The 69,928-nt window shown below is 45.2% G+C and overlaps 4 protein-coding genes across 6 annotated transcripts; all 4 read right to left on the minus strand.

Moving 5' to 3' along the window:
• Nucleotides 1-8,559: 8,559 nt before the first annotated feature.
• On the minus strand, nucleotides 8,560-15,990 carry LOC113450340 (cathepsin L2-like). 2 transcript variants are annotated; one of them, XM_087922608.1, is made up of 8 exons: nucleotides 15,832-15,990; nucleotides 13,975-14,112; nucleotides 12,211-12,336; nucleotides 11,459-11,617; nucleotides 10,535-10,753; nucleotides 9,879-10,047; nucleotides 9,520-9,616; nucleotides 8,560-8,812 (listed from the first exon to the last, which is right to left on the minus strand). In XM_087922608.1, the coding sequence occupies exons 2-8, from the start codon at nucleotides 14,101-14,103 to the stop codon at nucleotides 8,716-8,718; spliced, it is 996 nt and encodes a 331-aa protein (XP_087778734.1). In that variant the 5' UTR covers nucleotides 14,104-14,112; nucleotides 15,832-15,990; the 3' UTR covers nucleotides 8,560-8,715. The 2 variants fall into 2 exon arrangements, with proteins under 2 accessions (XP_087778734.1, XP_087778735.1); XM_087922609.1 differs by having other exon boundaries at nucleotides 12,211-12,333; nucleotides 15,832-15,958.
• Nucleotides 15,991-19,437: 3,447 nt separating this feature from the next.
• Nucleotides 19,438-23,795, minus strand: LOC148128372 (procathepsin L-like). Its single transcript, XM_087936456.1, has 7 exons — nucleotides 23,689-23,795; nucleotides 23,328-23,465; nucleotides 22,786-22,911; nucleotides 21,174-21,332; nucleotides 20,486-20,704; nucleotides 20,121-20,289; nucleotides 19,438-19,832 (listed from the first exon to the last, which is right to left on the minus strand). Exons 2-7 carry the CDS (start codon nucleotides 23,454-23,456, stop codon nucleotides 19,438-19,440), a joined length of 1,197 nt encoding a protein of 398 aa, XP_087792582.1. The 5' UTR covers nucleotides 23,457-23,465; nucleotides 23,689-23,795.
• A 5,768-nt stretch (nucleotides 23,796-29,563) lies between these two features.
• Nucleotides 29,564-35,958, minus strand: LOC113450338 (cathepsin K-like). Its single transcript, XM_026721520.2, has 8 exons — nucleotides 35,843-35,958; nucleotides 35,477-35,614; nucleotides 34,934-35,059; nucleotides 33,831-33,989; nucleotides 33,147-33,365; nucleotides 32,781-32,949; nucleotides 30,974-31,082; nucleotides 29,564-29,822 (listed from the first exon to the last, which is right to left on the minus strand). Exons 2-8 carry the CDS (start codon nucleotides 35,603-35,605, stop codon nucleotides 29,708-29,710), a joined length of 1,026 nt encoding a protein of 341 aa, XP_026577305.1. The 5' UTR covers nucleotides 35,606-35,614; nucleotides 35,843-35,958; the 3' UTR covers nucleotides 29,564-29,707.
• A 12,071-nt stretch (nucleotides 35,959-48,029) lies between these two features.
• LOC113450339 (cathepsin L2-like) lies at nucleotides 48,030-57,838 on the minus strand. 2 transcript variants are annotated; one of them, XM_026721522.2, is made up of 8 exons: nucleotides 57,703-57,838; nucleotides 55,863-56,000; nucleotides 53,415-53,537; nucleotides 52,727-52,885; nucleotides 51,785-52,009; nucleotides 50,507-50,675; nucleotides 48,953-49,049; nucleotides 48,030-48,279 (listed from the first exon to the last, which is right to left on the minus strand). In XM_026721522.2, the coding sequence occupies exons 2-8, from the start codon at nucleotides 55,989-55,991 to the stop codon at nucleotides 48,183-48,185; spliced, it is 999 nt and encodes a 332-aa protein (XP_026577307.1). In that variant the 5' UTR covers nucleotides 55,992-56,000; nucleotides 57,703-57,838; the 3' UTR covers nucleotides 48,030-48,182. The 2 variants fall into 2 exon arrangements, with proteins under 2 accessions (XP_026577307.1, XP_026577306.1); XM_026721521.2 differs by having other exon boundaries at nucleotides 53,415-53,540.
• Nucleotides 57,839-69,928: the final 12,090 nt, after the last annotated feature.

Consider the following 69,928-nt stretch of genomic DNA (forward strand, 5'->3'; position numbering starts at 1 on the left):
TCTCCATTCCTCTCAAGATGTGTTCTAAACAGCTTCCGTGTAAGATAGATATGAGCTCCTACACTGTCTCGAACATAAACCTTCTTGAGATTGTCCCAGCACTTGGCAGCACTTTCCTCTCCACGAATATGAATCAGTTGCTGGTCTGAGAGAGTCAGTCCTATGATGCACAAAGCTTGTTCATTCTTTTGCTTATAGTCCTGTATCTTTTTGGCATCCTCATCAACAGTAGGATCCAAGTTGGATACATCTGGTGGGTTTGTAACTATGTCCCACAAACCTTCTCTTCGTAGCAGTAAACTACACTTCATTGACCATGAAACATAGTTTGTTCCATCTAACCTGGATATCATGGACAGACTTGGCAAATTTACTTGTGCCATTGCTCTGCAGAAAAATAACTATCCAACAAACAGTTTGTCTTTACAGTAATGTGTAACTCTTGACCAAAAACTCTCACTGGTATATCCTGGCTAGCTAGACTGTGCACACTGCTGGGCCCATAACCAATGTTAGTGTGTGGGGACAAACCCCCGAGCAGAGTGCACAGCAGCAGTCAAGCCAGGCAGCCAAATGAGAGTGAGGCTGGGCCCAAGAGTATACACACACTTGAGACAAAAACACTGTTTGTGGTTTTAAAATAGGTATTTAATTCACACAGAGATTAAGAAGAGTCATTCAGTCCATATGTCAGTATTCAGTATATCCATCCAGTTACCTAGTCTTTTAAACAGTAAATACAATGTCTTTATCTGCTTGTAAATCTTCTTCTTAAGATACTTTTCTCTCAAAGACAATGCTGAATCCACAGCTCACCAAGCAAACAGTCCTTGTGTTCAGTAGAGAGAAGTGTCTTGCACAGTAGACATCTCATACAGGAGTAAAACAGTAGTAGGCAGGCAGACAGCAAACTGACCAGAGACCAGTAACACCAGGAACTCGAAACCAGGAATCAGACCACGAGGACCAGGGACTCGAAACCAGGAAGTGTTACGTCTCTCTCACTGCCTATTATTGCAGCCTGCAACTGCACCCATAATTATGCAATGACATTGCAGTTTGGAGCTTAAAGTTGCAAACGCTTAAACCTAGGTTTTATATATTCATTCACCCAAACCAGTTGGTGTATTCATATACCCAACAATTTCCACTCCGACAACGACGAAGAAAAAGAAGAGATCCACTGGCTCCAGGCGGGACGTGATCGGCAGGACCGGAGGGGACGTAAATCGGGGTTCCATTGTGCTGGTTGCAGTGGCGATCACCTCTGCTCCGAATGCTGTTTTCTCGATGCCATCTGCTGGCATTGTGAGAAGTGGGGGCACATCGCCAAAGTATGCAGGAACAAGCGGAACTACAGCCCCCAACGACGAGGCAGCAGCCCCCGGCAATGAGATGGCAACCCCCCCAGAACCGAGACCATCAAGCCAAGAGCCGATGGAGCCGCAACGGCCAGAACAAACGACTCAGCAAGGCGCAACGAAGAGAGGAAACCCACCAGACGGTCATCATCAGCCATTCCTCAACCATCGACGCCCGGAAGGTACACGTGGAAGTAGGCATTGAGGGCCAAACATGCGAAATGGAGGTGGACTCCGGATCCTACCTCTCCATGGTTTCCTGGAGCACAATCAAATGCCTGGTGCCTACCATCCACCACCGTGAACTGGACGGCCAGAAGCTGGCCCTGAAGGACTATCAGGGAAACCGCATCCCTGTAGTCAGCATCGGACATTTTAAAATCACCTTCAAAGGCCACACCGCAGTACTGCCACTCACGATCGTGGACAAAGACTGTCCCAGCCTGCTCGAACTGCAATGGTTCTCCCCACTGGGAATCGAGGTGACGGGCATTCACCACACTAATGAGGCGGACTGGGAAGCGGTGCTCGTGAGGGACTTCCAGGAGGTCTTCGACGACACCCTAGGCAAGTACCGGGGGTCCCCAATCTCCTTCAACCTCAACCTAAACGTTGCCCCAATCTGCCTTAAACTGCAACGAGTGCCTTTTGCGCTCAAGCCCAAAATCGATGAGCAGCTAGACAAGCTCATCGCGCAAGGGATCTTAGAGCCAGTTGACCATGCCCACTGGGAAACACCCAAAGTCACCCCCATTAAACTGGATGGCTCCATAAGAATCTGTAGTGACTATAAGGCTACCCTCAACCATGCCCTGCAGCAAAGTGCCTATCCCGTCCCAGTGGTACAGCACCTCCTGCACTCACTGGGAGGAGGCTGGGTCTTTTTGAAGCTTGACCTGGCTCAAGCCTACCAGCAACTGCCGGTTGATGCCGAAACCGCCGAGGCACAAACGATTGTAACACACCAGGGGGCCTTCCGATGCAACCAACTCCAATTCGGAGTCAGCGTCACGCCAGGAGTCTTCCAGAGCCTCATGGAAAGACTCCTCCAGGGAATAAAAGGAGTGGTGCCCTACTTTGATACGTGCTGGTGGCAGCCGCCAACAAAGAACAATTGGAAAACCACCTAAGGGCGGTACTGCAGAAATTCAAAGACTCGGGCCTTAAAGTTTAAAAAGGGAAATGCCAACTCTGCACTGAGAGGGTCAAATTCTTGGGGTATCTCCTAGACCGACACGGAATCCACCCCACCGAAAAAAAACTCAGAGTCATCAAGGAAGCCCCCACACCAAAGAATAAGGCGGAACTGCAGGCGTTTTGGGGACTTATTAACTTTTATAATGTTTTCCTACCCCAAAAGGTGACTTTGGCAGAACCTTTGCATAGGCCGTTGGATAAAACAGCCGGCTGGACCTGGGGGAAGGGGAGGAAAACACAGACCAAAAACCTACTAACGTCAGACGCAGTCCTCATCCAGTATAGCGAGACTCTGCTGCTGATGGTAACATGCGACACGTCACCCTTTGGCGTTTGGGCGATCCTCAGCCGCACGTTACCGGATGGGAAAGAAGCACCCATCGCCTTCTTCTCGAGAACGCTGTCCAAGCCGGAGAGGAATTACAGCCAGCTGGACAAGGAAGCCCTAGCAGTCATCTCCAGGGTGAAAAGGTTCCACGAGTATTTCTACGGTAAGACCTTTTCAATCATTACAGATCACAAACCTCTACTAGGGATACTGGCAGGGGACAAGGCCACCCCGAACATCCTGTCACCCAGGATGATGAGGTGATCCAAGTTCCTTGCTGCCTACAGCTACCGGCTGACACAGTGGCCCGGCAAGGACATTTCGCACGCAGATGCACTGAGCTGATCCCCCCTACCAAACCTGGAGGACAACCCAGCACCCACAACAACCCAGCAAATAGAGACTCTAACCAACCCACTCCTGACCGTGCCAGACATTGCCCAAGAAACAAATAAAGACAAGCGGCTGGCACAAGTCTTGAGCTGGGTGGAGAGAGGGTGTCCAGAAAGCGACGGCAACAAACACTTCAAAGCCTTCAGAAACCGGCAAACCGAACTTTTCTCACAGAAGAGGTGTATACTTTGGGGAGACCGGGTGGTGATACTAGAGACTTTACAAAAAAGGGTACTAGGCATGTTGCATGAGGGGCACCCGGGCATCATCAAGATCAAAGCCCTGGCCAGAAGTTATGCTTGGTGGCCAGGGATGAACAAACAGATCGAGACATGGGTAGCCACATGCCAAAGGTGCCAGGAAACGCGATCCATCCCCCCGCCACACCAATCTTGGAATGGGAAGCCCCTAGAGGCCCCTGGTCGCGAATCCACATAGATTTCGCCAGGCCCACCAAGGGGCACACATTCCTGGTCACTGTAGACGCTTACTCCAACTGGCTGGAAGTAAGCACAATGAAAACCACAACAACAGAAGCCGTCATAGGAAAACTGAATAAATTTTTCACCACACACGGGTTACCAGATGTGCTAGTGTCGGACAACGGACCTCAGTTCACAGCACTAGCATTTGAAAAATACTTAGCCGAATGAGGTATAAGGCATTCCTTAACCTCGCCCGCTCATCCGGCGGCGAATGGGTGGGCGGAGAGAATGATTCAGTTCACAAAAAAACCCATCCCAAAAATAGAAATCGGTGACATACAAAAAAAAATAAATAGAATGCTGTTCATACAACACACCACACCCAACACAACTACAAATAAAAGCCCAGCAGAACTACTCATGGGCAGAAAACTAAGGTCCTCATTAGACCGGTTGCACCCCATGTACAACCCGGAGAAACCCCCAGGCTCGTCCAGTAGACACCGGACATTTAACATCGGTACACCGTCTACACGAAAAACTTCACGGGGGACCCACTCTGGCTACCGGCACTGATAACCCGGTAACAGGCCCCTGGTCGTACTGACTACAAACCACCATCGGACGAAGCCGTTAATAGATAAAAGTTAATAGATTGACATAAATACAATATAAAATATATAACCATTGGATGAATGTATAAAATTAAATCATAATGAAAATTAGAATATCTCATATAAAATGATGGAAAAATAATTTAGTCAAATAAATGTTTAATAATTGATATTACATAAGCACAAGCTAGATTGATAAGTTGAGAATTTATATAACTTGTGAGTAATGGTAAAAAAAAGGATAGCACAAAAGATTGTAACCAACTGACACACTGTATGTATATAATTGAAAGAGGGTTTTATGTTTTGTTTGTATGCTTGTTGTAAAAAATAAAAACTTTGTTTTTTTTTAAAAAAAAAGAATGGAAGGCTGAGACAACCTTGAGCCTGGTGAGAATCAAACTGCTGGCAGTCGGTAGAGTTAGCCTGCATTCCATGCGCCGTGCCACCATGTTAACCTATCAAAGCAAAGTCTTCAAAACAAATCCGCAAATCTAAAAGAAAAGGCTCCATAGGCTGACCTGAAATAAACTAAAAGCTCTCCTTGTTCTCCTCATCTTGAAAACAACAACAACAACAACATAACCCCTTAATACTTAGGTGGAGTCTGGCCTCATCAGTGTTGCGTATCAGTTGGCAGAGGAGATAGCAAGAACCACAAGTGTGGTTCAATTCAACTGTGAGAGCCCTCAGGAATCTTACCTGACTTACAGAAGCGGAACTTGCTACTCCGAACATCAATTCCAACAGAAACTGGACCAATCTTGGCTGCAACCTCCTGGTCCTTTTTCATTCCCCTCCATGATCTGTCCGTTTGAGTTACATCTGGTAATAGATTCCTCAGGATTATAGTGACAACCTTTCCCTTTCTGCAGAAGGAAACAGTGATCCTAAGAAAATGTTGCAGTTGATGGGCTTTAATAGTAATTGTCTCTACCCAGGACTCAAGCCTTTCCCATCCTATTGCTGGAGGTGTTATCAGCTAGAGACATAGAGCAGAACAGTTCAGCTTGAAGCATGAAGAAGGAATGAACCAGGAGATACACAAATCCGATCATTTATTACCTGTCTGTCATAAGGGTAGCTTTTCTCTGAATTGATCCCACCTTCCTTCCGCACAGTGTCAAAAGCTAGGTGCATAAATCCACTTTCGCATCCATCATTCTCCTCAGAACAGTCGATAAGATTTCGTTCACGCAGAGAGACCAGCATCCCCGTCTTCTTGAAATGCATGCCCTTCCAGAGCACCAGTGGCACTGAAGGCCCAGCAAGAGCCACAAGAACCAGATATGTCTTGTCTAACAAAAAGAAGAACCAGGGGCCTTATTCTTGACGGAAGTCTTCCACTGTCTCACCTCATGGCAGTGACACTGACAGCCCCATCTAGCAAGAAACCGTGTGGGCATTGACAGCCTACTTTTACTGCGGCCACTTGCCGCTCGCGCATGGTGCCTCCCAGCGTCCATTTTGACATCGGAGGCAAAGGCCTCTAATGGTGAAACAGAGGCCAGGAGGCGCCACACGTATATCTGGAGTTAGTTTCTCAGCTGCAGAAGCCTTTCCTGAAGGCTTCGGATGGTAAAATGGAGGTCGGGGGCAAAGTGTGCAAGTGGCCACAGAAGAAGTGGACCGGCAAGGCGAGGCAGGTGTTGGGGCAGGGGACGCTTTGCTGCAACTGTCCTAAGTGGGTGTGGGGCATGTGGGGCAGCTCCACCCCACAACATCCCCACCCTAACTTAATTTTTATTCATGCGCCTCACCCCACCTCATGCAATGAGGGCAGGGTCTTCATTAGGGCTTATTTTTTGAGGGGGGGCTAAGGCTTATATTGTGCGCATGTGTAAAAATAAAGTTAGGACTTATTTTCTGGATAGGTCTTATTTTTGGGGAAACACGGTACTTAGGCCTAACTAAAATATGGCATGGGGTAAGGAGAGGAGGAGCTAGCAATATACAATGGATACCAATTAAATAGTAACAATTGGCAGAACAGCTGGTATCTGACTCCTTCTCAATGTCCCTCTTTGGGCTGTTAATAGAAGAAAATAGTTGTAACTCTAGCTGAAAATTGGATTGTGGGATCCTTGGTGCTCTCTGAGCTTGGTTGCATTGTTGCAGACATTTCACAACCCAACTAGGTAACATTATCATTATTGGAAAGAAGATTGCAGATTGCTGTTTATATACAAGTGCTTGCCCTGTTAATGTTGGTGGGAGTGTTGTTTTCTTCATGGTAGTTCATTAATTAGGCTGTTGTTTACTGTCAGCTTCTTCATCTCAGTTGATAGTTCCTTTGTTGGAGTCTCATTTACTTCTTGAGTAAAGATTTTGTTACCTAACTAGGGAACATCATCCCTATTTGTTCTATCGCCAGGACAAAGCAGACTCGAAAACCAGACTTGAAATCAGCTCTTTATTAGCAACCAGTAACTGCAACTAAAGTCGAGCCACGGCAGCCCTTTTTATAGCAGCTGCTTGCGGCTCGCAACCAATGGCATGTGTTTAAACTTCCCACCGCTTATGTGGCCAATTGGAACCCATTGTTCTTAACCAATCGTTACACTGTGTTAACTAACCAATAGGAATGTAGTATTAGAAGTCTATATGTGAATACTCTACACTCTTGGTGAACGTGGGGTTAAAATATAGTAGTATGTCCTGCTAGTATTGGTAGGATTGTAGTTTTCTCTTTGGAAGTGCCTTGATTAGGACATTGTTCTTTTTGCTGGACTGTTTGTCTGGTATGAATCCTTGCTTATCTGGGTGTTAACACTAGCACAGCTGGCCTATATGCATCCTTTAATTTGGGTTTTACGCTGCAGATTGACTCCACCATTGTGGCTTTTTAAAAAGAGGGAGTATTAGCAGTATGATTCCCCAAAGGAAATGTTAATCACTTCCCACCCAGCGGTCTGTGTTCCCTTTCAGTCCCATGACGACGTATAATTCTTTATAATTTCTTACAAAGAATTGAAGCTAGCAGATACAAAATAGAACTTGACTGGAAATAAAACATATTTTAGATGTGATTTGAAAAAATTAGCTTTAAACTCTTGGGAATAGCAGCTGTAAGAGTTGAAATGAAATCAAATATTCTTACACGCATGCACACAAACACCCCCCCCCACACACACACAGAGGGGAGGGAGGGAGGAAGGGGGGGAGAGAGAGAGAGAGAGATCCTTGGAAGTTGGAAGAAGTTGGATGCTTTTGGCTTAGCATCTTGGCTGAATTCAATTTCTGTAGTTTATAATAGCTTATAGCTAATGTGTTCCATAAACCAATAGGCTTATTTGAGTTGAGAAATTAGAAATCATATCCAAATCAGACTAGCACTGATGATGTTACTTACTGCAGTTGGGTAACGAAATGTCCACAAGAAAATAACCAACCATCAAGGGCTCTACAAATCCTATCCTGTCTGATATGTGCCACAGGGACACATATGCCATCACACAGGATGAAAACGATATCTGGACGTAGAGGTTGATACTTGTATGTTACAGGTAGCTTTTGCAGATGACAAATGAGAATCAGAAGGCTCTTAACAGCTGGCTTGTTAGAAGTTATCTGAAACTGGATTTGTATAAAACCTCTACACAAAGGATATCTAACCGTAGCAAGTTTAAGACCTGTGGACTCTGGTGAATTCTAGGAGTTGAAATCCACAAGTTTTAAAGTTGCCTAGCTGGGCATACTTCTGCTCTATACCTTTAAAGATGGACACGGCGGCTTGGTGGCTAAGACACTGAGCTTGTCGATCAGAAAGATCGGCGGTTTGAATCCCCAGCACCACGTCACGGAGTGAGCTCCCATGACTTGTCCCAGCTTCTGCCAACCGAGCAGTTTGAAAGCACATAAAAACGCATGTAGAAAAATAGGGACCCCTTTGGTGGGAAGGGAACAGTGTTCCGTGCACCTTCGGCGTTTAGTCATGCCAGCCACATGACCACAGAGACGTCTTTGGACAGCGCTGGCTCTTCGGCTTTGTAACGGAGATGAGCACTGCCCCCTAGAGCTGGAAATGACTAGCGCGTTATGTCTGAGGGGAACCTTTACTTTTACCTTATACCTTTAAACCCATACAGTGAATTGTTAGATCTTTCCATTTTTAGGTGCTTGTTAAAAGACTAGATGTCTCAGACATTCTGAATTCCACGAGAAGAGGTGCCAGCATTGGTAATACCGTGGTGTGCATTCAAACTCAGACACATCATAAAACAGTCAGGTGCCAGATTGGATCATAGGAAGCATTGCGTCAAAGCGTTTATTGATTTTAGCGTATGTATGTATGTATGTATGTATGTATATATTCTGGTTCTCCAGAAGCTTCAGAAACTGCAGATTATTCCCAGGGGAATTTTTCGTCCCGCTTCTCGAATGGTCCACTTGGCTGGTTAGGGAATGGGGTAGCAAGCCTTGTTGGCAATGCCTAATTGATTTGATCCTTGTTCCAAGAGCATGTATCCGTCCTGTCCCCAAACATGAGACCAACTGTGAAGAAACGCATGCAAGACATTCATTTCAAAAATGTGTAGGTCAGGGGTCCCCAACCTCCAGGCCATGGACTGGAACCGATCTGTGGCCCAGAGGTGGTATTCAGCGGGTTCTGACCAGTTCTGGAGAACTGATAGTGGAAATTTTGAGTAGTTTGGAAACCGGCAAATCCTGCCTCTGACTGGCCCCGCCCCCATCTATTCTCTACCTCCCATTGAGTCCCAGCTGATTGGCTGGGTCTCCTTTGGTTGCTCTGCACAGGAGAACGGAGCTGGAAAGCAGGTTAGTGGGGTGGGGAGGGAAGGGGGGGATTTTGCACAGGATCCTTCCCCTGCATGCCCACCAAGCCACACTGACCAAGGAATGCCCGCAGAACTGGTAGTAAACATTTTTGAATCCTACCCCTGCCGTGGAAATTGGGCCGCACAAGCGGTGGGCGAATAGGTAAAGGTTCATTTGCGCATGTGCGGGAACTAGACCGCGCATATGAAACCATTCACCCCACCCACTCCACCCCCGTTGCTGCTGCTGGTCCATGGAGCTAGAATTGTTTGGGGAGTGCTGGCATAGGGAATCATGCCGACTGGGGAATTCTGGGAGTTGCAGTCCATGCATCTTCAAGCAGCTAAGGTTGGGACAATCTGCAATAGTAGAAGCTCCCCTCTCGTGACCGCTCCTGCCAGCGTCCCCTTCCCTTCACTCACCTGTTCTTCAAAATCCAATACTCGGTGCTGTTATAACCAACCACTAGCATGGCATGAGTTATGCGTGGGTCTCCAACCCAGGGATTTTTAAAGATACCTAGAGAAAGAGGAACAAGTAAACATTTAACAGATTAACAGAGTGCCACCTCACTGCTGTCTGAGCCCGAAGGCAGCTGATGACTGCCAGACTGCCCTGGCCCCATCTCTGCCTCTGGCACAGAGCCGTCGTCCGAGCCTTCCTCAGCCTCCAGGCCCGGCCCAGGTTCCGTCCCAACCTCCTCACTGTCTGACTCTGCTGCCAGCTCCTCAGCCTGGCCGCAACAGAGCCACCCACCCTTCCTATTCTGCAGAAACCTTACCCGACTTGTAAAAGTGAAACTCAAAGCTCCGAGCATCCACTCCGACAGCAATTGGGCCAACCGTGGCCACCGCCTCCAGAAGGGCCTTTTCATCTCCTGCCAGGATGGTCCCCGTTGTGGAACACTTCGTGATAGAATTCTCAGCTTCATAACGACACCTATAAAAGTCCTGCAGAAAAATAAAGAGTGACCAGAGTTAGTCCCAAAGAGAATACAGAATAAGAGAGTTAGAAGGTCTTCTTGTCCACTTGCATGAACAGAGGGATCTAATCAAGATCAAGGGAGGTACTAATACCACTCTATAAAGCCTTAGTAAGACCACACCTAGAGTCCTGCATCCAGTTTTGGTCACCACAGTATAAAAAAAGAGGTTGAGACTCTAGAAAAAGTGCAGAGAAGAGCAACCAGGATGGAGGCTAAAACATACGGCGAACGGTTGCAGGAACTGGGCCTGGTTAGTCTAGAGAAGGACCAGAGGAGAGCAGTCTTTCAATATTTGAGGGGCTTCCCCAGAGAGGAGGAAGGGGGTCAAGCTATTCTCCAAGGCACCTAAAGGCCAGATAAGGAATAATGGATGGAAACTGAACAAGGAGAGATTCAACCTAGAAATAAGGAGACATAGTTTGAAGCACGCACAGGAAAACATAGTGAATTACCAATCCATCATATGGGTAGTTTTCCTCTGAATTGATTCCACCTTCCTTCTGCACAGTGTCAAAAGCTAGGTGCATAAATCCACCGCGACACCCATTATTCTCCTCAGAACAGTCGATCAGATTTTGTTCACTCAGCGAGACCAGCTTCCCCGTCTTCTTGAAATGCATGCCTTCCAAAGCACCAGTGGCACTGAAGGCCCAGCAAGAGGCACAATTACCCTGCGCAAAAACAAAACTGCAGTGACATACGGAGCAACCCAGTTTACGTTACTTGTTTGCAGTTCTCGGTAGTAGGCAGCTGGATGAGATATGATAGGGGAGAGAATATATGCATCTCGGGGTTGTAAGGAAGGCTCCTTGGTGCTCTCTCAACTTGATTGATTTTTTTGCAGACCTTTCATGACCCAACTAGGTAACACCATCAGTTCTAGACTAGAGTGGGGTTTGGGAGTAGAGGAGGAGGAGGAGGGGGAAGGAGGAGGGGCAGGAGGAGGAGGGGAGGAAGAGGGGAGGAGGTGGGGGAGGGGGCAGGAGGAGGAGGAGGAGGGGGGAAGGAGGAGGGGCAGGAGGAGGAGGGGGAGGAAGAGGGGAGGAGGTGGGGGAGGGGGGCAGGAGGAGAGGCAGGAGGAGGAGTGCTATTTTCTGAGCTTAGTCATTTTCTTGCAGACGTTACATTACCCAACCAGGTAACATTATCAGTGCTAGAGAAGTTTTCTTTTTCTATATGAGTTCCAGCGTCACTGAAGCTTCCAAGGTGCAGTTTAGAGAGGAAAGAATTTAGTTTCATCTCCAAGTTTTCATGAATCCACTAAATTCTGACTTGGGTCTAAATAGGCAAATCACAACACCCTTCTTTTTCCTTAAAAGCATCTCTACATCAGTCCTCAATTTATGCTTTATCCACCCAGGCTATTCAGCACTCACCTGATCTTTGACCTCGGTCACCGCACCTTTGGCTCGCCAGTCCACCTCAGTGGGAATCTGCGGGTTTTTGGAGGATTTGAACGTGACTACGTTCTTTCGAGTAGCAAGATTCATGTCAGGAAGCAAGCAATCCAGCCTCTCGTTAATCTCTTCATTAGTCTGAGGATTGCAAAGAGTATCAAATTCAAACATCAGTTACCGGAGCCAGTTTGGTCCTGTAGTTCAGGCGCCAGGCTAGAAGCAAGAAAACTTGTGAGTTCTAGTCGCATCTTAGGTATCAAAGCTAGCTGTGTGACTTTGGGCCAATCACCAGGAGTCTGTGAGTTCTAGTCCCGCTTTAGGCACGAAAAGTGGCTGGCTGACTTTGAGCCAATCACCAGGAGAAGGTGAGTTGTAGTCCCACCTTAGGTAGGAAAGCTGGCTGGCTGACTTTGGGACAATCACGAGGAGTCTGTGAGTTCTAGTCCTGCCTTAGACATGAAAGTTGGCTGGGTGACTTTGTCCCTTTCTCTCTCTCAGCACAATCCACCTCAGAGGATCGTTGTCGGGAAAATAGGAGGAGGAAGGTATCTTGGAAACTGCCTTGAATTATTTGTAAAAAAAAAAATTGAGGAAGGCAGGATATAAATTAATTGAATTAAATGAACTAAAAACTGCTCCGGTTCATTGACTGAGATGGGCACCTATAGAAACTGAGCATACAAACATCTCTGCCTAGTAAATAAATAAAACTAGCCTTGATCCAGACTTACCAAATCACCGAAGTGATTCATCCCAAGCTTGTAGGTGTGTATTCCCAGGTCAGCCTGACTGTTATGGTCTTGGATCATTTGCAAATTCTTCTCCCACACGGCTCTTCGAAAAGATTCTTCGTCCTGCTGGCAAGACCAAACCAGGAAAACCTCTAAGTCCCACCTGCCTAAACAAGTGGAAGAGACCTTGGAGGTCTTCTAGTCCAACCCCCTGCTCCAGCAGAAGACCCTCTGCCATCCTGGTCCGATCCTTTCTCTTTTTTTTTGTAAAAAAAAAAAATTGTTATTTTTATATTTCAAAAACATCTCTTTGGGTGAACAGCGTGATTCCAGGTTTTTACGTTTCCATACAAACCTTAGTTACATAGTCATCTTTCCCATTCAATTTCGTATCGTATCATTTACATTTCATATTTTTCTGTAAATTTCCTCAAATATTCTTATATTCTTCACATTTATTTTATATATTTTCTATTCATATCTTATTTCTTTTTTATTTAAATAATTCTCCTGTCTTCATATTCATTATACTTTTATCTGCCATATTTACAATTTCATCACACTTTTATTTCATTATTTAAAAAGTTCTGTCTTAATTCTAATAATTCAAAAAATTCCCCCTTTAATTACTAACTAATTTGAGTGTACCCCCCCTTTACCTTATACATCATATAATTAACTCCTTTTTGATTCATAACAATGATTTATCACAATATGGTCACTTTTTAGTTATCGCTTTATAAGTTGTCCAATCCTTTCTTGAGAATCTCCGGTGATGAAGCAGCCACAACTTCTGGAATCAAACCCTTCCACTGGTTCATTGATCTGGGAATTACTGAATAGCAGGGTTATTAGGGACCTTGGAGGTCATCTAGTCCAACCCCCTGCTTGAGCAGACCTTATCCCCAATTCCGAGTGATTTGCAAGGATGCCACGTGCCAGACAGGAGGTGCGGGGAGGTCACACTATTTTCCAAAGCACCTGAAGACAGGACAAGATACAACGGATGGAAACTAACCAAAGGAGAGAAGCAACCTAGAACTAAGGAGAAACTATCGAACAATGAGAAGAATTAACCAGTGCAACAGTTTACCTCCAGAAATTGTGGGTGCTCCAACACTGGAGGTTTTCAAGAAGAGATGAGATAGCCATTGGTCTGGAATGGAGTACTTGAGCAGGGGTGTGTGGACTAGACGATCTCTAAGGTTTCCTCCAACTCTGTTATTTTGTTATTCTATTAAAACATTATGGAGTGGTATATGTCTAAATGCTATTGCTATTATGAGTGCAGAGAAGAGCAACCAGGATGATGAGGGGACTGGAGGCTAAAACATACGATGAACGGTTTCAGGAACTGGGCCTGGCTAGTCTAGTGAAGAGAAGGATCAGGGGAAGACAGGAGAGCAATATTCCAGTATTTGAAGAGTAACCACAAAGAAGAGGGGTGGGTATGTCAATTTATTTTCTAAAGTACCAGAAGTCAAGACAAGAAACAACAGGTGGAAACGGTTCAAGGAGAGGAGTAACTTGGAATGAAGGCAAAACTTTCTAACAGTGAGGACAATTAACCAGTGGGACTGCTTTGCCTCCAGAAATTGTAGGTGCTTCATCACCGGAGGTTTTTAAGAAGAAACCGGACAGCTACTTGTCTGGATTGGTATGGAGTCTCCTGCCTGAGCAGGGGGTTGGACTAGAAGACCTCCAAGGTCCCTTCCCAAGCTCTATTCAGCTTGATTCTTTTGACTTCTAGTGGAGCAAACTCACCAAGGCGTATTTTTTATTGTGAGTGGCCTTCCAGGCTTGCCATGTTCCCTCCAGGGTCGGATCCAGAGCTGTGGAGAAGGTTTGCAAGAAGACCAACCAGGCCAGGGCCCCCACTGAGAGGGACAACATTGTCTCTTTCTAGAAGAAGGAAAAGGATCGAAGAACTCAGAGAACAGGATCAATGGGGCAGGCACGCTAAAATTGGCAAGCCAGCAAGATTATTTCAACCAGAAATAAATGTATTTTCAGGAGCAGAGTCCTCCCTTCCTCAGAATACCTTATGCCACACCAGGCTTGAAATTTTGGGACCTAGACAACTTAGAACTACGCCGCCTACGGTCTGACCTAAGCTTAGTACACAAAATTGTCTGCTACAACGTTCTGCCTGTCAACAACTACCGTACTTCAGCTTCAACCACAATAATACACAACGGGCAAACAAATAGATACAAACTCAAGGTAAACTGCTCCAAACTGGATTGCAGAAAATACGACTTCAGCAACAGAGTGGGTCAATGCTTGCAACTCACTACCTGACTCGGTTGTTACATCCTCAAACCCCCAAAACATTAACCTTAAACTGTCTACCATGGACCTCGCTCCATTCCTAAGAGGTCTGTAACGGGCCTACTGTTCCCATTTATCCGTACTCATTCATTATGGATCTACTTCGACCCATTTATACTTATATGTTTATATGTTATGTTCATAGTTACACTTGTTTTCTCATACACGCTTGACAAACTAAACTAAAAAATAAATTACTGGTGGGCTACTGATTCAATATCCCTGATATTGAATAATAAAACAATTCTATATAAATTGCATCCTATATACTGTAGACCTGTATACTGCCAGAGTCAAAAAGAGGGCTGTGAAAATATCTACAGAGCCCTCACATCCCAGACATAAACTGTTTCAACTCCTTCCCTCAAAAAAAGGCTATAGAGCCCTGCACACCAGAACAACTAGACACAAGGACAGTTTTTCCCCAAATGCCATCACTCTGCTAAACAAATAATTCCCTCAACACTGTCCAACTATTCACAAAGTCTGCACTACTATTACTATTAACCTTCTCATCACTCCTTATCACCCATCCTCTCCCACTTGGGACTGTATGACTGTAAACTTCGTTGCTTATATCCTTACGATTTATATTGACTGTTTCCTAATATGATTTGATTGCTTATTTGTACCCTATGACAATTATTAATGATACTTGACTCTTGACGAATGTATTTTTTTCTTTTATGTACACTGAGAGCATTTGCACCTAAGACAAATACTTTGTGTGTCCAATCATTCTTGGCCAATAAAGAATTCTATTCTTTTCCATTCTATTCCATTCTTTTACATTCTATTCCATTATACTCTATTCCTGTTCTATTGTATTCCTGTTCTATTCTATTCTATTTTCTATTCTATTTTCTATTCTATTTTCCATTCTATTCCTATTCCTATTCCTATCCCTATCCCTATCCCTATCCCTATCCCTATCCCTATCCCTATCCCTATTCTATTCTATTCTATTCTATTCTATTCTATTCTATTCTATTCTATTCTATTCTATTCTATTCTATTCTATTCTATTCTATTCCTGCCGATAAATACATGGACCAGATAAGTTAATTTACCTTGGAAATATTTGGAGAGTCTAGTCCAAAGGTCTCCAAACTTGGCAACTTTAAGACTTGTGCTATGCTGGCTGGACAATTCTGGGAATTGAAGTCCACAAGTCTTAAAGTTGCCAAGTTTGGGGACCCCTAATCTAGTCTAATGGCAGCTGGAAAAATAAAGTGTGGCTTTGTAAGAATGACATAGAGAGGATAGTTAGCAAGAAAACAGAGACCTCACCTCAAGCAGGCGTCCCACGGAAGGCGAAAAAGGCAGATGTTCAACCAGACTTCAGCAGCCCCCTTTTTATATAAAAGCAGATTGTATAAAATAAAAGTCACCGCCCACTGCCTTTAACGGATTCCTGCAAGGGAAGGCCAATCATGTCTCTAGATATCTTCAGAGAGCCGTGTTTTTCGCCTAAATAAGATAATTCAATCTCAATCTTTTCCATCTCTCTTGTGGGGGGCCTCTTGTGTTAGAAAAAGATACAGCCAAAGATAGCGGCAAAAAAAAAACCCCACTGTTCAAATTGCTGATCTGATGTGTATCTCCTATCTCTGGAAACTTCCCTGATTTTCTGTGGTTGCAACGGTTTTAATGTCCTAAAAAGATAATTGCTATCGAGCTCCTGGGTCTATCTTGATTCTTCCGAGAAGAAGCGTGCACTGCTCCACCCCGCTCCTTCCCGCTCCACAAGCAGGATATTCAAAATCAACTGCAGTTATTATTAACTGTGAGGGAATATGTCAATTGTGGGTTCATCTTTATTTGGGCAACTGAGGGTTGGGTTCTTCAACCATGAGCCACGTTATAACGAATGATTTTATTAAGCCTCTTGGTTTATCTTTTCCAGACCTGCGTTCGACGGGTTTTACCTAGCATGTAAAGATTTTGCAAACATCTACGTAAGGGATCTTCAAACTTGACAGCTTTTAAGGCTTATGGACTTCAACTCCCAGAATTCCTCCTCCGGTCATGTTAGCTCAAGAATTCTGGAAGTTGGAGTTCACAAGTCTTAAACTTTCAACTCCCAGAATTCCTCCTCCAGTCCACGTTAGCTCAGGAATTCTGGGAGTTGAAGTCCACAAGTCTTAAACTTGCCATGGTTGAAGACCTCTTGATCTACCTGTTAGCATTTATTTGATAAAGTAGACCGTACTCTACTATTTGATAAAATAGAAAAATGTGGGTTGACAGCATGGATTCGCAACAGGCTGACCAACTGTACTCAAGGTGTAGTCCTCAATGGAACTGCATCTACAGGGATGGGAGTAAGCAACAGGGCACCCCAAAGCTCTGTTTTAGGCCCGGTACTCTTTAACATCTACATCAAATTTGCAGGCAACACCAAACTGGCAGGAATAGCCAATGTTCTAGAACAGGGGTGTCCAGCCTTGGCAACTTTAAGACTTGTGGACTTCAACTCCCAGAATTCCTGAGCTAACATGACTGGAGGAGGAATTCTGGGAGCTGAAGTCCACAAGTCTTAAAGTTGCCAAGGTTGGACACCCCTGCTCTAGAAGATAGGCTTAAGATCCAGAAGGATCTTGGCAGACTTGAACATTGGGCGCTATCTAACAAAATTAAATTCAACGGTGAAAAAAGTAAGGTTCCACACTGAGGCAAGAAAAACCAAACGCACAGGTATGGCATAGGTCAGGGGTCTTCAAACTTGGCAAGTGTAAGACTTGTGGACTTCAGCTCCCAGAATTCCTGAGCTAACATGACTGGAGGAGGAATTCTGGGAGTTGAAGTCCACAAGTCTTAAAGCGGTCAAGTTTGAAGACCCCAGGCATAGGTGGTACCTGGCTCAACAGTAGTAACTGTGAGAGGGATCTTGGAGTCCTAGTGGACAACCACTTCAATATGAGCCAGCCGTGTGCTGCAGCTTCCAAAAAAGCCAACACAGTTCTAGGCTGCATCAACAGAGGGACAGAATCAAGATTACATAAAGTGTTGATACCACTTTATCAACACTTTTTTATATTCCAAGTGTGACCACACCAAGGCATTATTTATAAGGCATGCAGAGAAGAGCAACTGAGATGATTAGGGGATTGGAAGCTAAAACATAAAGAACGATTGATGGAATTGGGTATGTCTAGTCTGATGAAAAGAAGGACTAGGGGGGACATGATAGCAGTCTTCCAATATCTCAGGGGTTGCCCCAAAGGAGAGAGTGCTCCAAAGCACCTGAAGGCAGGACAAGAAGCAATGGATGGAAATTAATCAAGGAGAGAAGTAATTTAAAACCAGAGGATCAAAGAACCATAGAAATACAGAATCATTGAATCACAAAACATAGAATCATCATAGTATAAAATTACAGAACCATAGAACACAGAATCGTAGAACCACAGAGCTATGGAAAGACAGAATATAGAATCATAAAACCATAGAACAGGGGTCCCCAAACTTGGCAACTTTAAGACTTGTGGACTTCAACTCCCAGAACTCCTGAGTTAACATGACTAGAGGAGGAATTCTGGGAGTTGAAGTCCACAAGTCTTAAAGCTGTCAAATTTGAAGACCCCCTGGTATAAGAAGGAAATTCTTCGATTTAAGATCTCATCGTGGGGGAATAAGTTCTGCCCTGTCAAGGGCAAACACTACTGGTTGGTTATTGTTTTGTTTTACTTTTTGACAATATGTTTTTACTGTTTAAAATGTTTTCAGAATTTTAATTGTAATCGGGGTTTTGAATTGTGAGCTGCCCAGAGTTGTTTGCTAAGATAGGCAGGTAGAGAAATAAGAAAGAAAGATGGACTGTTCAGACTATCTTAAAAACCTCCAGTGTTGGAACATTTGCGAGTTCTGGAGGCAAGTTGTTCCACAGATTCATAGTTCTAACTGTCAGGAAATTCTTCCTTAGTTCTAGATTGCTTCTCTCCTTCATTAGTTTCCATCCTGATTGCTTCTTGTCCTGCCTTAAGGTGCTTTGGAGAATAGCTTGACTCCCTCTTCTTTGGGGCAGCCCCTGAGATATTGGAAGACTGCTATCATGTCCCCCCTAGTCCTTCTTTTCATTAATCATACCCAGTTCCAACCCCTGTTTTTTATATGGTTTGTTGCCTTACTCCTGGTTACAAAGCTTAGTCTACTCTTGGTTCAACGCCTGACCTTCCGCCCTAAACCCTAAACCACTACAAAAAAAAATGGCTGTCCGGTCTCTTCTTAAAAACCTCCAGTGTTGGAGCATTCACAACTTCTGGTAGCAAGCAGTTCCCCTGGTGATTGTCCTCACTGTTCGGTAGTTTCTCCTTTATTCCAGGTTCCTTTTCTCCTGGATGAGTTTCCATCCGTTGCTTCTTGTCTCACCTTTTGGTGCTTGGGAGAATAATTTGATCCCCCTCTTTTTCGTGACAGCCCCTCAAATATTGGAAGGCTACTATCATAGTAGTGATAGTCCTAGTCCTTCTTTTCTCTAGACTGGCCACCATACCCAGTTCCTGCAACTGTTTTTTTTTTTCCCTGTTTTAGTCTCCGGGCCTTTAATCATCTCAGTTGCTCTTCTTTGCACTTTTTTGTTGTTTCGTTCTGCCTGCCCATTCGCTGCTGGGTGATTGGGCATTGTCAATGCATGTCTGATGCCCGGGCAGCTAGATATTGCTTGAAGGCCAATGCTGTGAACTGTGGCCCATTGTCGGACACTATTACATCAGGCAACCCGAGTGCGGCAAAAAGTTTGTTGAGTTTAATTATGACGGCCTCTGTGGTTGTCTTTTTCATAGTGCAAACTTCCAGCCAATTAGAATAGGCATCGGTGGTTATCAGGAATGTATGTCCGTGAGTGGGGCCAGCGAAATCAAGGTGGATTCGCGACCAGGGGCCTCTGAGTGTTTCTCATTCCAGAGGTGGTGCTGTGGGTGGGGTGGATCGCGTTTGTTGACAACTGTTGCATGCGGAGACCCATGTTTCGATATGCCTGTCCATCCCCAGCCACCAAGCGTAGCTTCTTGCCAGGGCTTTCATCTGGATGATGCCCGGGTGCACTTCGTGCAGCATGTCCAATACTTTGGTTTGTAATGTTTCTGGTATCACCACCCGATCGCCCCAAAGTATGCACCTTTTCTGAGCAAAGAGATCAGTTTGCCAGTTCCTGAAAGCTCTAAAGTGTTCGTCTTTGTTATTTTCCAGCCAACCTCGCTCTACCCAGCTCAAGACTCGCGCCAGCCGCCAGTCTTTTTTTGTCTCGTGGACAATGTCTGGCACGGTGAGGAGTGGGCTGGGCAGGGTTTCTATTTGGAGGACTTGGGAGGTGGGTGCTGGGTTGTCTTACACGTCTGGGAGGGGTGAGCGGCTTAGGGCATCGGCGTGCAGAATCGTCAGCAAACCTAACAGAACAAGCTCCATAAGCTGACCTGAAATAAACGAAAAGCTCTCCTTGTTCTCACCATTTTGAAAACAACAGCAACATAACCCCTTAATACTTAGATGCAGTATAGCCTCATCAGTGTTGAGTACTAGTTGACAAAGGAGATGGCAAGAACCACAAGGTCAACTGTGAGAGCTCTCGGGAAACGTACCTGACTTATAGAAGCTAAATTTGCTACTCCCAGCATCTATTCCAACAGAAACTGGACCAATTTTGGCCACAGCCTCCTGAAGTCCTTTTTCATCCCCTTTCATGATCTGTCCGTATGAATTACATCTGGTGATAGATTCCTCGGGAACAAAGCGGCAAGTCTCCCCATCCTGCAGAAGAAAACAGTGATCCTAAGAAACTGTTGTGGTTGATGGGCTTTAATAGTAATTGTCTCCACCCAGGACTCAAGCCTTTCCCATCCTATTGCTGGAGGCATTATCAGCTAGAGACATAGAGCGGAACAGTTCAGCTTGAAGCATGCAGAAGGAATGGACCCGGAGATACACAAATCTGATCATTTATTACCTGTCTGTCATAAGGGTAGTTTTTCTCTGAATTGATCCCACCTTCCTTCCGCACAGTTTCAAAAGCTAGATCCATTGTTCCACCGCAACACCCATTATTCTCCTCAGAGCAGTCAATAAGATTTTGTTCGCTCAGTGAGACCAGCTTCCCCGTCTTCTTGAAATGCATGCCTTCCAAAGCACCAGTGGCACTGAAGGCCCAGCAAGAGGCACAATCACCCTGGGTTCAAAAAAAAAAAAAAGAAAGGTGGAGTGATTCACTGAGCATCTGAAAACTCAGAATACAGAATAAGAGAGTTGGAAGGGAACTCAGAGGTCTTCAAGTCCAGGCCTCTCCTTGAGATCCTATACCATTGCGGACAAATGGCTATCCAATCTCTTCTTGAAAACTTCCAGTGATACAATACATACAACCTCTGGAGGAAGCCACTCCACTGATTAAATGTTCTCAATTTATATTCCTTTAACCAGTTGCTTGCTCTCAGTACTTGGCAGTAGGCATCTGGGCCAAAATTAGTTCCGACAGAATTAAAGTTTTGGGGATGAAGTTAAGAGTGAAAAGAAATTAGCTTTATCTGCAAGTCTTTGTGAATCTGTCAAATTCTGACTTTTGGCCCAATGGGCAGAGCATAACACTCTTCCTTAAAAACACCTCTACATAATACCCAGGACCATCCACCACAACCCACCTGATCCTTGACTTCGGTGACAGCACCTTTGATTCTCCAGTCCACCTGGTCAGGAATATCTGGATCCTCTGAGGATTTGAATGTGATCCCGTTGCCTTTAGTTACGTTCTCAGAGCCAGAGAGCAGGCAGTGCAGCCTCTTCTGGAGCTCTTCATTGGTCTGAGGAGGAGAAGAACAATCTCAACCGATCTCCATTTCCACTTCTCATCTTTCGCCTTAATAAGTTTTATCCCATTGTGGAAAGGGAACTTCACCAGGACAGGGGTGACACCCAAGCAGGAAAAATGCGAGGGGAACATCAGGCTAGCCATAAAAGCAAACTTGCATAGGAAAAGAGATTTGATAAAAGGTATTGAAAGAAGCCCCCTAGACAAAAGCCAAAGTAATTAAGAAAGCTAGGGAAACAAGAAAAAGAAATACCTTACAAACAAAAGGCCATGCCAAATCAGCAAAACAAATAGACAAAAGACACATAGCAGACAGGAGATTGCCACTAAACAAATATAAGAAAACATTAGGATGAAACTAATAATCCAATCAAACCACCCCGCAGAGTTTACCCTCTGACGGAAATGAAGACAACCCCCCGACAGGATTTAAAACATTAAGCACTCACACACAAAAGGAGAAAAGGTATAAAAATCAGGAGTTTATTACACAAAGCTGGCTAGCCCCAGGAACGCAGACTTCTTGCTATCTCTTGCCTTCCTGAAAATTAAAGGAACCTGCTTCCAAGTAGTTGTCTGTGTCCTTGTACTAGAGCCCTCCCAGCAGGAAAACTGAATCCTCAAAAGAAAGGCATTTTCAAGCCTTTCAACACCATGATCAAATGCAAAGAATATATGTTAATATATGCAGCATTTCTCAATCTTGGCAACTCTTAAGATGTCAAGACATCAATTCCCAGAATTCCTCAGCCTCTACGAATCAGCTCAAATGCCTGGCAGATAAAATTCTAACATTCCCAGTCTAGATAGTAGACTGGGAGAAATGGTAAAGAGGATTTCACAGAGATGGGTAAGCCCATCCAGTGTTTAAAATTATGTATTGGTAAGTGCTGGAATATTAGAATCCCATACTCAGGTGGAATGTTTGCAAATTATCAATAATTCCATTGGTAGTGATCTGCGGCTGGGTCTGCTTGATGTGCTCTTGGCATTCGGAAGCTACAATATGACATAGATGAGAGAGCCAGGTGGCAGAATTGGAAGCATGTCCACTGAGAGCATATGCACCAAAGACAAATTCCTTGTGTGTCCAATCACACTTGGCCAATACAGAATTCTATTCTATTCTATCAATATAACGTTGTTATTGGATTCAAGTTCTGCAGTATAGTACGATTATAAAAACCATGGACTAGAAAGAGACAAGTTCATCATCACTTCAGTCATGGAAGCTCTCTGGGTGCCTTTGGGCTGAGAAAGAACAAGCACCCCGATCTTTCTCCTGAGGATTTTAATATGGGAAGTGGAGATACTCGATTCGGCATCTGGAACTTCTAGGAAAAGAGATGTCTATGCCTCATCAATAAGAGTTGCGTGACTAAAGAAATTTGAGATAGATAGACAGAGAGTCAGTCAGTAAGTCAATTAGTTAGTTCCAGGCTTACCAGATCACCAAAGTGGTTCATGCCAAGCCAGTAGGTGTATTTCCCCAGGTCAGCCTGCTTGTTATGGTCTTGAATCATCTTCAAATTCTCCTCCCACACGGCTCTTCGAAAGGATTCTTCCTCCTCCTGGGAAGCCAAGATCAGGAAGATCCCTTAGTCCCATCTCCCCAAACAGGCACCTCCAAGATCTAGAACTCATATTCTTCTCTTCCATAAAAGCTTTCTCAGACTTGAATTCAATCACCCAGGAATGGACAAAACTCCTTCCATTTTCATTTCGTACCAGGACATTATATCTTGCAAAACAATGTCTGAAGACAGATAGCAGAAAGTAAGTTTATCAACGTTGCTATTCTAAGTTGCAATCAAGGTATGAAACTGGAACACTTGAAATGAAAGTAGGACTTTTGTTCCTGTAGGGCACAACCTGCAGAAGGCTCTGAAAACATCAAGAGTGACAGCCAACTCAGCCCCTAGTGTGTATTGGAACTGTTAAACCGGAATATAGCAATTTCATTTGAGTGTCACTGGAGCAAACTCACCTGAACGTATTCTTTACCGTGAGTGGCCTTCCAGTCTCTCCATGTCCCCTCCAGGGTTGGATCCAAAGCTGTAGACCAGGTCCTCAGGGAGACCAACCAGATCAGAGCCACCACTGAGGTGGACAACATTGTCTTTCTCTAGGAGAAGTAAAAGAAGAGAATTGAAGAAATCGGCAGGGTCAATGTGGCAGTGTGAATTACAGGCCAGAAACTTCTGGTTGACTGCAGGTTCCAAACGCTGACTTACAGTGCTAAAAAAAAGAGGATTAAAACTATTCAATTACTGTTAATAAATGCATAAATCAAATGACATGGAAATCACTGGACAGTTTGAGGGAAGGGTAACCAGCTGGAACCTCACCTCAAACAGGTTTTTACGGAAGGCAAAGAGGCAGTTGCTAAACAAAACTCAGCAGCCCCTTTTATAAGCGGACATATCACTGCCATCTCCCACTGCCTTTAATTGACATTTTACAAGGAAATTATATCTCTGGATATTCTATCTAGCTCCCCTGTCTATCTTGATTCTTCGCGCATGAGCTGCACCCTGGTCCTTCCGCCACGCAGGAGATTCAAAGCGTGCATAAGGGCACCTACATGCCTGCCGTCCCCTGTCCTAATGTTCCCTTTGATTCGTATCCATTTCATGTACTAATGATCAACTTTATACTTATACCTGTTATCTAATACATGCTCGACAAATAAATAAATAAATAAAATAAACTATATTTATTACTAATTGTGGGGGAAGATGTCAATTGAGGGTCCATCTTTATTTGGGCAAATGCCACATTGGTTTCTTCAACCTCGAGAACTGTTTATTAAGGCTCTCACTAAAATGGTTATGATTTGATATTTATTTTATAGATATGGGTTCTACATGCAATTCAGACACACCTAATATAGATAGTCCTCGACTTACGACCATAATTGAGCCCAAAATTTATGTTGCTGAGAAATTGGTTAAGTGAGTTTTGCCCAATTTTATGACTTTTCTTGCCACATTTGTTAAGTGAAACACTGCAGTTGTTAAGTGAATCTGGATTCCCCATTGACTTTGCTTGTCAGAAGGTCGCAGAAAGGGATTGCGTGACCTTGGAACGGTCATAAATATGAACCAGTTGCCAATGAATTTTGACCACGTGTCCCCGAGCCATTGCAACTCTCATAAATGTGAGTCAGATTTCAAGCGTCCAAATGTAAATCATGTGACCAGGGGGATCTGAAGTTGTCATAAGTGGGAAAAATGGTCATAACTCACTTTTTGCAGTGTTGTTACAATTTTGAACAGTCCCTGAGCAAACCGTTGTAAATCGAGGACTATCCGTAAAAGTTTGGCAATAAACTTGAAACTGTCTTGTGTTCTTGAATGTCAGCATCCTGAAAAGATGTTTTTTGGCACAGCCTTTTGTCTAATGTATTGGTATGGCAAAATCTGGACATATTTTCTTTTTGGCTTAATTTAGACTGGATGAGCCATATGGTTGCGGGAACCCCATATGTCTAGTCTAACAAAGAGAAGAATTGGGGGGTGACATGAACGCAGTCTTCCAATATTTGAGGGGCTGTCACAGGGGAGAGGGGGACAATCTATTCTCCAAAGCATCAGAGGGCAAGACAAGGAGTAATGGCTGGAAACTTATAAAAAGGGAATCAACTTAGAGCTAAGGAGAAATTTCTCATCAGTGAGAGTGATCAACCTGTGAAAGGGCTTGAAGCCTTCGGTGATTATGGAGGTTTTCAACCCAGGAGATGGGACGACCGTTTGTCTGGAATGGTCTAGGGTCTCCTGCTTGAGCAGAGGGTTGGACTAGAAAGCCTCCAAGGTCCCTTTCAAATCTGTTGGGCTGTTACTGCTATTCTAATCTTTTAGTTACCGTATTGTTGGTGATGATATGTGTGTCCGCAGGAAAACCGTTGGCCTTGTGCTTCTCAGATGATACTTAGGCTTAACTCAAAGATGGCATATGGTAAGAAAGAGATTAAAAACTTGCAATTGACAATGGATAGCAATTAAGTCGTCACAATTGTCACAACAGCTGGTATCTGACTCCTTCTCAGTGTCCCTCTTTGGGCTGTCAGTAGAAGAAAATAGTTGTAAGTGTAGCTGAAGATTGGATTGTTGGACCCTCGCTCTTCTGTGAGCTTGGTTGTTTTCTTGCAGACATTTCATAACCCAACTAGATAACATCATCAATATTAGAAAGAAGATTGCAGATTGCTGTTTATATACAAGTGGTTGTCTTGTTAGTGTTGGTGGGAGTGTTGTTTTCTTCATGGTAGTTCATTAATTAGGCTGTTGTTTACTGTCAGCTTCTTCGTCTGAGTTGATAGTTCCTTTGTTGGGGTGTCGTTTACTTCTCTAGTAGAGATTTTGTTACCTGACTAAGGAACATCATCCCTGTTAGTGAATGTGGGGTTTTCCTCCTTGTTTATATATTGTTGTTTGTCCTGCCAGTAGTGGTAGGACTGTGGTTTTCTCTTTGGTAGTGCCTTGATTAGGGCATTGTTTTTGCTGGACTGTCTTTCTGATTGTCTGGTGTGAATCCCTGCTTATCTGGGTGTTAAAACTAGCACTGTTTGCCTACATGCATCCTTTAATTTGGGTTTTAAGATGTAGCCACTATTGTGGCTTTTCAAAAATGGAAGTATAGTAGAACCTCTGGTCACGGACGCTTCTGACCACAACCAAACCGGGTTTTTTTGTAAATGCCAAACAACAGCAACCCACCTGCGGCCGCTGCATTAATTTTGGTTAGGTTCAGGTCACGACCAAATCAGGTTGAGACCAAAGTCATGACCAGAGGTCCTGCTGTATTAATAGTATAATTCCCCAAATATTCTTCAATTTGTTGTTTTTCTTTTTCAGTGCAAAAGGCAAACTAGAAATAAAAATTAAAGTAAGCAAGAAAAAGATAAGAGAACACCTTAGACTCCGTCTTAGGCCCAATACTCTTCAACAGAATGTTTTTAGAGTGCCCAGTAAGTGCTGATAAAATCCTGTCAATTCTACACACTTCTTTGGGAATGTATCTTATTATTATTTATTTGATTTATTTATTTGATTTGTGAATCGCTTACAAGATAATAGGTATAAGAATAAACATGAGTAAGAATACAGGAAATAGGTACAAATAAATGGGGACAATAGGACAGGGACGGTAGGCACGATGGTGCACTTACACACAGTGTCTATCAGTTTCTTTAATAATTGAGATATAAATCAAGTTCAGTTAACAATTTTCATGCTTTGCAAAGGTTTTTGTTTTTTTTAAAGACACATTTTAAATAGCCCATAAACTGCTAGTTTGAACATCACCAAGAGCCGCCCAGTCCTCTGGAAATTCTGTATACATTTCTCTTAACTCTTCTTGTATAGGAGTCAATTGCCACTGCATCATCTTGAGCTTTCCATTTATTTGCTACCCTTTCAAAATTGTTCAGAATAGTATAGGGATTTTGTGAAGATTTTGGTACCCTAAGTTTGATTGTTTTCTTGCAGATGTTACCCAACTAGGTAACATCTTCAATGAGTCTTCTTAGGGAGTCTTCCCTAAGCTATATGTGTGAGAGAGAGAGCATTTAGGAGTGCCTTGTAATTGTAACAGCAATTGTGGTTTGATATGAAGTACTTCGTCATGTTTTCTTTGATCTTCCTCCAACATTTAAGTCTCTACCTTCAACTTTATATAAATTTAATAAATTATTCGTATTTCATATTTTTAAACCTCCCATTTCCCTCAGAGAGGGGCTCTGGGCAAAATCTATCTATTTATCTTCTTCCATCTTCTTTCTTCTTGTTATTTTATTTTTTTAAAAGGCTGTAGTGTACGTATATTGCAGCATAATGCTGGAACACCTTGAGCAATTTCAACCAAACTTGGTACACAGATGACTTACCCTCTGGAAACAAATACTCTGGGGGTAAGACTCCCCTAAAACCCCTCAGTTTGTGTGTGTGTGTGTGTGTGTGTGTGTGTGTGTGTGTGTGTCTGTATGTGTTTGTGCGCCTTAAAATGACTTCTGCAATGGTAACAGCTTCACAGGACTCCCTCTTGTGGAGGAATAGAAGAATTGCAACACTGCACAACAGATAGTACAACAGCGTGAGTCTCGACTGCAGGATTTTCCTGTCTAACACAGGAAATAACGGGATAAATAAATACTGGAGCAACGGAGGGTTATCAGCTAGTAATTAATAAAGTAAACCTTTCCATCGTTCAATCTCTCTTCAACAGGTAGCTTTTCTTTCAGATATGCTCAAAAGTAGTTTATCTGTTTTCCTGCTTTTTTCATTGTGAGCTTTGTCTCTTTTAACTCTCTTCTTCATGAGGAAAACCTCTCCCCTCCATTCCTTTATTAAAAAGTCTCATTCTATGTCTTCAATGTGGTGTAAGGTTTTCTGCAGAGAGTTGACCTCCAAGGTTCCTTCCAACTCTGTTATTCTATAGCCATAGTTGCCTTTTGGTTAGCTGCGATGTCCAGAACTACCTCAGTATCCCCATCTTTTCCACTTCTACTTGCCAACCATGTCTTTTTGGACAAATTTTACCTCAGAATATTTTCTTATATTCTGCCTTTTCACTATCTTTCTTCTTAATTGCTAATTTCTAGGAGATAATGAATTGTAGGAGGTATTTCCCCTATTTTATTTAGAAGCATCAAAATTCCCAAAGATTACATGTCTCCCAGGTCTTTCTGGGCATTTCAACTTTCCTTGGCTTTCTAAATATTTTATGACAGTTTCAGTGTCCTTGGCTAAGTGTATTTGGGTGAGAAACTTAGTTTGACCCCTAAATTCTCATTCAGGCATGAAATCCTGTGCTGCTGGCGTGTCTCCAGTATGTCCTATGGATCTCTTCTCTTCCCCTAGTCTTCTCTTCTCTTCTCCCTTTTGTTTTCTCTTTTCTTTCTTTTCTTTCAAATCAAACGGTAATCCCATTAACTCAGAAATCTCTAGTGGTCTTGCTGCTAAATTTTCAGTTTTGCTTTTCTTCCCTGTTTCTTTATGGCTGTGAGGTAACAGGACTGGGTGGAATGTGGGGAAACTGTAGAGCAGCAGAGTCGTTTTAATCATTTAAAACAGTTAGAATACATTCACTTAATATTATACAACAGATCCATAATCTATCAATACTGTTGGGTAAATCCTCCTCTCTCCAACTGTTTCTTTTAATGAGCGTGCTGATTGGGTGATGGGTCCCTTCTCTGCACCAATCACAGGCTCCAACAATCTCTGTGGCCCTTGGAAAGAGGTTTATAAATACAGCTGAGGAATTCTGGGAGCTGAAGTCCACAAATAGGCAATGCCTGTTGTTCTGAATAAAAACAAAATTTAAAAAATGCTATCCCCTGAGCAGTAAAAGAGAGCCAGTTTGCAGTAGTGGTGAAAGTGCTGGCCTAGATATGGAGACAATGAGTTCCAGGCCCGCCTTAGCTATATAAGCTAACTGAGTGACTTTGGGCCAGTCACTCTTTCTCTCAGTCAAACCCACCTCACGGTGTTGTTTTTGTGAGGAAAATAGGAGGCAGAAGGTATGTGTGTTTTTGCTGCCTTGAGTTCTATATTAAAAGGAAGGATAAAAAACCTAACATTGTAATAATAATAGGTGCCTGTGTCTCCAGTCATTGTGCCTCAGAGATGGGGAAAGGCAGGAAATATGGGCCTTCCAATTGGGTGATGGCTTCAGGGTGAGGTTTCAACCAAGCTTGACTCAGATAACCTATAAAATCAGCTATTACCCCTGCATAGCCCCATGGGAGTCTGACAGAAACCAATAGAATATATGCCCTTCCCACAGGAACAGGAAGCTCGAGGGTAAGGCCCAAGAGAGGGTATAAATAATCCTCACTCTCCACTCCATATGTTCAGCTGGACCAGGGCCTCAAACTCATGTGGTCCTGTCCATCAATAAACTATCTTTCCAATCAGCCTCCATGTTTCCAGTGTCTTTCTCACCACTTGGAACTGAACCAGTTGGATATTTCTTCCCACAAAGGCATGCCAATTTGTGTACTGAGGGCTCTCAATGGGTGATGATGTGTGATGTAGTCTGGAGAGCACACTTCTTGGCATTGCACCAAATAAACAGTGTCAAACAGAGGTAATGCATCTTTCCTGTGCTTTTTTACCATGCCAGATGCATCAGGAATTCTGACACTCCATAGGGAAATAAACCACATTTATACCAATACTAATGTCCCAAACAAACAAATACACATAACGGAACCGAATGTGCTGGGTCAGTTCTGCGTAGCATTGCACAAAAGCATTTATTAACATTTTTTTTCTTTTTTTCCAGAAGCTTCAGAAGCAGCAGGTCATTTATTGGAGACTTTTAGCTCTGCATTTCAAATGATCCTTATGCTGAAAGAAGAGATTACATTCCCTTCTTTGGATCTGGGAGAGGAAAGACGGCGTAATCGGCGATGTTGCATTCATTTGATCCTTTGGCTAAGCGCATGTAACCTTTCTCACCCCAAAGAGTGGACCAGCTGTGAAGGTAAGAATACAGAACATTTCATCTAGAGTTCTAGACAGTCACTTACTTGAAATAGTCTAGGTTCTCCTGCTTGAGCAGGGGGCTGGACTAGAAGGCCTCCAAAATCCCTTCCAGCTCATTCATTCTAGTCATTCACTCTCTGCAATTCCACGCCACAGTGGATCGTTCAAGATTCTAGCTGAAGTTTTGCCATCTCTAAAATCACGATGCAAAAGGAGACTTTTTACCATGTGTTAACAGGAGGCAGCCATCTTTAATAGAGGAGCTATATGGCAACATTAGACTAACTTCCTGGTCCATGGCTTCACAGAAACTATGCAACCTGACTACGAGATGGAACCTAAGCAAAGGAAGATTTGGATACGTTCATCCTGCAGACCCCACACAGCATCTGCTGGGTCTCACTGCATAAACGGGGCACTGTATCCTCCCCTCAGTGTGACCTTGGGTGTATATCACATTATGAGCGGCTGTTAATTGAAGGCATATACTGCTCTAGTATCTGGTTTTTGTTTTTTTGTTTTCTTTCATATAATGCTTAGCTTTAAAGGTTAGACGGGCTAAACATTGGTATTGGAATATAGAATTATTTTAGCATTGATATTCTATAATAGTTTAGCTAACTTGGATACATTTGGCCCCAATGAGAATTCATTTGCAATTTCCCACAGCGCAGCATAATATCTTCACATGGAATAGTAAGAGAAGATAGGGGTTATAAGGCAGATACACTCTGAGAATATTGTGGGTTCCTTGTCCATTTTTACAGAAAGCTAAGGCACAGAGTACAAATACCCACTTACTCCAGGTAAGAAAGAGCTTTCCATTCTATTTTCAGGTGATGTTACTTGAAGATCACTTTCCTCAGCTAACCTCCTCGGCATGAGTTGGAGTACAACACCCACCATCTCCAAGTACATTGTCTTCTAACCCAGCTAAAGGACATTCTTGGGAGAAGCAAAATTTTAACATGGTAATCTGCCCAGAGTTACCCTTTGATAAGCTCAGCGGCCAATAAATTTAATAAATAAAATAAAGTAAAATTGCTCTGTGACGAAAATCCCATGGGAATTACAAGTAAGTTATACAGTAAGTAAATTTCTCATTTCTTACACTTCTGCAGATTGATGTCTGTTTACTCACCTGTTCTTTACTATCCAATAGCCATTGCCCTTGCTGGAATGGTTATAACCCACAATCAGCACACCATGATTTAAGTGCTTTTCTCCATCATAGTTTTCTTTATATATTCCTGGATAAAGAGAATAAGAAATGACCTAGTGAATAACCCATCCTTGCTGGCAGCCAGTTAACCCTCTTCATTACATCATCACCCAGCAAGATTCAACCAAGCCTGGGACTCAAGACAACCTACAAAGTTACCTCTGCATGACTCCATGGGAGTCTGACAACCAATCAGACGCAGGAACAGGAAGCTCCAGGGCGGGGCTCAAGAGAGGGTCTCTTTCACTCTCCCTCCCTCCCCTCCCCCCAGGACTATGTTAATCAGATTTCTTATTTTTCATTGGTGTCTTTTAGGTTTTCTTGTTTTGTCCGTTTAACTACATATTTTATCCTGTGCTGGAGAAGAAAGTCACTCTGAAAATAAGATATATTGAGAAAGGGTCCTTGGTGCTTTCTGAGCTTGGCTGTTTTCTAGCAGACATTTCATAACCCAACTAGGTAACATCTCCCCTGATGAAACGTCTGCAAGAAAACAACCAAACTCAGCACCAAAGCCCCCTCATTTCAACCCTACAAACATTCTCCTCTTATCCATTGAGGAGGGTTTATGTACTTGTGGTGTAGCTCAAGGAAAATTCTGAGCTTTACTTCTAACATACTAGTAGTTGATTGATCAGTCTTGCAATCTTACCAATAAAATAAAACAAATTACATAGTTGATAGGGGGAAATAAAGCGATAAGATACAAATGTTGCAGGATCCAATCTGGAAAGCAGTGGTTGGAGCAAGCAGCCCCCAGGAGAAAGAGTTTGTAAAACAGCTGGCTCAGTTCAAATTGGATCTGACTGAGCAGAAGGCTCAGCAGAAGCATCTCACCGAGGACTAGGAGCATAGGCTTTCCAAGCAGAGGGAAGACCTGCAGGAATGCAAGGCCAGGTCCTGGCACCTGGAGGCTCAGCGGGCTGAGATGGTCAGCCAGTTCCCGGCCTTGATGCTGTCCCACTGGAACAAGGGCCTCCAGCTCTTCGCCACCGGCAGCACCAGCCTGAAGCAGACCCCAAATTAGAATGCCTTCCCCCCTCCTATGTGTACAAAAAGACCCCGAAAGGGGAGACTTCCTGCAACAATCCTGACATGGGTGACTGCAAGGAGCTGGCTTGGGGCAAGGTAAAACAATTTCAGCCCATCCTCCAGCAGCAGAACAAACTGCAAGGGAGCTCAGGGCCGGGTCGCAAGACGTCCCATGCTCCTGGGAAAACGGGGAAGAAGCTCTCTGGTTCGCTGGCCTCCTACTCTGGCGTACCTTGGCAACTGGACCGTTTCTCTCCGCTCCCCTTTCCTGTTTTGTCTGCTTCACAGTGTTTTACAGCCCTTCTAAGTGGTTTACCGAGTCAGCTTATTTCCCCCAACAATCTGGGTCCTCGTTTTACCGACTCAGAAGGATGGAAGGCTGAGTCAACATTGATCCTAGTGAGAATCAATCTGCTGGCAGTCGCCAGAGTCAGCCTGCATTCCAATCATTGTGCCACCATGTGAACCTATCAAAGCAAAGTCTTCAAAACAATCAGCAAACCTAACAGAACAAGCTCCATAAGCTGACCTGAAATAAACGAAAAGCTCTCCTTGTTCTCACCATTTTGAAAACAACAACAACATAACCCCTTAATACTTAGATGCAGCATAGCCTCATCAGTGTTGAGTACTAGTTGACAAAGGAGATGGCAAGAACCACAAAGTCAACTGTGAGAGCTCTCGGGAAACGTACCTGACTTATAGAAGCTAAATTTGCTACTCCCAGCATCTATTCCAACAGAAACTGGACCAATTTTGGCCACAGCCTCCTGAAGTCCTTTTTCATCCCCTTTCATGATCTTTCCGTATGAATTACATCTGGTGATAGATTCCTCGAGATCAAAGTGGCAAGTCTCCCCATCCTGCAGAAGAAAACAGTGATCCTAAGAAAATGTTGTGGTTGATGGGCTTTAATAGTAATTGTCTCCACCCAGGACTCAAGCCTTTTCCATCCTATTGCTGGAGGCGTTATCAGCTAGAGACATAGAGCAGAACAGTTCAGCTTGAAGCATGCAGAAGGAACGGACCAGGAGATACACATACTCAGATCATTTATTACCTGTCTGTCATAAGGGTAGCTTTTCTCTGAATTGATCCCACCTTGCTTCTGCACAGTTTCAAAAGCTAGGTGCATCCATCCACCACCACACCCATAATTCTCCTCAGAACAGTCCAGAAGATTTTGTTCGCTCAGTGAGACCAGCTTCCCCGTCTTCTTGAAATGCATGCTTTCCAAAGCACCAGTGGCACTGAAAGCCCAGCAAGAGCCGCAATCACCCTGCGTTTAAGGGGAAAAAAGATGGAGTATCTGAGTATCTGAAAACTCAGAATACCGAATAAGAGAGTTGGAAGGGAGCACAGAGATTTTCTAGTCCAGCCCTCTGCTTGAGCTGGAGATCTTATACCATTGCAAACAAATGGCTATCCAATCTCTTCTTGAAAACTTCCAGTGATACAATACACACAACCTCTGGAGGAAGCTACTCCACTGATTTAATGTTCTCAATTTATATTCCTTTAATAAGTTACTTGCTCTCAGTACTTGGCAGTAAGCAGCTGGGCCAAAATTACTTCCGACAGAATTGAAGTTTTGGGAGTGAAGTTAAGAGTGAAAAGAAATTAGCTTTATCTGCAAATCTTTGTGAATCTGTCAAATTCTGACTTGTGGCCCAATGGGCAGAGCATAACACTCTTCCTTAAAAACACCTCTACATAATACCCAGAACCATCTACCACAACCCACCTGATCCTTGACTATGGTGACAGCACCTTTGATTCTCCAGTCCACCTGGTCAGGAATATCTGGATCCTCTGAGGATTTGAATGTGATCCCGTTGCCTTTAGTTACGTTCTCAGAGCCAGAGAGCAGGCAGTGCAGCCTCTTCCGGAGCTCTTCATTGGTCTGAGGAGGAGAAGAACAATCTCAACCGATCTCCATTTCCACTTCTCATCTTTCGCCTTAATAAGTTTTATCCCATGATCAAATGCAAAGAGTATATGTTATGAAGAAACCTATGCCCTAGTCACCAAGCTGGTTGTCTTAGGGAAGTTTGTATAATTGCAGCATTTCTCAATCTTGGCAACTCTTAAGATGTCAAGACATCAATTCCCAGAATTCCTCAGCCTCTATGAATCAGCTCAAATGCCTGACAGAGAAAATTCTAGCATTCCCAGTCTGGATAATAGACTGGGAGAAATGGTAAAGATGAATTCATGGTGATGGCTAAACCCATCCATTGTAAAAATTATGTGTTCGTATATGGTGGAATATTAGCACTCCATACTCAAACCTTTGGCTGGGTCTGCTTGATGTGCTCTTGGCATTTGGAAGCTACAATATGACATAAATGAGAAAGCCAGGTGGCAGACTTGGAATCATGCGGTCACCAATACAACACTGATATATATATATACTGATACTTGATGAATGTATTGTGTTTTTTTTCCTTTACATACACTGAGAGCATATGCACCAAAGACAAATTCCTTGTGTGTCCAATCACACTTGGCCAATACAGAATTCTATTCTATTCCTATCAATATAACGTTGTTATTGGATTCAAGTTCTGCGGTATAGTACGATTATAAAAACCATGGACTAGAAAGAGACAAGTTCATCATCGCTTCAGTCATGGAAGCTCACTGGGTGCCTTTGAGAAAGAGGAAGCACCCCGATCTTTCTCCTGAGGTTTTTCATATGGGAAGTGGAGATAATCGATTCGGCATCTGGAACTTCTAGGAAAAGAGATGTCTATGCCTCATCAATAAGAGTTGGGTGACTAAAGAAATTTGAGATAGATAGACAGAGAGTCAGTCAGTAAGTCAGTCAGTTAGTTCCAGGCTTACCAAATCACCAAAGTGGTTCATGCCAAGCCAGTAGGTGTATTTTCCCAGGTCAGCCTGCTTGTTATGGTCTTGAATCATCTTCAAATTATCCTCCCACACGGCTCTTCGAAAGGATTCTTCCTCCTCCTGGGAAGGCAAGATCAGGAAGACCCCTTAGTCCCATCTCCCCAAACAGGCACCTACAAGATCTAGAACTCACGTTCTTCTCTTCCATAAAAGATTTCTCAGACTAGAATGCAATCACCCAGGAATGGACAAAACTCCTTCCATTTTCATTTCGTACCCAGGACATTATATCTTGCAAAACAATGTCTGAAGACAGGTAGCAGAAAGTAAGTTTATCAACGTTGCTATTCTAAGTTGCAATCAAGGTACGAAATTGGAACACTTGAAATGAAAGTAGGATTTTTGTTCCTGTAGGGCACAACCTGCAGAAGGCTCTGAAAACATCAAGAGAGACAGCCAACTCAGCCCCTAGTGTGTATTGGAACTGTTAAACCGGAATATAGTAGTTTCATTTGAGTATCACTGGAGCAAACTCACCTGAATGTATTCTTTACCGTGAGTGGCTTTCCAGTCTCTCCATGTCCCCTCCAGGGTTGGATCCAAAGCTGTAGACCAGGTCCTCAAGGAGACCAACCAGATCAGAGCCACCACGGAGGTGGACAACATTGTCTTTCTCTAGGAGAAGTAAAAGAAGAGAATTGAAGAACTCGGCAGGGTCAATGTGGCAGTGTGAATAAGAGTTACAGGCCAGAAACATCTGGTTGACTGCAGGTTCCAAAGCTGACTTACAGTGCTAAAAAAAAGAGGATTAAAACTATTCAATTACTGTTAATAAAAGCATAAATCAAATGACAAGGAAATCACTGGACAGTTTGAGGAAAGGGTAACCAGCTGGAACCTCACCTCAAACAGGTTTTTATGGAAGGCAAAGAGGCTGTTGTTAAACAAAACTCAGCAGCCCCTTTTATAAGCGGACATATCACTGCCATCTCCCACTGCCTTTAATTGACATTTTACAAGGAAACTGCATATCTCTGGATATCCTTGGAAAGCAATGCTTTTTCATTTCAGTAAGAGAATGTTCTTTTAACCCTCTCATTCTTGGAGATTTTATTTGGGGGAGAAGGTAATCCTATAATGCAAAATAGCTGCAAAAAAGCCACTGATCAAACTGCTGATTTGATTTGTATCTCCTACCTCTGGAAAATGTAACTGACTTTGTGTGGTTGCAGCCGTTTTAATGTCCTATGAAGATAAATTTCATGTTTGATTTCTATCTAGCTCCTCTGTCTATCTTGATTCTTCGCGCATGAGCTGCACCCTGCTCCTTCCGCCACGCAGGAGATTCAAAGCGTGCATAAGGGCACCTACATGCCTGCCGTCCCCTGTCCTAATGTTCCCTTTGATTCGTATCCATTTCATGTACTAATGATCAACTTTATACTTATACCTGTTATCTAATACATGCTCGACAAATAAATAAATAAATAAACTATATTTATTACTAATTGTGGGGGAAGATGTTAATTGAGGGTCCATCTTTATTTGGGCAAATGTCACATTGGTTTCTTTATTAAGGCTCACACTAAAATGGTTATGATTTGGTATTTATTTTATAGATATGGGTTCTACATGCAATTCAGTCAAATCGTCAACCTACAACCACAATTAAACCCAAAATTTATGTTGCTGAGAAATTGGTTAAGCGAGTTTTGCCCTGTTTTACGACTTTTCTTGCCACATTTGTTAAGTGAAGCACTGCATTGTTAAATTAGTAACATGGATGTTAAGTGAATCTGGATTCCCCATTGACTTTGCTTGTCAGAAGGTCGCAAAAAGGGATTTCATGACCTTGGAACAATCATAAATATGAACCAGTTGCCAATGAATTTTGATCACGTGTCCCCGAGCCATTGCAATTGTCATAAATGTGAGTCAGATTTCAAGCGTCCAAATGTAAATCATTTGACCAGGGGGATCTGAAATTGTCATAATGGGAAAAATGGTCATAACTCACTTTTTGCAGTGTTGTTACAAGTTTGAACGGTCCCTGAGCAAACTGTTGTAAGTTGAGGACTATCTGTAAAAGTTTGGCAATAAACTTGAAACTGTCTTCCATTCTTGAATGTCAGCGTCCTGAGAGTAATCAACCTGTGAAAGGGCTTGAAGCCTTCGGTGATTATGGAAGTTTTCAACCCAGGAGATGGGACAACCATTTGTCTGGAATGGTCTAGGGTCTCCTGCTTGAGCAGAGGGTTGGACTAGAAAACCTCCAAGGTCCCTTTCTAATCTGTTGGGCTGTTACTGCTATTCTAATCTTTTAATTACCGTATTGTTGGTGATGATATGTGTGTCCGCAGGAAAACCGTTGGCCTTGTGCTTCTCAGCTGATACTTAGGCTTAACTAAAAGATGGCATGTGGTAAGAAAGAGATTAAAAACTTGTAATTGACAATGGATAGCAATTAAGTCGTCACAATTGTCACAACAGCTGGTATCTGACTCCTTCTCAGTGTCCCTCTTTGGGCTGTCAGTAGAAGAAAATAGTTGTAAGTGTAGCTGAAGATTGGATTGTGGGACCCTCGCTGTTCTGTGAGCTTGGTTGTTTTCTTGCAGACATTTCATAACCCAACTAGATAACATCATCAATATTAGAAAGAAGATTGCAGATTGCTCGCTGTTTATATACAAGTGGTTGTCTTGTTAGTGTTGGTGGGAGTGTTGTTTTCTTCATGGTAGTTCATTAATTAGGCTGTTGTTTATTGTCAGCTTCTTCGTCTGAGTTGATAGTTCCTTTGTTGGGGTGTCATTTACTTCTCGAGGAAATGTTTCTTTACCTGACTAGGGAACTTCATCCCTATTGGTGAATGTGGGATTTTCTCCCTGTTAATATATAGTCTTTTGCTCTGCCAGTATTGGTAGGACGGTGGTTTTCTCTTTGGTAGTGCCTTGACTGTTTTTGCTGGACTGTTTGTGTGAATCCCTGCCTATCTGGATGTTAACACTAGTTCTGCTTGCCTGCAAGCATCCTTTAATTTGGGTTTTAAGATGTAGTTGGACTCTGTTCTATATTAACATTCCCCAAATCCTGAAATCTGATTGGTCCACATGGACCACAACCTGATTGGCTAACTGAGCGACCGTGATTGGTGCGCTAAGAATCTACCGTGATCGGCCAAGCTGATCGCGGGAGATTCAGAGCGATGTCATTGGCCGCCGAGCCGCGAGCTGGCTCTATATGAAAAGCCGCCGCGAGCCGCATCGTTGTTCAGAACTAAATCCCTTAATAAAGAGCTGATTGTTCACTTTGAGTCTCGCGTCTCTATGAACCCGATCTACCTGATCTAACACTGGCGACGAAGGTGGGATCGTGAGATGAGAGACCAACAAGCACGTTGCAAATGATGCAAAACAACCAGCAAGATGGCCAGCAGCCACCCACACCCTTCAACCTGGCCACTGAGGATTGGGAATCCTACACCGACCAGTTCCAGATGTTCCTGGAGTGCAGCAACCTTAAGGATGCTAACGGGCAGAGATAACGAGATATGTTCTTGACACACTGTGGGCCCGCAGTGTTCAAGATGGTCAAAGCGTTGGCAAAGCCCACCGACGTAAAAGAAATGGATTCGGCCAACCTCAAGCCCATCCTAAGACACCATTATGCCCCTGCCCACCCTTATCCAAAGGCACGATTTCTACCAGCAAGACCAGCGTCAGTGCAAGTCCATCAGTGACTTTGTGGCCCAGCTGAGGGATCTCGGAGGCCTGTGCGGGTTTACCGACTTGGATGAAGCCCTGTGAGACAGAGTCATCCTCGGACTCTGAGACCCCACACTACAAAGCAGGCTAATGGCCAAGGGCAACATCTCCCTCACTGACACCCTTGCAGAGGCAACTGCCGCCGAGGCCACCCGCAAATCGTGGCCCGGATGAGGCAAGCGAACGCAGCAGATCGACCGACAGCCATTGAGACGGCCCCAGCACCGGAGAGGCATGCGGAGACCAGCCATTGGGCAACCACCACCCACCATGGTGACATTGATTTCCACTCCGACACCGACAACGAGGAAGAAGAGATCCACTGGCTCCAGGCGGAACGTGATCGGCAGGACCGGAGGGGACGTAAATCAGGGTTCCATTGTGCTGGCTGCGGCGGCGATCACCTCTGCTCCGAATGCTGTTTTCTCGATGCCATCTGCTGGCATTGCGAGAAGCGGGGGCACATCTCCAAAGTATGCAGGAACAAGCGGAACTATAGCCCCCAGCGACGAGGCAGCAGCCCCCGGCGATGAGATGGCAACCCCCCCAGAACCGAGACCATCAAGTCAAGAGCCAATGGAGCCTCAACGGCCAGAACAAATGACTCAGCAAGGCGCAACGAAGAGAGGAAACCCACCAGACGGTCATCATCAGCCATTCCTCAACCATCGACGCCCGGAAGGTACACGTGGAGGTAGGCAATGAGGGCCAAACATGCAAAATGGAGGTGGACTCCGGATCCTACCTCTCCATGGTTTCCTGGCGCACAATCAAACGCCTGGTGCCTACCATCCACCGCCGTGAACTGGACGGCCAGAAGCTGACCCTGAAGGACTATCAGGGAAACCGCATCTCTGTAGTCAGCATCGGACATTTTAAAATCACCCTCAAAGGCCACACCGCAGTACTGCCACTCACGATCGTGGACAAAGACTGTCCCAGCCTGCTCGAACTGCAATGGTTCTCCCCGCTGGGAATCGAGGTGATGGGCATTCACCACACTAACGAGGCGGAGTGGGAAGCGGCACTCGTGAAGGACTTCCAGGAGGTCTTCTACGACACCCTAAGCAAGTACCGGGGGTCCCCAATCTCCTTCAACCTCAACCTAAACGTTGCCCCAATCTGCCTTAAACTGCAGCGAGTGCCTTTTGCGCTCAAGCCCAAAATCGATGAGCAGCTAGACAAGCTCATCGCGCAAGGGATCTTAGAGCCAATTGACCATGCCCACTGGGAAACACCCATAGTCACTCCCATCAAACTGGATGGCTCCATAAGAATTGTAGTGACTATAAGGCTACCCTCAACCATGCCCTGCAGCAAAGTGCCTATCCCGTCCCAGTGGTACAGCACCTCCTGCACTCACTGGGGGGAGGCTGGGTCTTTGCGAAGCTCGACCTGGCTCAAGCCTACCAGCAACTGCCGGTCGATGCCGAAACGATTGTAACACACTGGGGGGCCTTCCGATGCAACCGACTCCAATTCGGAGTCAGTGTCACACCAGGAGTCTTCCAGAGCCTCATGGAAAGACTCCTCCAGGGAATAAAAGGAGTGGTGCCCTACTTTGATGACGTGCTGGTGGCAGCCGCCAACAAAGAACAATTGGAAAACCACCTAAGGGCGGTACTGCAGAAATTCAAAGACTCGGGCCTTAAAGTTTAAAAAGGGAAATGCCAACTCTGCACCGAGACGGTCAAATTCTTGGGGTATCTCCTAGACCGACACGGAATCCACCCCACTGAAAAAAAACTCAGAGCCATCAAGGAAGCCCCCCACACCAAAGAATAAGGCGGAACTGCAGGCGTTTTGGGGACTTATTAACTTTTATAATGTTTTCCTACCCCAAAAGGTGACCGCGGCAGAACCTTTGCATAGGCCGTTGGATAAAACAGCGGGCTGGACCTGGGGGAAGGGGAGGAAAACACAGACCAAAAACCTACTAACGTCAGACGCAGTCCTCATCCAGTATAGCGAGACCCTGCTGCTGACGGTAACATGCGATACGTCAACCTTTGGCGTCGGGGCGATCCTCAGCTGCACATTACCGGACGGGAAAGAAGCACCCATCGCCTTCTTCTCGAGAACGCTGTCCAAGCCGGAGAGGAATTACAGCCAGCTGGACAAGGAAGCCCTAGCAGTCATCTCCGGAGTGAAAAGGTTCCACGAGTATTTCTACGGTAGTACCTTTTCAATCATTACAGATCAAAAACCTCTACTAGGGATACTGGCAGGGGACAAGGCCACCCCGAACATCCTGTCACCCAGGATGATGAGGTGGTCCGAGTTCCTTGCTGCCTACAGCTACCGGCTGACACAGTGGCCCGGCAAGGACATTTCACACGCAGACGCACTGAGCCGATCCCCCCTACCAGACCTGGAGGACAACCCAGCACCCACAACAACAACCCTGCAAATAGAGACTCTAACTAACCCACTCCTGACCGCGCCAGACATTGCCCAAGAAACAAATAAAGACAAGCGGCTGGCGTGAGTCTTCAGCTGGGTGGAGAGAGGGTGTCCAGATAGTGACGGCAACAAACACTTCAAAGCCTTCAGAAACCGGCAACCGAACTTTTCTCACAGAAGAGGTGTATACTTTGGGGAGACCGGGTGGTGATACCAGAGACTTTACAAAAAAGGGTACTAAGCATGTTGTATGAGGGGCACCCGGGCATCATCAAGATGAAAGCCCTGGCCAGAAGTTATGCTTGGTGGCCAGGGATGAACAAACAGATCGAGACATGGGTAACCACATGCAAAAGGTGCCAGGAAATGTGATCCATCCCCCCGCCGCACCAATCTTGGAATGGGAAGCCCCTAGAGGCCCCTGGTCGCAAATCCACATAGATTTCGCCGGGTCCACCAAGGGGCACACATTCCTGGTCACCATAGACGCTTACTCCAACTGGCTGGAAGTAAGCACCATGAAAACCACAACAACGGAATCCGTCATAGGAAAACTGAATAAACTTTTCGCCACACACGGGTTACCAGATGTGCTAGTGTCGGACAACAGACCGCAGTTCACAGCACTAGCATTCGAAAAATACCTAGCCGAACGAGGTATAAGGCATTCCTTAACCTTGCCTGCTCATCCGGCGGCAAATGGGTGGGCGGAGAGAATGGTTCAGTTCACAAAAAAAAACCATCCAAAAAATAGAAATCGATGACATACAAGAAAAAATAAATAGAATGCTGTTCATACAACACATCACACCCAACACAACTACAAATAAAAGCCCAGCAGAACTACTCATGGGCAGAAAACTAAGGTCCCCATTAGACCGGTTGCACCCCACGTACAAACCGGAGAAACCCCCAGGCTCGTCCAGTAGACACCGGACATTTAACATCGGAGACACCGTCTACACAAAAAACTTCACGGGGGACCCACTCTGGGTACCGGCACAGATAACCCAGGTAACAGGCCCCCAGACGTACCGACTACAAACCACCGACGGACGAAGCTGGAAGTGGCACATCGACCAGCTACGGTCAAGACTAGCCACTGACAGCACCAACACCCCGCAAACAAACACTAATGAAGAAACCAGGAAGGGGGGGAAGATTCAAACGCCGAACAAAGGGAAGAGGAAAGGCCTAATACGCAGGCAAAACACCCCCCAACCAGAACAAGCCAAAACCAAACAATAAACCAGCCATACTCACCAGTAGACCTCGAGCTGTTGCAGACGGGAGCTTCACTTGGAAGGAGCAGCCAAGCCAGCTCAACCAGCCCGGAGAGACCAGGCAGGAACGGCGAAGCCGACAATTTGACTGACCCGGGTAGACCGGGTGGGAGCAGCAGCAATGGGTAAAAGGAGGCTTTTTGCCATGTGTTAACAGGAGGTAGTGTTAGGAATGAGAGTCACCTAACAGTTGGGTTGGAAATATATAAACCAGGATAGTAATTTAATATTGTATCTTTAAGAGAATGCTGTAATTGTGATTGGCTGAGGTTCCTCCAAGGACCATAAGATGGAGCCAGAAACCTGGTTTCTCTCTCCTTGCATTTCCTGTTTTGTCCTATTTGCCTGATCATCATTCTACTTGGATTGCTGTGAGTTTTTGCAACTGTTAGCAAACTCCGTTTACTGAACTTTGTTTATGCTACTTGACTTCATTGTTTATGCTACTTGACTTCATTTGTTTATGCTACTTGACTTAATTTTTGGATTATCCCTGGACTGATACTAACTGCTTTAACTGTGTATGATTTGGACTGTTTGTTGGACTTTGTTTACCCATTTATTGGAAGTAAAACCTACATTTTACTGTTCAGTGTATCTGCATGCTGGTTGTGTGTTATTCAACATCACTCTCACTGCACTCATTCTCCTAATGGGGAATACCTCAACAGGTAGCCATCTTTAAAAGAGGACCTATATGCAGAGGTGGGCTGCACTTTCATTGGCAAGGGATTTGCTGATCATGAGCACGTGTGCTCACGCGCACCTGTTTCAGTCACACACCCTGCTTTGGGGCTGAAACGTAGCTTCAAACAGGCAGCCAATCGACTCAGGCAACTCTGGTGAGTATAGCAAGGTGGAGTGAAGCTCACCTGGGCAGCCTGGGCAGGGGAAACGTTAGTTATTTAAGGAAAGCATAGCATAAGGACAGGTGGGTGGGTCTAGCCAGAGATCAGAGCTAGGGGCTTGCCCGAGTCCCGCAGACCACCCAGCAGCCCATCACTGGCTATATGGCAACATTAGACCAGCTTCCTGGTCCATGGCTTCACAGGAGGTATGCAACTTGATTTCTAGGTGGAAACTAAGCAAAACTCTGCATATGTTTAGCCATCAGATGTCACACAGCATCTGCTGGGACTCACTGGGGCATAGTATCTTCCTCCCCGCTGTGACTTTGCGGACATAACACCAAGATGTAGCACACTTAAGGAGGATAATTATCTTCAACTTAAACAACAGATTGCGACAGACTTGATAAAATGGGAAAATTTACAATTATTACGGATTGGGAGAATATCTACAATTAAGATGAATGTATTGCCTAGAATCTTACACTTATTCCCAGACAATTCCAATCAGATTTGAGAAAGAATTTTTTGAAGATTTAAGCAAAATAGTGCTAAAATACGTTTGGCAGGGGAAGAAAGCAAGAATAAAACTTAAATTGCTACAAGATGCAAGAATAAGAGGAGGATTTGCTTTGCCCAATTGGGAATTATACTACCAAGCGATGAGTCTGATGTGGGTAAAGGAATGGATAACGCTAAGGAATACTAGACTTTTGAATTTAGAAGGATATGACTTGCTGTTAGGGTGGAATGCTTTTCTCTGGCATAAGGGAACTAAAATGCAGGGGTATTTTAGAAGACATTATATTCGAGAAGCATTGTTTCTAAACTGGGAGAAAATAAAAAAGCAATATTATTTAAAAAATGGTTATCTACTACTATTGTACAAAATAAAAACTTTGCTTTTTTTAAAAAAAGAATGGAAGGCTGAGACAACCTTGAGCCTGGTGAGAATCAAACTGCTGGCAGTCGGCAGAATTAGCCTGCATTCCAAGCGCCGTGCCACCACGTTAACCTATCAAAGCAAAGTCTTCAAAACAAATCAGCAAATCTAAAAGAAAAGGCCCCATAGGCTGACCTGAAATAAACTAAAAGCTCCCCTTGTTCTCCTCATCTTGAAAACAACAATAACATAACCCCTTAATACTTAGGTGGAGTCTGGCCTCATCAGTGTTGAGTATTAGTCAGCAGAGGAGATAGCAAGAACCACAAGTGTGGTTCAATTCAACTGTGAGAGCCCTCAGGAATCTTACCTGACTTACAGAAGCGAAACTTGCTACTCCGAACATCAATTCCAACAGAAACTGGACCAATCTTGGCCACAACCTCCTGGTCCTTTTTCATTCCCCTCCATGATCTGTCCGTTTGAGTTACATCTGGTAATAGATTCCTCGGGATTATAGTGACAACCCTTCCCTTTCTGCAGAAGGAAACAGTGATCCTAAGAAAATGTTGCAGTTGATGGGCTTTAATAGTAATTGTCTCCACCCAGGACTCAAGCCTTTTCCATCCTATTGCTGGAGGCGTTATCAGCTAGAGACATAGAGCAGAACAGTTCAGCTTGAAGCATGAAGAAGGAATGAACCGGGAGATACACAAATCCGATCATTTATTACCTGTCTGTCATAAGGGTAGCTTTTCTCTGAATTGATCCCACCTTCCTTCCGCACAGTGTCAAAAGCTAGGTGCATAAATCCACCTTCGCATCCATCATTCTCCTCAGAACAGTCGATAAGATTTTGTTCACGCAGCAAGACCAGCATCCCCGCCTTCTTGAAATGCATGACCTTCCAGACCACCAGTGGCACTGAAGGCCCAGCAAGAGCCACAAGAACCAGATATGTCTTGTCTAACAAAAAGAAGAACCAGGGGCCTTATTCTTGACGGAAGTCTTCCACTGTCTCACCTCATGGCAGTGACACCAACAGCCCCATCGAGCAAGAAACCGTGTGGGCATTGACAGCCTACTTTTACTGTGGCCAATTGCCGGTCGCGCATGGTGCCTCCCAGCCTCCATTTTGACATCGGAAGCAAAGGCCTCTAATGGTGAAACAGAGGCCGGGAGGTGCCACACACATATCTGGAGTTAGTTTCTCAGCTGCAGAAACCCTTCCTGAAAGCCTCTGATGGTTAAATGGAGATCGGGGGCAAAGTGTGCAAGTGGCCACAGAAGAAGTGGACCGGCAAGGCGAGGCAGCTATTGGGGCAGGGGATGCTTTGCTGCAACTGTCCTAAGTGGGTGCGGGGCATGTGGGGCAGCTCCACCTCCCAACATCCCCACCCTAATTTGATTTTTATTCATGCACCTCACCCCACCTCGTGCAATGAGGGCAGGGTCTTCATTAGGGCTTATTTTTTGAGAGGGGGGGGCTAAGTCTTATATTGGGCACATGTGTAAAAATAAAGTTAGGACTTATTTTCTGGATAGGTCTTGTTTTCAGGGAAATGCGGTACTTAGGCCTAACTAAAATATAGCATGGGCTAAGGAGAGGAAGAGCTAGCAATACACAATGGATACCAATTAAATGGTAACAATTGGCAGAACAGCTGGTATCTGACTCCTTCTCAGTGTCCCTCTTTGGGCTGTTAATAGAAGAAAATAGTTGTAACTGTAGCTGAAAATTGGATTGTGGGATCCTTGGTGCTCTCTGAGCTCGGTTGCGTTGTTGCAGACATTTCACAACCCAACTAGGTAACATCATCATTATTGGAAAGAAGATTGCAGATTGCTGTTTATATACAAGTGCTTGCCCTGTTAATGTTGGTGGGAGTGTTGTTTTCTTCATGGTAGTTCATTAATTAGGCTGTTGTTTACTGTCAGCTTCTTCGTCTCAGTTGATAGTTCCTTTGTTGGAGTCTCATTTACTTCTTGAGTAAAGATTTTGTTACCTGACTAGGGAACATCATCCCTATTTGTTCTATTGCCAGGACAAAGCAGACTCGAAAACCAGACTCGAAATCAGCTCTTTATTAGCAACCAGTAACTGCAACTAAAGTCGAGCTGCGGCAGCCCTTTTTATAGCGGCTGTTTGCGGCTCGCAACCAATGGCATGTGTTTAAACTTCCCGCCGCTTATGCGGCCAGTCGGAACCCGTTGTTCTTAACCAATCGTTATGCTGTGTTAACTAACCAATACGAATGTAGTATTAGAAGTCTATATGTGAATACACTACAGTGTTGGTGAATGTGCGGTTAAAATATAGTAGTATGTCTTGCTAGTATTGGTAGGATTGTGGTTTTCTCTTTGGAAGTGCCTTGATTAGGACATTGTTTTTTTTGCTGGACTGTTTGTCTGGTATGAATCCTTGCTTATCTGGGTGTTAACACTAGCACAGCTGGTCTATATGCATCCTTTAATTTGGGTTTTACTCTGCAGATTGACTCCACCATTGTGGCTTTTTAAAAAAGGGAGTATTAGCAGTATGATTCCCCAAAGGAAATGTTAGTCACTTCCCACCCAGCGGTCTGTGTTCCCTTTCAGTCCCATGACGACGTATAATTCTTTATAATTTCTTACAAAGAATTGAAGCTAGCAGATACAACATAGAACTTGACTGGAAATAAAACATATTTTAGATGTGATTTGGAATGCCAAGTTTTTGTTTTTTTAAAAAAATAGCTTTAAACTCTTGGGAATAGCAGCTTTAAAAATTGAAATGAAATCAAATATTCTTACACGCATGCACACACACACACACACACACACACACACACACACAGAGGGGAGGGCGGGAGGAGAGGGAGAGAGAGAGATCCTTGGAAGTTGGATGTTTTTGGCTTAGCATCTTGGCTGAATTCAATTTGTGTAGTTTATAATAGCTTATAGTTAATGTGTTCCATAAACCAATAGGCTTATTTGAGTTGAGAAATTAGAAATCATATCCAAATCAGACTAGCACTGATGATGTTACTTACTGCAGTTGGGTAACGAAATGTCCACAAGAAAATAACCAACCATCAACAGCTCTACAAATCCTATCCTGTCTGATATGTGCCACAGGGACACATATGCCATCACACAGGATGAAAACGATATCTGGACGTAGAGGTTGATACTTGTATGTTACAGGTAGCTTTTGCAGATGACAAATGAGAATCAGAAGGCTCCTAACAACTGGCTTGTTAGAAGTTATCTGAAACTGGATTTGTATGAAACCTCTACACAAAGGATATCTAACCGTAGCAAGTTTAAGACCTGTGGACTCTGGTGAATTCTAGGAGTTGAAATCCACAAGTTTTAAAGTTGCCTAGCTGGGCATACTTCTGCTCTATACCTTTAAAGATGGACACGGCGGCTTGGTGGCTAAGACACTGAGCTTGTCGATCAGAAAGATCGGCGGTTCGAATCCCCAGCACCACGTCACGGAGTGAGCTCCCATGACTTGTCCCAGCTTCTGCCAACCTAACAGTTTGAAAGCACATAAAAACGCATGTAGAAAAATAGGGACTCCTTTGGTGGGAAGGGAACAGTGTTCCGTGCACCTTCGGCGTTTAGTCCTGCCGGCCACATGACCACAGAGACGTCTTTGGACAGCGCTGGCTCTTCGGCTTTGTAACGGAGATGAGCACTGCCCCCTAGAGCTGGAAACGACTAGCGCGTTATATCTGAGGGGAACCTTTACTTTTACCTTATACCTTTAAACCCATACAGTGAATTGTTAGATCTTTCCATGCTTGGAAAAGACTAGATGTCTCAGACATTCTGAATTCCACGAGAAGAGGTGCCAGCATTGATAATACCGTGGCGTGCATTCAAACTCAGACACATCATAAAACAGTCAGGTGCCAGATTGGATCATAGGAAGCATTGCGTCAAAGCGTTTATTGATTTTAGCGTATATATGTATGTATGTACGTATATATTCTGGTTCTCCAGAAGCTTCAGAAACTGCAGATTATTCCTGGGGGAATTTTTCGTCCCGCTTGCTCAAATGGTCCACTTGGCTGGTTAGGGAATGGGGTAGCAAGCTATGTTGGCAATGCCTAATTGATTTGATCCTTGTTCCAAGAGCATGTATCCGTCGTGTCCCCAAACATGAGACCAACTGTGAAGAAACGCATGCAAGACATTCATTTCAAAAATGTGTAGGTCAGGGGTCCCCAACCTTCAGGCCGTGGACTGGAACCGATCTGTGGCCCAGAGGTGGTATTCAGCGGGTTCTGACCAGTTCTGGAGAACTGATAGTGGAAATTTTGAGCAGTTTGGAAACCGGCAAATTCTCCGCCTCCCATTGAGTCCCAGCTGATTGGCTGGGTCTCCTTTGGTTGCTCTGCACAGGAGAACGGAGCTGGAAAGCAGGTTAGTGGGGTGGGGAGGGAAGGGGGATTTTGCACAGGATCCTTCCCCTGCATGCCCACCAAGGCACACCGACCAAGCAATGCCCGCAGAACTGGTAGTAAACATTTTTGAATCCTACCCCTGCCGTGGAAATTGGGCCGCACAAGCGGTGGGCGAATAGGTAAAGGTTCATTTGCGCATGTGTGGGAACTAGACCGCGCATATGAAACCATTCACCCCACCCACTCCACCCCCGTTGCTGCTGCTGGTCCATGGAGCTAGAATTGTTGGGGAGTGCTGGCATAGGGAATCATGCCGACTGGGGAATTCTGGGAGTTGCAGTCCACGCATCTTCAAGCAGCTAAGCTTGAGACAATCTGCAATAGTAGAAGCTCCTCTCTAGTGACCGCTCCTGCCAGCGTCCCCTTCCCTTCACTCACCTATTCTTCAAAATCCAATGCTCGGTGCTGTTATAACCAACCACTAGCATGGCATGAGTTATGCGTGGGTCTCCAACCCAGGGATTTTTAAAGATACCTAGAGAAAGAGGAACAAGAAAACATTTAACAGATTAACAGAGCGGGAAGGGGCCTTGTAGGTCACCTAGTTCTAATCCAACCCCCTGCCCAAGCAGGAGACGCTACACCATTTCTGACAGAGGGCAGACCAGTCTCAAGTGATGAAGGTCCCTCAATTTCTGAAGGCAACTTCTGTTCCATGGGTTGATTGTCCTCATGGTCAGGAAATTCCTCCTTATTTCGAGGTAGAATCTCTCCTTGCTCAGTTTCCACCCATTATTCTTTGTCTGGCCTTCAGGTGCTTTGGAAAACAGCTTGAGCCCCTCAAATAGCAATAGCACTCAGACTTCTGTACTGCTTCATAGTGCTTTTACAGCCCCTTACAGAGTCAGCCTATTGCTCCCAACAATTTTGGGCCCTCAAATCACCCAACTGAGAAGGACGGAAGGCTGAGTCAACCTTGAGCCTGGTGAGATTTGAACTGGCCAAACTGCCATCAGCTGGCAGTCAGCAGAAATAGCCTGCAGTACTGCATTCTCACCACTGTTCCACCATGGCTCAGTATGGGAACATTTGGTTAAACGAAAGATCCATGCTTCTTTGCGAGATCATCTGGATTTCCAAAAAGAACAGCCAGGAATGTCACTCCACCTTAGAATTTACTCTTTTTAATGGGAGCACCTCTCGTGTAAAAGAGGCACTCCTGAAGAGCTCTTCAGATATTTTTCAAGGAAAGTATGTCTTCCTACCTGGACTAATAATATTCACCCTCATACACAAGTTGAAGATTGCCCATCTATGATGTTGGATATCAGTCAATCAAAGGAACATTCAAAGTTCAAATGTTCTGACCTCGGCTTCCCCCAAAAGCACTAAGCCAATTCTTTGTCCCGGCAAAACCCCTTTTATTAAACGAAGGTGAATTTCTTGCATTCACCTTCAGCCAAAGGCTTGGCAAACAGTCTTTCAAGGGTCTAATTAGGAGCACAGACCTTATCTAGCCTGGGGAGCTGCCAAGTAAATATTTCCAAACGCAGTGATGACAAGGAAGGATTTGGCAGAGAGTCACAGGCAGATCTTCACACTGCTGCAATGAAGGAATTGTTTCCTGCAAAAGCCCCCTCCCCTTTTGCTCCTCTTTTAATCCCTACGGGAGGGGTCATCCGCCATCCACCTGTGGCCTTACTCCCATGTCGACCCTGAGTTCGTAATTGTTCTTTCCTTTCGGCGCATGCGCAGGCTGGGAACAGGCTCCAGCTGCTCCCCCGCTTCACTGCCGTCTGAGCCCGAAGGCAGCTGATGTCTGCCAGCCTGCCCCGGCCCCATCTCTGCCTCTGGCGCAGAGCCCTTGTCTGAGCCTTCCTCAGCCTCCAGGACTGGCCCAGTTTCCTCCCCAACCTCCTCACTACTGTCTGACTCTGCTGCCAGCCCGGCCACAACAGAGCCCCCCCCCCTCCTATTCTGCAGAAACCTTACCCGACTTGTAAAAGCGAAACTGGGAGCTCCGAGCATCCACTCCGACAGTAATTGGGCCAACCGTAGCCACCGCCTCCAAGAGGGCCTTTTCATCTCCTGCCAGGATGGTCCCCGTTGCGGAACACTTCGTGATAGAATTCTCCGCTTCATAACGACACCTATAATAGTCCTGCAGAAAAATAAAGAGCGACCAGAGTTAGTCCCAAAGAGAATACAGAATAAGAGAGTTAGAAGGTCTTCTTGTCCACTTGCATGAACAGAGGGATCTAATCAAGATCAAGGGAGGTACTAATACCACTCTATAAAGCCCTAGTAAGACCACACCTAGAGTCCTGCATCCAGTTTTGGTCAACTCATTATTAAAAAAAAGATGTTGAGACCCTAGAAAAAGTGCAGAGAAGAGCAACCAGGATGATGATGAGGGGGCTGGAGGCTAAAACATACGACGAACGGTTTGCAGGAACTGGGCCTGGCTAGTCTAGGGAAGAGAAGGACCAGGGGAGACAGGAGAGCAGTCTTTCGATATTTGAGGGGCTGCCCCAGAGAGGAGGGAAGGGGTCAAGCTATTCTCCAAGGCACCTGAAGGCCAGATAAGGAATTGTGGAAAGGGAACTTCATGAGGACAGTGGTGATACCCAAGCAGGAAAAGCCCAAAGGGAACATCAGGCCAGCCATAAAACAAACTTGCATAGGAAAAGAGATTTGATAAAAGGTATTGAAAGAAGCCCCCTAGACAAAAACCAAGTAATTAAGAAAGCTAGGGAAACAAGAAAAAGAAATCCCTTACAAACAAAAGGTCATGCCAAATCAGCAAAACAAATAGACAAAAGATACAAAATAAATTCCATAGCAGACAGGAGATTGCCACCAAACAAATATAAGAAAACATTAGGATGAAACTGATAATCCAATCAAACCACCCCGCAGAGTTTACCCTCTGGCGGAAATGAAGACAACCCCCTGACAGGATTTAAAACATTAAGAAATACAAACACAAGCACTCACACACAAAAGGAGAAAAGGTATAAAAATCAGGAGTTTATTATACAAAGTTGGCTAGCCCCAGGAACGCAGACTTCTTGCTATCTCTTGCCTTCCTGAAGAATAAACCAGCTTCCAAGCAGTTGTCTGTGTCCCAGCAGGAAAACCGAATCCTCAGAAGAAAGGCATTTTCCAGCCTTTCAACAGAATAATGGATGGAAACTGAACAAGGAGAGATTCAACCTAGAAATAAGGAGACATAGTTTGAAGCACACACAGGAAAACATAGTGAATTACCTGTCCATCATATGGGTACTTTTCCTCTGAATTGATGCCTCCTGCATTCTGCACGTATTCAAAAGCTTGGGACATAAGTCCACCATTGCACCCATGGTTCCCTTGTCCCTCTGAACAGTCGATCAGATTTTGTTCGCTCAGCGAGACCAGCTTCCCTGTCTTCTTGAAATGCATGCCTTCCAGAGCACCAGTGGCACTGAAGGACCAGCAAGAGCCGCAATCACCCTGCGCAAAAACAAAACTGCAATGATGTACGGAGCAACCCAATTGATGTTACTTGTTTGTGGTTCTCGGTAGGAGGCAGCTGGACAAGATATGAGTTCCGATAGGGGAGAGAATATACGCATCTCGGGGTTGTAAGGAAGGCTCCTTGGTGCTCTCTGAACTTGATTGATTTTTTTTGCAGACCTTTCGTGACCCAATTAGGTAACACCATCAGTTCTAGACTAGAGTGGGGTTTGGGAGTAGAGGAGGAGGAGGAGGGGAGGGGAGGAGGAGGGGGAAGGAGGAGGGGGCAGGAGGAGGAGGGGGGAAGGAGGAGAGGCAGGAGAAGGAGGGGGAGAAGGAGGGGAGGAGGAGGAGGAGGGGGAAGGAGGAGGGGGCAGGAGGAGGAGGGGAAGGAGGAGGAGGGGAAGGAGGAGAGGCAGGAGGAGGAGTGCTATTTTCTGAGCTTAGTCATTTTCTTGCAGACGTTACATTACCCAACCAGGTAACATTATCAGTGCTAGAGAAGTTTTCTTTTTCTATATGAGTTCCAGCGTCACTGAAGCTTCCAAGGTGCAGTTTAGAGAGGAAAGAATTTAGTTTCATCTCCAAGTTTTCATGAATCCACTAAATTCTGACTTGGGCCTAAATAGGCAAATCACCCTTCTTTTTCCTTAAAAGCATCTCTACATCAGTCCTCGATTTATGCTTTATCCACCCAGGCTATTCAGCACTCACCTGATCTTTGACCTCGGTCACCGCACCTTTGGCTCGCCAGTCCACCTCAGTGGGAATCTGCGGGTTTTTGGAGGATTTGAACGTGACTACGTTCTTTCGAGTAGCAAGATCCATGTCAGGAAGCAAGCAATCCAGCCTCTCGTTAATCTCTTCATTAGTCTGAGGATTGCAAAGAGTATCAAATTCAAACATCAGTTACCGGAGCCAGTTTGGTCCTGTAGTTCAGGCGCCAGGCTAGAAGCAAGAAAACTTGTGAGTTCTAGTCGCATCTTAGGTATCAAAGCTAGCTGTGTGACTTTGGGCCAATCACCAGGAGTCTGTGAGTTCTAGTCCCGCCTTAGACATGAAAACTGGCTGGCTGACTTTGGGACAATCACGAGGAGTCTGTGACTTCTAGTCCTGCCTTAGACATGAAAGTTGGCTGGGTGACTTTGTCCCTTTCTCTCTCTCGGCACAATCCACCTCAGAGGATCGTTGTCGGGAAAATAGGAGGAGGAAGGTATCTTGGAAACTGCCTTGAATTATTTGTAAAAAAAAAAAAAATTGAGGAAGGCAGGATATAAATTAATTGAATTAAATGAACTAAAAACTGCTCCGGTTCATTGACGGAGATGGGCACCTATAGAAACTGAGCATACAAACATCTCTGCCTAGTAAATAAATAAAACTAGCCTTGATCCAGACTTACCAAATCACCAAAATGGTTCATGCCAAGCCAGTAGGCGTATTTCCCCAGGTCAGCCTGGCTGTTATGGTCTTGGATCATTTGCAAATTCTTCTCCCACACGGCTCTTCGAAAAGATTCTTCGTCCTGCTGGAAAGCCCAAACCAGGAAAACTTCTAAGTCCCACCTGCCTAAACAAGTGGAAGAGACCTTGGAGGTCTTCTAGTCCAACCCCCTGCTCCAGCAGAAGACCCTCTGCCATCCTGGTCCAATGATTGTCCGATCCTTTCTCTCTTTTTTTGTAAAAAAAAAAAAATTGTTATTTTTATATTTCAATAAATATATTTTTATATTTCAATAAAAATAAAAATTGTTATTTTTATATTTCAAAAGCATCTCTTTGGGTGAACAGCGTGATTCCAGGTTTTTACGTTTCCATACAAACCTTAGTTACATAGTCATCTTTCCCATTCAGATGTATGGGATCATTTACATCGTATCATTTACATTTCATATTTTTCTGTAAATTTCCTCAGATATTCTTATATTCTTCACATTCATTTTATATATTTTCTATTCATATCTTATTTCTTTTTTATTTAAATAATTCTCCTGTCTTCATATTCATTATACTTTTATCTGTCATATTTACAATTTCATCGCACTTTTATTTCATTATTTAAAAAGTCCTGTCTTAATTCTAATAATTCAAAAAATTCCCCCTTTAATTACTAACTAATTTGAGTGTACCACCCCTTTACACCCCTATACATCATATAATTAACTCCTTTTTGATTCATAACAATGATTTATCACAATATAGTCACTTTTTAGTTATCGCTTTATAAGTTGTCCAATCCTTTCTTGAGAATCTCCGGTGATGAAGCAGCCACAGCTTCTGGAATCAAACCCTTCCACTGGTTCATTGATCTGGGAATTACTGAATAGCAGGGTTATTAGGGACCTTGGAGGTCATCTAGTCCAACCCCCTGCTTGAGCAGACCTTATCCCCAATTCCGAGTGATTTGCAAGGATGCCACGTGCCAGACAGGAGGTGCGGGGAGGTCACACTATTTTCCAAAGCACCTGAAGACAGGACAAGATACAACGGATGGAAACTAACCAAGGAGAGAAGCGACCTAGAACTAAAGAGAAACTATTGAACAATGAGGAGAATTAACCAGCGCAACGGTTTACCTCCAGAAATTGTGGGTGCTCCAACACTGGAGGTTTTCAAGAAGAGATTAGATAGCCATTGGTCTGGAATGGAGTACTTGAGCAGGGTGGGGGCGTGGACTAGACGATCTCTAAGGTTTCCTCCAACTCTGTTATTTTGTTATTCTATTAAAACATTATGGAGTGGTATATATCTAAATGCTATTGCTATTAGGAGTGCAGAGAAGAGCAACCAGGATGATGAGGGGACTGGAGGCTAAAACCTATTGTGGAAAGGGAACTTCATGAGGACAGTGGTGATACCCAAGCAGGAAAAGCCCAAAGGGAACATCAGGCTAGCCATAAAAGCAAACTTGCATAGGAAAAGAGATTTGATAAAAGGTATTGAAAGAAGCCCCCTAGACAAAAGCCAAAGTAATTAAGAAAGCTAGGGAAACAAGAAAAAGAAATCCCTTACAAACAAAAGGCCATGCTAAATCAGCAAAACAAATAGACAAAAGACAGGAGATTGCCACTAAACAAATATAAGAAAACATTGGGATGAAACTAATAATCCAATCAAACCACCCCGCAGAGTTTACCCTCTGACGGAAATGAAGACAACCCCCTGATAGGATTTAAAACATTAAGATATACAAACACAAGCACTCACACACAAAAGGAGAAAAGGTATAAAAATCAGGAGTTTATTACACAAAGCTGGCTAGCCCCAGGAACGCAGACTTCTTGCTATCTCTTGCCTTCCTGAAAATTAAAGGAACCTGCTTCCAAATAGCTGCCTCTGTCTGTGTCCTTACTCTGGAGCACTCCCAGCAGGAAAAAAAAGAACCCTTGGAAGAAAGGCATTTGCCAGCCTTTCAACACTATGATGAACAGTTTGCAGGAACCGGGCCTGGCTGGTCTAGTGAAGAGAAGGATCAGGGGAAGACAGGAGAGCAATATTCCAGTATTTGAAGAGTAACCACAAAGAAGAGGCGTGGGTGTGTCAATTTATTTTCTAAAGTACCAGAAGTCAAGACAAGAAACAACAGGTGGAAACAGATCAAGGAGAGGAGCAACTTGGAATGAAGGCAAAACTTTCTAACAGTGAGGACAATTAACCAGTGGGACTGCTTTGCCTCCAGAAATTATAGGTGCTTCATCACCGGAGGTTTTTAAGAAGAAACCGGACAGCTACTTGTCTGGATTGGTATGGAGTCTCCTGCCTGAGCAGGGGGTTGGACTAGAAGACCTCCAAGGTCCCTTCCCAAGCTCTATTCAGCTTGATTCTTTTGACTTCTAGTGGAGCAAACTCACCAAGGCGTATTTTTTATTGTGAGTGGCCTTCCAGGCTTGCCATGTTCCCTCCAGGGTCGGATCCAGAGCTGTGGAGAAGGTTTGCAAGAAGACCAACCAGGCCAGGGCCCCCACCGAGAGGGACAACATTGTCTCTTTCTAGAAGAAGGAAAAGGATCGAAGAACTCAGAGAACAGGATCAATGGGGCAGGCATGCTAAAATTGGCAAGCCAGCAAGATTATTTCAACGAGAAATAAAAGTATTTTGAGGAGCAGAGTCCTCCCTTCCTCAGAATACCTTTTGTCACACCAGGCTTGAAATTTTGGGACCTAGACAACTTAGAACTACGCCGCCTACGGTCTGACTTAAGCTTAGTACACAAAATTGTCCGCTACAACGTTCTACCTGTCAACAACTACCGTACTTCAGCTTCAACCACAATAGTACACAGCGGGCAAACAAATAGATACAAACTCAAGGTAAACTGCTCCAAACTGGATCGCAGAAAATACGACTTCAGCAACAGAGTGGGTCAACGCTTGCAACTCACTATTTGACTCGGTGGTTACATCCTCAAACCCCCAAAACGTTAACCTTAAACTGTCTACCATGGACCTCGCTCCATTCCTAAGAGGTCTGTAACAGGCCGTGCGTAAGTGCACCAGTATGCCTACCATCCCTGTCCTACTGTTCCCATTTAGCTGTACTCATTCATTATGGATCTACTTCGACCCATTTGTACTTATATGTTTATATGTTATGTTCATAGTTACACTTGTTTTCTCATACACGCTTGACAAACTAAACTAAAAAATCAATTACCGGTGGGCGACTGATATTGAATAATAAAACAATTCTATATAAATTGCATCCTATATACTGTAGACCTGTATACTGCCAGAGTCAAAAAGAGGGCTGTGAAAATATCTACAGAGCCCTCACATCCCGGACATAAACTGTTTCAACTCCTTCCCTTAAAACGAGGCTATAGAGCCCTGCACACCAGAACAACTAGTCACAAGGACAGTTTTTCCCCAAACGCCATCACTCTGCTAAACAAATAATTCCCTCAACACTGTCCAACTATTCACAAAGTCTGCAATACTGTCACTATTAACCTTCTCATCACTCCATATCACCCATCCTCTCCCACTTGTGACTGTATGACTGTAAACTTTGTCGCTTGTATCCTTACAATTTATATTGACTGTTTCCTAATATGATTTGATTGCTTATTTGTACCCTATGACAATTATTAATGATTCTTGACTCTTGACAAATGTATTTTTTCTTTTATGTACACTGAGAGCATTTGCACTGAAGACAAATTCCTTGTCTGTCCAATCACTCTTGGCCAATAAAGAATTCTATTCTTTTCCATTCTATTTCATTCTATTCCATTCTTTTACATTCTATTCCATTATACTCTATTCCTGTTCTATTATATTCCTGTTCTATTCTATTCTATTTTCTATTCTATTTTCCATTCTATTCCTATTCCTATTCCTATTCCTATCCCTATCCCTATCCCTATCCCTATCCCTATCCCTATTCTATTCTATTCTATTCTATTCTATTCTATTCTATTCTATTCTATTCTATTCCTGCCGATAAAACATGGACCAGATAAGTTAAGTTACCTTGGAAATATTTGGAGAGTCTAGTCCAAAGGTCTCCAAACTTGGCAACTTTAAGACTTGTGCTATGCTAGCTGGACAATTCTGGGAATTGAAGTCCACAAGTCTTAAAGTTGCCAAGTTTGGGGACCCCTAATCTAGTCTAATGGCAGCTGGAAAAATAAAGTGTGGCTTTGTAAGAATGACATAGAGAGGATTGTTAGCAAGAAAACGGAGACCTCACCTCAAGCAGGCGTCCCACGGAAGGCGAAAAAGGCAGATGTTCAACCAGACTTCAGCAGCCCCCTTTTTATATAAAAGCAGATTGTATAAAATAAAAGTCACCGCCCACCGCCTTTAACGGATTCCTGCAAGGGAAGGCCAATCATGTCTCTAGATATCTTCAGAGAGCCGCGTTTTTCGCCTAAATAAGATAATTCAATCTCAATCTTTTCCATCTCTCTTGTGAGGGGCCTATTGTGTTGGAAAAAAATACAGCCAAAGATAGCGGCAAAAAAACCCACCCCACTGTTCAAATTGCTGATCTGATGTGTATCTCCTATCTCTGGAAACTTCCCTGATTTTCTGTGGTTGCAACGGTTTTAATGTCCTAAAAAGATAATTGCTATCGAGCTTCTGGGTCTATCTTGATTCTTCTGAGAAGAAGCGTGCACTGCTCCACCCCGCTCCTTCCCTCTCCACAAGCAGGAGATCAACTGCAGTTATTATTGGGGAATATGTCAATTGTGGATCCATCTTTATTTGGGCAACCGAGGGTGGGTTCTTCAACCATGAGCCACGTTATAAGGAATGATATTATTAAGCCTCTTGGTTTATCTTTTCCAGACCTGCGTTCGACGGGTTTTACCTAGCATGTAAAGATTTTCCAAACATCGACGTAAGGGATCTTCAAACTTGACAGCTTTTAAGGCTTATGGACTTCAACTCCCAGAATTCCTCCTCCGGTCGATGTTAGCTCAAGAATTTTGGAAGTTGTAGTTCACAAGTCTTAAACTTTCAACTCCCAGAATTCCTCCTCCAGTCTACATTAGCTCAGGAATTCTGGGAGTTGAAGTCCACAAGTCTTAAACTTGCCATGGTTGAAGACCCCTTGATCTACCTGTTAGCATTTATTTGATAAAGTAGACCGTAATCTACTATTTGATAAAATAGAAAAATGTGGGTTGACAGCATGGATTCGCAACAGGCTGACCAACTGTACTCAAGGTGTAGTCCTCAATGGAACTGCATCTACAGGGATGGGAGTAAGCAACAGGGCACCCAAAGCTCTGTTTTAGGCCCGGTACTCTTTAACATCTACATCAATGATGTGGATGAGGGGATCAAATTTGCAGGAGACACCAAACTGGCAGGAATAGCCAATGCTCTAGAACAGGGGTGTCCAACCTTGGCAACTTTTAAGACTTGTGGACTTCAACTCCCAGAATTCCTGAGCTAACATGACTGGAGGAGGAATTCTGGGAGCTGAAGTCCACAAGTCTTAAAGTTGCCAAGGTTGGACACCCCTGCTCTAGAAGATAGGCTTAAGATCCAGAAGGATCTTGGCAGACTTGAACATTGGGCGCTATCTAACAAAATTAAATTCAACGGTGAAAGAAGTATGGTTCCACACTGAGGCAAGAAAAAACAAACGCACAGGTATGGCATAGGTCAAGGGTCTTCAAACTTGGCAAGTGTAAGACTTGTGGACTTCAGCTCCCAGAATTCCTGAGCTAACATGACTGGAGGAGGAATTCTGGGAGTTGAAGTCCACAAGTCTTAAAGCTGTCAAGGGGTCTTCAACGTCGGTCATTTTAAGACTTGTGGGCTTCAACTCCCAGAATTCCTGAGCTAACATGACTGGAGGAGGGATTCTGGGAGTTGAAGTCCACAAGTCTTAAAGCGGTCAAGTTTGAAGACCCCAGGCATAGGTGGTACCTGGCTCAACTGTAGTAACTGTGAGAGGGATCTTGGAGTCCTAGTGGACAACCACGTCAATATGAGCCAGCCGTGTGCTGCAGCTTCCAAAAAAGCCAACACAGTTCTAGGCTGCATCAACAGAGGGACAGAATCCAGATTACATAAAGTGTTGATACCACTTTATCAACACTTTTTTATATTCCAAGTGTGGCCTCACCAAGGCATTATTTATAAGGTGTGCAGAGAAGAGCAACTGAGATGATTAGGGGATTGGAAGCTAAAACATATAAAGAACGATTGCTGGAATTGGGTATGTCTAGTCTGATGAAAAGAAGGATTGTGGGGGGACATGATAGCAGTCTTCCAATATCTCAGGGGTTGCCCCAAAGGAGAGTGTTATGTCCCTGGAGCTTGCAGGAGTTCCCACCCAGGTCCGCTCGCGCTGCGGGGGTGTTTGCTGTCCCTCATTGGCTGGTCTTCCCCAGCAGCTGGCTATAAAAGCAGGCTGCGGGGTTCAACCAGTCGCTGATCGCTGCGAGCCAGTTCCAGGCTTGGCAAGCACATTCAGTCCTTTATTGCTCTAATAAAGTATTGTTGTATCCATGCCCTGGTCTAGCCTCTCATTGCTCAACTACAACACTGGCGACGAGGATGGGATGGCTACCAGAGGCAACTCGCAACAGCTGAAGTCACTGAATTGCTGAGCCGCAGCCGCGCCGCGGGAGAGCTCGGTCAGCAAGAGCGAAAGTAATAGCATCTGTAGCCGCTATGTTAGCAAGCTACAGAGGAAAGTGAAGCGCTGCGAGCCGCAGTCGCTCAATTCAAAGAGCGCGAAATTCAAACGGCTGTCGTTGAATTTCAAGCAGGGATACAGCGCGGTGCTGTAATTCCGAGTCACTGACACTTACGCAGGCGCGAAATTTAAAGCGCTATCAGAGGCGGCAAGCCAGCACCGCCTACGCTCTCCAGGAGCGCGAATTTCAAAACGCTGCCAACAGCCGTTGCAGCTTAGCCACGTGTAAACCCAGAGAGAGAGGGAGGTTTGTGGAGCCTTTCCAGAGCTGAAGTCACTTGCCTGCCAAAGGCACAAGAGCTTTTATTTCCCTGTTGTCCCAGAGAGATCCCTCAACTATTTAGCCACCAGATTCTCAACATGAACTCCAACCCAGCCTTCCCGTCGTTCAAGCCTGATGAGGAGAAGTGGGAGTCATACAAGAATCGTTTTAATCACTATATCGACGCCATAGGGCTGGCTGATGCAGGGGAGCACCGAAAAAAAATCATTTTTCCTGAGCTACTGCGGAGCCATCGTCTTTGACACTGCCACAGCACTCGTGGCTCCACGTGAGTTAAAAAATGTCCCCTGGACAGAGCTGTTAGAAATCCTTACTAACCATTATTCTCCTAGACCCTCACAGATTGCCAGGCGGTTCACCTTCCGAATGAGGAAGCAAGCAGACAAAGAGACTATCAACCAGTACATGGCTGCCCTCAGGACTGCAGCACTCCATTGTGGTTTCGGGAGCTACCTTGATGACATGCTCCTCGATCAACTAGTCTGCGGGGTCAAGGATCTTCACCTCCAAAGACGCCTACTCGCTAGAAAGGACCTCAACCTCGCTCAAGCCGTCGAGGAAGCCCTGGCAGCAGTACTGGCAGCACATTCAGCCACAGAAATCCAAGGTCCAGTTTCCAAGCAAATTGCAGTTTCCGTCCACTCTGAAGAGGCGGCCATCGAGGAAGACCCCAGTGATGCAGCCGACATCCACCGCCTCGCCCACACCAGACACCCGCAGGTAGGAGCCAAACAAGAAAGCAACAATCCACCCAAGCACATCACCCTGTGCCTATCCTGTGGTGGATCTCACTCAAGGGCCACCTGCAAATTCAAGGGAGCCACCTGCAACAATTGCCACAAAAAGGGGCACATCGCCAGAGTCTGCCAAGCCGCTTACAACTCGGCACAAAGGGTCCCTTCCTTTTCACATGCTGGACCCCAAAGGCAAGTATTGAACTGTCGCACTCGCCACTATGTTAAGCACGCTTGCCATGCCATTAGTAAAATCTCACTCTCCGTTTTATTAGAAGGTAAACCTTGTCGCATGGAGGTTGACACGGGGTCAGCGCTCTCAATTATCTCTTGGAGCACCCTCAAGAAACTACAGCCCAGATTATCCAGAAACCGGCTCCAGAAGTGCCAGATCACCTTGAAGGACTACCAGGGGAAGGACATCCCTGTAATCGGCAAAGGCAAGTTCCTTGTTAATTTTAAAGCTTTTAAAGGCCACCTGCCTCTAGTGGTAGTTAACGGCAACCTCCCTACACTTTTGGGACTTGATTGGTTCCCCCACCTCGGCCTAGGGTTAACAGGAGTCCATGCTGTCTCAACCTCTGACACTGACTCCTTATTCGCTGACTACTCAGACGTATTCAGCAATGAGCTAGGGTGTTATAACGGTACCCCTATCTCATTCTCAGTCGACCCCCAAGCAGTCCCAATCCGGTTGAAACCTCGTAGAGTCCCATTCGCCATTCGGCCTAAATTAGATGCGGAACTGGATAAATTGTTAAAACAAGGGGTCATTGAGCCAACAGATTTCGCCATATGGGAGACGCCCATTGTCACACCCCTCAAAAAAGCCGGTAGCCTGAGAATTTGTTCAGACTACAAAACCACAATTAACCGTTTTTTACAAGTTAGTGCTTACCCAGTGCCCGTCATTCAACATTTATTACACACTTTTGAACCTGGCAACATTTTTGCCAAATTGGACATGTCACAAGCGTATCAACAGTTCCCTGTTGACAATCAAACAGCAGAACTTCAAACCATTGTCACCCACAGGGGTGCTTTCCGGTGTAAGCGTCTCCAATTTGGCGTAAGTGTTGCCCCAGGTATTTTCCAATCCCTCATGGAGCGGATATTGCAAGGCCTCCCTGGTGTAGTACCCTACTTCGACGACATTTTGGTCTCGGCCAGGGACAGACCCCAACTCTTCCAGAGAGTTCGAGCAGTTTTAGAGAGGTTCAGACAGCATGGCCTCAAATTAAAAAGAGAAAAATGTGCCATTGCCACTAGACAGGTGGACTTTTTGGGTTATAAAATTGACGCCTCAGGCATTCACCCCCTGGAGTCCAAGGTTAAGGCAATTCACGAGGCACCCACACCAACCTCCAAAGCAGAACTGCAGGCCTTTTTGGGTTTATTGAATTTTTATGCATCATTCCTGCCCCACAAAGCATCAGTGGCAGAACCCCTGCACAGACTTTTGGATAAAAAATCATCTTGGCACTGGGGGCACAAGGAAGACACCGCTTTTCGCGCAGTCAAGTCACTACTCACTTCAGATGCAGTCCTTATTCAATTTGACCCTAACCTTCCATTAGTGCTGGCAGCGGATGCATCCCCTTTTGGAATTGGGGCAGTGTTAAGCCACAGGCTCCCCAATGGCTCCGAGGCTCCCATTGCCTTCTTTTCCAGGACGCTCTCCACAACTGAGTGCAATTACAGTCAAAGGAAGCTTTAGCAGCTGTCGCAGCAGTGAAGAAATTTCATGAATTTCTTTTTGGCCACTTTTTCGAGCTAGTCATGGATCATAAGCCTCTCCTGGGTCTCCTAGCAGGAGACAAACAGACTCCCCAAGTGCTGTCTCCCAGAATGACGAGGTGGACCCTTTTCCTAGCAGCGTACTCGTATAAACTCATACACCGTCCAGGAAAAACATTGACCCACGCAGCCGCCCTCAGCCGCTGCCCCCTGCCTGCTCCAGCTGAAGATCCTGCCCCGGTCCACGCTATCTTTGAGGTCACCCAGCTTGACCTCCCCATCACTGCCCTTGACATTGCCTCCAAATCCAAGGCAGACAAAACGATCGCCCAGGTACTGGACTGGGTGAGGAGGGGGTGGCCGGGCAGTGATATTGAAACCAAATTCACGCCTTTTAAGACCCGTCAACAGGAGTTATCGAGTCTGCAAGGCTGTCTGCTGTGGGGCACCCGAGTGGTCATTCCGACCTCACTTCGCACCCGAGTTTTGGAGGCATTACATGAGGGCCACCCTGGCATCGTCAGGATGAAGGCGTTAGCACGCAGCTACGTATGGTGGCCAGGCCTCGACGATGACATCATCAGATGGGTAAGCTCCTGCCATCCCTGCCAAGAATCCCGACCATCCCCTCCAATTACCACCCCCACTAAGTGGGAAAGCGCCAGCGCACCTTGGTCCAGGATTCACATTGACCTAGCGGGCCCGATGCACGGCAAAATGTTCTTGGTGGTCGTGGATTCTTATTCAAAGTGGATTGACGTGGCCCAGCTATCCACGACCACCACGCAAGCAGTTACCAAGGTATTGACCCGCCTGTTCGTAACACACGGATTACCAGACTCTATTGTTTCCGACAATGGCCCCCAGTTTGCATCAGCCGAGTTGAGTCGCTTCGCTGCTAACCTGGGCATCCGCCACACCTTCACGTCTCCTTTTCATCCTGCCAGTAACGGATTGGCAGAGAGAGCCGTTAGGACCACTAAAGAAGCTTTAGCTAGGTTCAGCAAGGAAGACTGGCACCACAGACTCTCCCGTTTCTTGCTGAGCCAACACTCAACCCCGTGCACAGTCACTAATAAGTCCCCGGCTGAACTCCTGATGGGTAGACGCCTGCGAACAGTGTTGGACAGGCTTCACCCTCATTACTGTCCTGACTCTCCCCTCGCTTCTACATCGGGGGTTAGACATTTTGTCTTACAGGAACCTGTGTTCGCGAGGAACTACGCTGGAGACCCCCTGTGGATCCCGGGAGAGATCGCGGCCATCACCGGACCCAGGTCGTATCGAATCAGGCTGGAGGATGGCCGCATCTGGAAACGGCATCTGGATCAGCTGCGGAGGCGCCAAGGTACCCACGCCAACATTGACTCATGGTTGCAGACCGGTCCTAGGCTGCAGCATCAACCCCACATCAGCACCATTTCCGGTGACCCGTCAACACCTCCAGTCGAGCCGGGGAGTCTGGACATGGACCGTGACCACCTGATGACTGACCAACCCGAATCAGCAGACGGAGGCGCATCCCCAGTGACCAGCTCCACGACTCCCGAACCAACGCAGACCGATGAACGCGTTCGTGACGTCCCACCGGTCCGACCTTCCACTACAGACTCTGAGTTACCTGACAACGCGCCTGAATTACGCCGTTCTGGGCGCCAACACAGACCACCCGCTTATCTTAATGACTATGTGTGTTCGCATCTGGGGGGAAGGGGTGTTATGTCCCTGGAGCTTGGAGGAGTTCCCACCCAGGTCCGCTCGCGCTGCGGGGGCGTTTGCTGTCCCTCATTGGCTGGTCTTCCCCAGCAGCCGGCTATAAAAGCAGGCTGCGGGGTTCAACCAGTCGCTGATCGCTGCGAGCCAGTTCCAGGCTTGGCAAGCACGTTCAGTCCTTTATTGCTCTAATAAAGTATTGTTGCATCCATGCCCTGGTCTAGCCTCTCATTGCTCAACTACAACAGAGAGAGTGCTCCAAAGCACCTGAAGGCAGGACAAGAAGCAATGGATGGAAATTAATCAAGGAGAGAAGTAATTTAAAACCAGAGGATCAAAGAACCATAGAAATACAGAATCATTGAATCACAAAACATAGAATCATCATAGTATAAAATTACAGAACCATAGAACACAGAATCGTAGAACCACAGAGCTATGGAAAGACAGAACATAGAATCACAAAACTATAGAAAAGGGGTCCCCAAACTTGGCAACTTTAAGACTTGTGGACTTCAACTCCCAGAACTCCTGAGCTAACATGACTGGAGGAGGAATTCTGGGAGTTGAAGTCCACAAGTCTTAAAGCTGTCAAACTTGAAGACCCCCTGGTATAGAAGGAAATTCTTCGATTTAAGATCTCAGCGTGGGGGAATAAGTTCTGCCCTGTCAAGGGCAAACACTACTGGTTGGTTATTGTTTTGTTTTACTTTTTGACAATATGTTTTCACCGCTTCAAATGTTTTCAGAATTTTAATTGTAATCGGGGTTTTGAATTGTGAGCTGCCCAGAGTCGTTTGCTAAGATGGGCAGGTAGAGAAATAAGAAAGAAAGATGAGCTGTTCAGACTATCTTAAAAACCTCCAGTGTTGGAACATTTGCGAGTTCTGGAGGCAAGTTGTTCCACAGATTCATAGTTCTAACTGTCAGGAAATTCTTCCTTAGTTCTAGATTGCTTCTCTCCTTCATTAGTTTCCATCCTGATTGCTTCTTGTCCTGCCTTGAGGTGCTTTGGAGAATAGCTTGACTCCCTCTTCTTTGGGGCAGCCCCTGAGATATTGGAAGATGGCTATCATGTCTCCCCTGGTCCTTCTTTTCATTAGACATACCCAGTTCCAACCCCTGTTCTTTATATGGTTTAGAATCCAGTCCAGGGGTGGGATTCTACCAGTTGGGATGAACCGGATGTTAAGTTTTCATCTGATTCTCCAAACCGGTATTTCAACCGACCGGGGGAGTATGAGAGCCCGGGCGGGCAGGTGGGCCCAACAGCAAAGCGGTGGAGAGAACCGGTTTGGTCTTTGGTGCTCATCACTGTTACTGTCTCGGCAGAATTGGGCCAAATGGGTAGAATACCACCACGGGTTCTCCCCCGTGAAGTCCATCCTCTGAACATCTGGTTTGATTTTACACTGAGCTCTCTTTGTCTCTTAACAGATAATCAGAGTTGGAAAGGACCTTGGAGGTCATCTAGTCCAACACACACACACACCCAAGCGGGAGACCCTACAGCATTTCTGACAAATGGCAGTCCAATCTCTTGAAAGTCTCAACTGATGGCGCTCCCACAACTTTAGAAGGCAACTTCTGTTCCGTTGGCTGATGGTTCTCACTGTCAGAAAGTTTCTCCTTATCTCCAGGTTGAATCTTTCCTTGTTCAGTTTCCATCCATTATTCTTTGTCTGGCCTTCGGGTGCTTTGGAAAATAGCTTGACCCCTTCCCTCCTCTCTGTGGCAGCCCCTCAAATATTGGAAGACTGCTATCCTGTCTCCCCTGGTCCATTTTTCCCCTAGATTAGGCAGGCTCAGTTCCTGTAACAGTTCTTCATATGTTTTAGTCTCTAGTCCCCTAATCATCCTAGTTGCTCTTCTCTGCACTTTTTCTAGAGTCTCTGTTATGTCCCTGGAACTTGCCAAAGTCCCCACCCAGGTCCGTTCATGCTGCGGGGGCGTTTGCTGCCCCTCATTGGCTGGCTTCCCTCGACAGCCGGCTATAAAAGCCAGCTGCAGGGTTCGGTCAGCCGCTGTTCGCTGTGAGCCTGCTCCAGGCAAGGCTAACACGTTCAGTCCTTTATTTCTTTAATAAAGTCTTGTTGCATCCATGCCCTGGTCTAGCCTCTCATTGCTCAATCCACAACACTGGCGATGAGGATGGGATGGCTACCAGAGGCAATCCGCAACAGCTGAAGTCACTCAATTGCTGAGCCGCAGCCGCGCCGCCGGAGAGCTCGGTCAGCAAAAGCGAAAGGAAGAGCGTCTGTAGCCGCTCGGTTAGCAAGCTACAGGGAAAGTGAAGCGCTGCGAGCCGCAGCCGCTCAGCTCAAAAGGGCGCGAAATTCAAACGGCTGTCGTTTGAATTCGAGTCGGAGTACAGCGCGGTGCTGTCATTCTGGGAATCTCTGACGCCGGCACAGGGCGCGAGATTCAAATCACTGTCAGAGGCGGTCAGCCATTACTGCCTACGCTCTCCAGGAGCGCGAAATTCAAATAACGCTGCCAACGACCGTTGCAGCCTGAGCCATAACGTAACCCAGAGAGAACAGAGAGATTCTGTGGAACCTCTCAAGAGCTGAAGTCACTAGCCTGACAAGAGCACGAAGGGCCATTTTGTCGTCCCAGAGAGACCTCACAGCTGAGTAACCTGCAGAAGTTCACAACATGAACTCCAACCCAGCCTTCCCACCGTTCAAGCCTGATGAAGAAAAGTGGGAGTCATACAAAAATCGTTTTAACCACTACATCGATGCCATTGGTCTGGCTGATGCTGGGGAGCACAGAAAGAAGTCATTCTTCCTCAGTTATTGCGGAGCCATCGTTTTTGATACCGCCACAGCAGTCGTTGCTCCACGTGAGTTAAAGAACGTTCCCTGGGCAGAACTGTTGGAGATCCTCACAAATCATTACTCCCCCAAGCCTTCACAAATTGCGAGACGTTTCGCCTTCCGGATGAGGAAGCAAGCTGAAGGGGAAACCATCAACCAGTACATGGCCGCCTTGAGGACTGCAGCTCTCCACTGCGAGTTCAAGAACTACTTAGATGACATGCTCCTCGACCAGCTCGTCTGCGGGGTCAAGGACCTTCACCTCCAAAGGCAACTGCTTGCCAGGAAGGATCTCAACCTCTCCCAGGCCGTCGAGGAAGCCTTGGCAGCAGAGCTGGCAACCCAGTCAGCCACCGAGATTCAAGGGTCAGTTCCCAAACAAAGCTGTGCCACCATCCACTCGGAGGAGGTGATCAACGAAGACGATCCCAACGATCAAACAGACATCCACCGTCTCACCTAGGCTAAGCAACCGCAGGTAGGAACCAGGCAAGATAGCAGCAGTGCACCCAAACATATCATCCTGTGCCTATCCTGTGGCGGACCACACTCGAGAGCTTTATGCAGATTCAAGGGTGCCACCTGCAACAATTGTCACAAAAAGGGCCACATCGCCAGAGTCTGCCAGGCTGCTCACAGCTCCACACAAAGGGTTCCTTCCTTTCCCCATTCTGGGCACCAAAGGCAAGTACTAAAGTGTCACACTTGCTACCATGCTAACCACACCTGTCATTCTATTAGTAAAATCACACTCTCCATTTTATTAGAAGGTAAACCTTGTCGTATGGAGGTTGACATGGGGTCAGCGCTCTCAATCATCTCTTGGAGCACACTCAAGAAAATCCAGCCCAGACTATCCAGAAGCCAGCTCCAGAAGTGCCAGCTCACCTTGAGGGACTATCAAGGGAAGGACATTCCAGTACTCGGCAAAGGCAAGTTCCTTGTTAATTTTAAAGCTTTCAAAGGCCACCTGCCTCTAGTGGTAGTTAACGGCAACCTCCCTAGTCTCTTGGGGCTTGATTGGTTCCCCTACCTCGGCCTAGGGTTAACAGGAGTCCATGCTGTCTCAGCTTCTGACACTGACTCCTTATTCACTGACTACTCAGACGTATTCAGCGATGAGTTGGGGTGTTATAACGGTACTCCCATCTCATTTGCAGTTGACCCCCAAGCAGTTCCAGTCCGGCTGAAACCTCGTAGAGTCCCATTCGCCATTCGGCCTAAACTGGACGCGGAACTGGATAAATTATTAAAGCAAGGGGTCATTGAGCCGACAGACTTTGCCAAATGGGAGACGCCAATTGTCACACCCCTTAAAAAAGACGGCAGTCTGAGAATTTGTTCGGATTACAAAACAACAATTAACCGCTTTCTACAAGTTAGTCCCGGTCATTCAACATTTATTGCACACTTTTGAGCCTGGCAACATTTTTGCCAAATTGGACATGTCACAAGCATATCAACAGTTCCCTGTTGACAACCAAACAGCCGAATTACAAACTATCGTGACCCACAGGGGTGCTTTCCGGTGCAGGCGTCTCCAATTTGGCGTAAGTGTTGCCCCTGGCATTTTCTAATCCCTCATGGAGCGTATACTTCAGGGCCTCCCTGGCGTAGTACCCTACTTCGACGACATATTGGTCTCGGCCAGGGACAGGCCCCAACTCTTCCAGAGAGTCAGAGCAGTGTTAGACAGGTTCAGGCAGTATGGCCTCAAATTAAAAAGGGAGAAAAGTGCCATTGCCACTAGACAGGTGGACTTTCTGGGCTATAGAATTGACGCCTCAGGCATTCACCCCCTAGAATCCAAAGTCAAGGCAATCCACGAGGCACCCACACCAACCACTAAAGCCGAGCTACAAGCCTTTTTGGGATTATTGAACTTCTATGTGTCATTCCTACCTCACAAGGCATCAGTAGCAGAGCCTTTACACAGGCTCTTAGATAAAAATCACCTTGGCACTGGGGACACAAGGAAGACACCGCTTTCGCGCAGTCAAATCACTGCTCACATCAGACGCAGTCCTTATACAATTTGACCCACATCTTCCATTAGTACTAGCAGCTGATGCATCCCCTTTTGGGATTGGAGCTGTCTTAAGCCACAGACTACCCAACGGCTCCGAGGCACCAATCGCTTTCTTTTCCAGAACGCTCTCAGCAACAGAGAGTAACTATAGTCAAATCGACAAGGAGGCTTTAGCCGCAGTGGCAGCGGTAAAGAAATTTCATGAATTCCTTTTTGGCCACAACTTCGAATTAATCACGGACCACAAGCCTCTCCTGGGTCTTCTATCCGGAGACAAGCAGACTCCCCAAGTGTTGTCTCCCAGAATGACGAGGTGGACCTTGTTCCTGGCGGCATACTCGTACAAGCTCATCCACCGCCCAGGAAAAACGTTAAGCCACGCAGACGCCCTCAGCCGCTGCCCCCTGCCAGCTCCAGCTGAGGACCCAGCCCCGGTCCA

The sequence above is a fragment of the Pseudonaja textilis genome, chromosome 1, assembly GCF_049901715.1.
Source record: "Pseudonaja textilis isolate UNSWEBS1 chromosome 1, rPseTex1.2, whole genome shotgun sequence".
NCBI classification, from domain to species: Eukaryota; Metazoa; Chordata; class Lepidosauria; order Squamata; family Elapidae; genus Pseudonaja; species Pseudonaja textilis.

Excerpts from the sequence above, each read along its gene's own strand:
- LOC113450340 (XM_087922608.1), bottom strand. The coding sequence starts at position 14,103 with ATGTTGTCCCTCTCAGTGGGGGCCCTGGCCTGGTTGGTCTTCTTGCAA. Across the intron at positions 10,754-11,458 it reads TGACCGAGGTCAAAGATCAG|GGTAATTGTGCCTCTTGCTG; the intron begins GTGAGTGCTGAA and ends GTTTTTGCGCAG. Across the intron at positions 9,617-9,878 it reads GTTTCACTTTTACAAGTCGG|GTATCTTTAAAAATCCCTGG; the intron begins GTAAGGTTTCTG and ends CTCTTTCTCTAG.
- LOC148128372 (XM_087936456.1), bottom strand. The coding sequence starts at position 23,456 with ATGTTGTCCACCTCAGTGGTGGCTCTGATCTGGTTGGTCTCCCTGAGG. Across the intron at positions 21,333-22,785 it reads TGAACCACTTTGGTGATCTG|ACCAATGAAGAGCTCCAGAA; the intron begins GTAAGCCTGGAA and ends TCTCCTCCTCAG. Across the intron at positions 20,705-21,173 it reads TCACCGAAGTCAAGGATCAG|GGTGATTGTGCCTCTTGCTG; the intron begins GTGGGTTGTGGT and ends TTTTGAACCCAG.
- LOC113450338 (XM_026721520.2), bottom strand. The coding sequence starts at position 35,605 with ATGTTGTCCACCTCCGTGGTGGCTCTGATCTGGTTGGTCTCCTTGAGG. Across the intron at positions 33,990-34,933 it reads TGAACCACTTTGGTGATTTG|ACCAATGAAGAGCTCCGGAA; the intron begins GTAAGCCTGGAA and ends TCTCCTCCTCAG. Across the intron at positions 29,823-30,973 it reads TATTGGATAGTAAAGAACAG|CTGGTCCACTCTTTGGGGTG; the intron begins GTGAGTAAACAG and ends TTACCTTCACAG.
- LOC113450339 (XM_026721521.2), bottom strand. The coding sequence starts at position 55,991 with ATGTTGTCCCTCTCGGTGGGGGCCCTGGCCTGGTTGGTCTTCTTGCAA. Across the intron at positions 49,050-50,506 it reads GTTTCGCTTTTACAAGTCGG|GTATCTTTAAAAATCCCTGG; the intron begins GTAAGGTTTCTG and ends CTCTTTCTCTAG. Across the intron at positions 48,280-48,952 it reads CATTGGATTTTGAAGAATAG|TTGGTCTCATGTTTGGGGAC; the intron begins GTGAGTGAAGGG and ends GTTTCTTCACAG.